This window comes from Bos grunniens, chromosome 17, assembly GCF_055505025.1.
Source record: "Bos grunniens cultivar Pamir isolate PY7600 chromosome 17, Bosgru_T2T1.0, whole genome shotgun sequence".
NCBI lineage: Eukaryota > Metazoa > Chordata > Mammalia > Artiodactyla > Bovidae > Bos > Bos grunniens.
In genome coordinates, this window is record NC_141181.1 from 2,516,085 (window position 1) to 2,588,173 (window position 72,089).

The 72,089-nt window shown below is 39.3% G+C and overlaps 1 long non-coding RNA gene across 1 annotated transcript; it reads right to left on the minus strand.

The window, feature by feature from the left end:
* Positions 1 to 9,415: 9,415 nt before the first annotated feature.
* On the minus strand, positions 9,416 to 43,868 carry LOC147354923 (uncharacterized). The gene is made up of 3 exons (XR_015144099.1): positions 43,784 to 43,868; positions 41,150 to 41,318; positions 9,416 to 9,658 (listed from the first exon to the last, which is right to left on the minus strand). It is a non-coding gene; the product is annotated as an uncharacterized LOC147354923 (long non-coding RNA).
* Positions 43,869 to 72,089: the final 28,221 nt, after the last annotated feature.

The following is a 72,089-nucleotide window of genomic DNA, read 5'->3' on the forward strand; positions in this document are numbered from 1 at the left end:
ATGGACTGCAGCCTACCAGGCTCCTCCATCCATGGAATTTTCCAGGCAAGAGTACTGGAGTGGGGTGCCATTGCCTTCTTCCTAGACCATTCAGGTATGACCTAAATCAAATCCCTTACAATTATACAGTGGAAGTGACAAAGAGATTCAACTGATCTGCTGGAAGGTGTGCCTGAAGAACTATGAATGGAAGTTCATGACATTGTAGAGGAGGCAGTGATCAAGACCATCCCCAGGTGAAAAAAAATGCAAAAAGAAAAAATGGTTGTCTGAGAAGGTCTTACAAATAGCTGAGAAAAAAAGAGAAGCTAAAAGCAACAGAGAAGAGGAAAGATATACCCTTCTGAATGCAGAGTTCCAAAGAATAGCAAGGAGAGATAAGAAAGCCTTCCGCCATGATCAATGCAAAAACATAGAGTAAAACAATAGGATGAGAAAGACTAGAGATCTCTTCAAGAAAGTAGAGATTTCAAGGGAACATTTCATACAAAAGATGGGCACAATAAAGAACAGAAACAGTATGGACCTAAAAGAAGCAGAAGATGTTAAGAAGAAGTGGCAAGAATACACAGAAAAACAATACAAAAAGGGATCCTAATGACCCAGATAACCATGATGGTATGAATACTCACCTAGAGCCAGACATCCTGGAGTCTGAAGCCAAGTGAGCCTTAGGAAGGATCACTATGAACAAAGCTTGTGAAGGTGATGGAATTCCAGCTAAGCTATTTCAAGTCCTCAAAGATGATGCTGTCAATATGCCAGTAAATATGGAAAACTCAGCAGTGGCCACAGGACTGGAAAAGGTCAGTTTTCATTCCAATCCCAAAGAAAGGCAATGCCAATGAATGTTCAAACTACTGCACAAATGAACTCATTTTACACACTAGCAAAGTAATGCTCAAAATTCTCCAAGTGAGGCTTCAGAACTACATGAACTGGGAAGGTCCAGATGTTCAAGCTGGATTTAGAAAAAGCAAAGGAACCAGAGATCAAATTGCCAACATCTGTTGGATTATAGAAAAAACAAGAGAGTTCCAGGGAAAAAAAAACATCTATTTCTGCTTTATTGACTATGCCAAAGCTGTTGACTGTGTGGATCACACCAAACTGAGGAAAATTCTGAAAGAGATGGGAATACCAGACCACCTGACCTGCCTCCTGAGAAATCTGTATGCAGGTCAAGAAGCAACAGTTAGAATCAGACATGGAACAGTGAACTGATTCCAAATTGGGAAAGGAGTACATCAAGGCTGTTAATTGTCACCCTGCTTGTTTAACTTATATGCAGAGAACATCATGTGCAATGCTTGGCTGGATGAAGCACAAGCTAGAATCAGGATTGCCAGGAGAAATATCAATAACCTCAGATATGCATATGATACCATCCTTATGGCAGAAAGCGAAGAAGAATTGAAGATCTTCTTGAAGAAAGTGAAAGAGGAGAGTGAAAAATCTAGCTTAAAACTTATTCAAAAAATGAAGATCATGATATTCAGTCCCATCACTTCGTGGCAAATAGATGAGGAAACAATGGAAACAGTGATCGACTTTATTTTCTTGGGCTCTCAAATCACTGCAGATGGTGACTGCAGCCATGAAATTAAAAGACATTTGTTCTTGGAAGAAAAGCTATGCCCAAGCTAGACAGCATATTAAAAAGCAGAGACATTATTTTCCCAACCAAGGTCCTTCTAGTCAAAGCTTTGGGTTTTTGGTTTTTCCAGTAGTCATGTAAGAATGTGAGAGTTGGACCGTAAGGAAAGCTGAGTGCCAAAGAATTGATGCTTTTGAACTGTGGTATTGGAGAAGACTCTTGAGAGTCCCTTGGACTGCAAAAAAATCAAACCTGTTAATCCTAAAGGAAATCAGTCCTAAATATTCATTGTAAGTACTGGTGCTGAATTATTTGACCACCTGATGAGATGAACTGACTCATTGGAAAAGACCTTAGTGCTGGGAAAGATTGAAAGCAGGGGCAGAAGCGTATGACAGAGGATGAGATGTTGGGTAGCATCACTGACTCTGTGGATATGAGTTTGAACATGCTCTAGAAGTTGGTGATGGACAGGGTGGCCTGGCATGCTGCCTTCCGTGGGGTCACAATGAGTCAGACAGGAACGTGCAACTGAAGTGAAGAGATCCATGTACATATATATATGCAATATATATTATATATATCATGTATTTATATATATTAGAAAAAAATTATAAAGTCAATTTACCATAACAATTTGGTATAAATTCCATTCATTCATAATTTAAATCCAAACAATATTTTTATCAAGTTGAAATCCGGAGTTTAAAATTCAAATGGCATAATTGTAGTATAAGAAGAACTAAGATAATTCTTTTGAATGAACAAAGAGAGGCAATGTGCCCTGACAGATAATATTTATTATAAACATATAGTATTAATAATTAAAACAACAACAATACAGCAGTAAAAAAATAGATCAATAAACAGACAAAGATGGGAAAATATTGTATAACAACTTGATATACAATAGTACTGGCATCACACATCAATGGGCCTCTCCATAACTTTGGAGCACTAAACTTTCTGTATGGAATAAAATAAGATCAGATCCTTTTAACACACCACACAGAAATAAGTGCTAAAGTAAGATCTTGTTGTGGCTCAATTTCCCCAGGAAACAGCTCTCAGATTTATATGCAGGAGATTTATTGAGGAGTTCTCACAGGAGTGAGAAAATCAGAATTGGACAAATGCAGAAATTAACTGTGATTCAATTGCAACAGGTTTCAGCTAATCTCAAACGAAACTTTAAGCGCTCTTCAGAGACATCAACAGACTGCCCTCAAAAAGGGGAGGATTCTTCTAGGTAACCACAGTACCCTCTGACTGAGGATAATTCCTATGGAGGGATCCAGCTATGAAACTTAATCAGGCAAAACTTCCAGAAGCATGTGTCTTATGGTTTAAGGAAGATCTTGGAAGTGTATTATAGTATTCACTCCAGTCTGTCCCTCACACTTCTCAGATCTAATTGCTTTGGATAAGTTTACCCCATTAGGAAGAACTCCAGGGTTCTTATTGATCTCTTCTCTAGGGGACACTTATAAAGATGCCTTCCACTGCCACACTGGTGTCTAGTGGTCACAAAAATGTTCATCATCTTCCCCCTCTACTGTTCATTTTTTTAATTCAATTTATTTATTTTTAATTGAAGGATTATTGCTCTACAGTCTTGTGTTGGTTTCTGCCAAACGTCACCAAGACTATACTTTCAGGGATCATTTCTATAATTTGTACTCCTCCTTCATTCCTTCCACTCTGAGCTAATACTATCCGGTGGAGTAGCTTAGATCTTCATTTCTAAGTGCTCTGAGCCACTGGTGACCATGCCCTCCTTATTGACTTTTATATTTATGATTACAATTGTCAGGGGGTACCAAGTGATTTTCCAATGAATTACGTGGATGCCAAATAGAGTCTTCCCCACTCCTACTACATAACAGCACCCCTGGCTTCTCCTAAGGGTAAGTGTCAAACATCTCTGCCAAAATGATAACTCTGTTTTCAGCCATATCTTAAAGTTTAATGCCCTCTTGCTGTTTCCCCTGGTAGAACTATTCTCTCTTTGTGAAATAGGATCTTTAGCCTGAAGAGCCTAGATATCCAGGAACAAAAGCCCAAATATGAAAATGACCTGGTAGAGGAAAGGAAAGGAGCTATTCATACTCTGAAGCCTTGATTTCTAGAGCATGTATTTTCTCTATTAAAAGAAAAAATAATATAAATAAAATAATATTCTCTATTATTTTCTCTATTAAGGATAATAAATATTCAATTCATGGATTTAGTTAATATACCATTGTGGCTGAAACTCGGTCTCCGTTCACAAGTGCTGAATAGAAACTTGGAGACAGAGTTTGGAGTAAAGTAGAAAAGAATAGCTTTATTGCTTTGTCAGACAAAGGGGGCCACAGCAGGTTAATGCCTTCAAGACTGTGTGCTGCACCCTGACAGGGATAGTTAGGAATCACAGTGTTCAAGGAGCAGGGAGGCTTTAGCTCGTGGACATTCTTCTCATTGATTAGTGGTGAGGTAATTGGTAATTGGCGAGGTAAAGCCTTCAGATTCCGAATGACAAAAGGGCAGGTGGGGGACATGGGTGGGGGTCTATTTTGGGAAGGCCTTATAGGATTCTGCTTGATTATACCATGTCTTGGAGCATAATGCCCCATTCTTAAGGGTATTGTCTCTAAGTTGGCACCTTCTAAAAGCTGTCCCATCACTCTAGCTGGAAGCTGCCCAGTGGTATAGCATGTAATAGAACCAGCAGATCTTGTGGTCACAAGCCTCTTGTTTCATTTCCTTTGCTTTTAAGTTACTCCCTCGGTTTGACACAATTATATGAAGAATCCCTGCCAACTGTTGAAACAATCTTTAAGTCTTTATAATGGTGCTGAGTAAAGTCCTGCACTCAAGAAAGGCAAAACAACTCAAATCCCTTCTAGACAAATTACTGCTTCTGCAGGGTGGAAGAGGTTCAAAGTAATCAACCCATTACCAAAAGCCTGGTGGTTTCCCTAGAAAGATGATGCCATGTTGAGAGCCATAAGACAGTAGCTCATTTCCATTGTTAACAGGTGGGAAACCTAACAACAGCAGTAGTTAAAATCATTTTTGGTGAGTGAGAGTCCATATTGCTGGCCTACCCATATTACCTATCTCTGTTGCAGAGATTATTCTATTTTTGTACCCACTGTGCTAGTAATAAAACGGTCCCTAACAGAAGATGGTTGGTGTCAACTGGCTAAATCATTCCGTCTGCTTAGATGTTTAGTGACTGCTACACAAGTGATGTTCCCTAGTAGGTATAAACATGTAACATAAACATTGTAACATTCTCATCCATTACAATTGTTCCCATTATAATTGTTCCCATTTTGCTTCTGATTCTTGAGCACTCCCACTTGATCTCTAATTATTCACGGATCATACAATCTCCTTTGCAATGAGCTTGGTCCTACCACCAGACTTGGTCTACAGAGGACAGCCACCACTAAGTTTCTAAACATTATATCTCAACATTATTTTGGCTCCTCTTACAAGTAAGTGCACTTCTTATCATTATCATTATTTTTCTGGACCGTCACATGGAACATAATTGCTGGTGGTGTCCAGCCTCGTGTGATATTTTTCTGCAGTATGTCCAAACTCCTCCCTAGCATGTTCACTTATCTTGCTCCTGTCTTCCACCACCTGTAATGATGCTGGCATTTCACTTTCTCCAAGATTTTAGGAACCATCTTAATTGTGTGCTAGCACTGATGGGTCCTCATCAGGGTGTTAAAGCTTTGATCACAAACCTTTATTCCCATATCACTGAAGTCTCCCTTATTTAATCTTATACTCCATCTTCTTTAATCTAGAACGCTCAGCATGTTATGGTATGAAACAAACATTCCCATCTCCTGTTGTTACATGCTGTAACTCTCAGGTGTATCCTCCCCTCAGCAGGCTCAGTCCTTCCCTGGCTAGATCCTGTTATGATTTAACCCTAGTATCTGATGTGATAGTCAAAGGATGAGGAGCCAGGGAGATCTTAAGGAAGAAAACTGTTGTCTTTGGATGGAAGGCCTCCACATAATCTTAATGTAAATAAGAAAGTGAAAAGTGAAGTGAAGTCACTCAGTCGTGTCCAGCTTTTTGTGATCCCATGGACTGTAGCCTTTTAGGCTCCTCCATCCATGGGATTCTCCAGGCAAGAATGCTGGAGTGGGTTGCCATTTCCTTCTCCAGGAGATCTTCCTGACCCAGGGATTGAACCCAGGTCTCCCGCATTGTAAGCAGACACTTTACTGTCTGAGCCACCAGGGAAGTAGCAAGGAATAGGTGGCTTATTCAAACCTGGATTGTTCAGGAGAATCTAAGGATTCAAAATTTTTGAGTGTGTCAACCCAATTCTTAGAGTCTCATCTTCCCAAACACTGCCCTGAATTTGGTGTAGCAGACTTTCAGGGCTAAGAATTCAGCTTTCTTTGGAGTTTCACTATTTTTATGTTGAAACTGTGGGTTTTCTCTCCAATGCAAAAGCTGAGAATATCTTTATATATTGCCAAGGATAGCCTCTGGCTACAACAAAGCCTTAAATTGGTGATTAATTGTCTTCAACTTTTCTTGACTTTTTCTAATACATCAAAAGCCCTCAGCAACAGCTATCTGTTATAATTTTAATAAATTAACATTTGTTAAGTAGAGCACAGGAGTGTATGGAATGATGAGCCAGAGTTCAAAAAAGACTACAAGGAAAAGTGAAATGGAGAAGCTTACTATTTGCTAAGTCCTGGAGGAGGAACACAGCATGAGGGAGGCCAAGGCAGGACCGGGCAGAGGAAGAGTACCAGCAGCTGCGCATGCTTTTATCCGGGTCTGTTGGTAGAGTGCTTTGGAGTGCTCAGGCTAAAGCTGGAGAGCTTGATTCAAACCAAAAACAGCTGGGATTTTGGCAAGCTTCCTGAGAGTATTATCTAAGGTGGGTACAAGGGGAAGGCCCTGGGCACAAAGAAAGAATGCTTATCACAAAGGCCATTAGAAGAGTCATATCAGGAACTTACATTTACTTGTTACTCTGTGGGCTATGATTTAGGGAATAGGAGGCTGAGCTAGTGCCAGTTCAAATTGAAGGCCCCTACAGGCCTCCTGACCACACAAAATGAATGCTGAGGCAATGATATTATGGACTAGTTAAGCTAAACTCTCAACACCATCCAATTCCAAACTCCTTTCTTATAAATCTTTGCTACCTCTGATCCTCTCAATCACTTGACATACTGCACCCACCAGTACATTTTCTTCTAGCAATATGCCATCTCAGTTTCCCCCAGTGAAAGTTTTAAAAGTTCCTAGGCTGCCAAAATTTATTTTTGCTTCATCTATGGCATATATCATCATTACCAGCCAGGTATCAGGTGATTCAGCTCCAAAAATTCATTTTAAATTCTGTTTACTAGGACCACTTCTAACAATTGTCACAGATCAGGCTCTCTGGAAAACAGATTCTGAAGTGGAGACTAGCAATGAGAAATGCAATATTTCTTGCTGTATCAGTAAATAAGGATGTCGTAGTCATCAGTGATTGCAGCCCTCCAACGTGAGCCTGGGAGTCCTCTTGAATAGTAGAGAGATGCTAGATCAATAAGAATATCTTTGTGACATTAAAAAACATTAAATAACTTCTTAAGACATTTAAAGTTTCAACTATAAAACCAAAGATTAGTGGATTGACTATATAAAAATTAAAATCTGAATGTAACTAAGGGCAAAATTAAAAAAGATAAATAACAAGGAACAGCCCTGGAGACTTTATTAAAAGTGTACTGAGAGACTTCATATCCAGAATAGATAAGGAACTGATGTAAATCTTTCAGAAGACAAACAATATGAGAGTAATAAAAATCAAAATATATGAAAGGTGACTTATACAACAGTTAGTGTAATGGCCAATAAATCAGAAAAAAAAAATGGTTAACTTCATCAGTATTGAGAGAAGCCAAATTAAAGTAACAAACCCCTATTTTGTACCCTTTAGGAGTTCAAAAATTAAAATGTGTGACAAAGTCTAGTGATGGTAAGGCTGTAGGGAAACTATGGCCTGTGCTTGTATGTGCTGGGAGAATGTGAACAAGCACCTCAGGGAAGGATTTAGCAATGTAGACCAAACTGAAAGCAATCATGACAAAAATACCAGCCATTGCGCTTCTAAGCCCAGGGAACATCTTGCACATAGTAGAAGGAAAAGTGAGCAGAAATTTTCAGAGCAGTGCTGCAGCAGAAACTGAGATAAAAGCAGCCAAATGGCCATCCATTAAGAAGTAAATAAAATGTAGTTTATCTATAAGATGGAATGCTGTGCAGTAGGTCACGGCTGTGAACATGGTTCATACATATCAACAGATATGTCTTAATAATGCCTGCTCCTGGTTAGGTGAGGGGGAGGACTCGGAACCCCATGTGCTCTGGGTGAGTCTCCTTCCCTGCATTTCACTTCCAGGCAGCATGCAGCCTGGCAGTTCCTGTCACCCCTGCCATGCGCAGAGCTCATCTCACGTGCCCAGACTCCTACCCCAGCCCTCTGCATTCCTTTTTCCTATTCTTTCTGTAATATTATCATCATCTGACATAATACATATTTTACCACTCTATTTGTTTGACTCTTTCCAATTAAAATATAAACTCCAAAGGGCAGGTTAGTAGTTATTAATCTCTAACCTTATCACCTAAAATAGTGCATAGAACATTGTGGACACAAATATCATATTTGTTGGGTGAACAAATAATGCAGAGTGTAAAAACCAAGTTGAAAGAATGAATAATATGATACAACTCAAGTAAAATTTTAAATAAAATATATTATATATATATAATTCATATAATATATAATATATATTATATATGTGATATATAATATATTAATATTATATATTAATAATATATTAAGTGTATTATATATTAATATTATATATAATATTGTATAATATAATATATTATATATAATAATATATTATTATATAATATTATATATATTAATATATAATGTATATTATTATAGTAATTATATAATAATATATATTATATATAATAATATATATAATATGTATATTATGTTATGTAATATATAATATAATAGTATAGTATAATATAATATATAATATATTATATAATAATATAATTTATATAATAATATATAAAATATTGATATAATATAACAATATATAGTATATATAATGTATATTAATTAATATTATGTATATTAATATTATATATATTATTATATTAATTATACTATATTATGTTATATATCATATATTATATACATATAATGTATACTTTATTATATATAATTAATATATGTATAATTATACATATATTATATATAATATATATAATTATATATAAATATTATATAATTATATATTTTTTAATGTATTATATATATATATATCATGCCCTCAAAGCATTTACTGTCAATTCTTTTAAGCAAATAGACATTAACTAAATGATAACACAATATATATTGAAAACTGTGATATGAACTATACAAAAAATGTGCATAGAGCTCTGAGAACTTTAGTTAGATGATACGACTTAGCAATGTCAGAGAATCCCACCTTAGAAGCTGACTATTGATCTGAGATCAAAGAGCTTTCTTGGAACTAAGGGGGAAACAGGGAAGTTGAAAACTTTGTGTGCAAAGGCCCTGAGGTAACATAGCATATTTGAGGGTACAGGGAAACACCCTTAGTTCAGTTTTGAATATTCAAAATAGAGATGCCTGTAAGATAAGAAAGCAGTTGACTTCCAGTTTGGATCATGACCCTATTGCCTAATCCCTCTGGAATGCCTCGCTAACAGAAAGTGAAAACACAGAGAGCCAGAAGAGAGGGAGAAACATCTTTTAGACTTCATTTTCATGATCACTTTTTTTGTGCATAAAGTGTTCTCTAATGGGTATCCAGGATTCTGATTTTACAGACTTCTCTCTTCTTCCTCTTCATAGGATCCCAGATTCACTCTGGAAAGACAGTAGGTGTTCCATGTTTGAAGCATCCATCTAGGAAATAAGATGAACAGAGCTGCAAATCCCTTATGGTGGAGGCTTTAGGAGGATGTTTCAGAGTAGAATATCTGTAAGACAAACAAAAATCTATGTCCAAATACTGACTATTTTTCATAGTAGGACTTCAACATATGTGAACTAACAAAATCCCTAAGTAAATAGAACTTAACATGAAGACACTGGAGTGGGTTGCCATTTCCTTCTCCAATGCATGAAAGTGAAAAGTGAAAGTGAAGTTGCTCAGTGGTGCCTGACTCTTAGCGACCCCATGGACTGCAGCCTACCAGGCTTCTCCATCCATGGGATTTTCAAGGCAAGAGTACTGCAGTGGGTTGCCATTGCCTTCTCCGAATTTTATTTCTACTAAACCACTATTGAGGAACTGCTGAAGATTTTCCTTCTTCTGATGGCAAAGAAGTGGTGAAATTTTGAACTTACATTGTATTTATTCCTAATGAATTAACATGCCAAATGCATTAAAAAAAATTTTTTAAATATTCATTTATTTTTAATTAATTGATGTTTGCTTTACAATATTGGTTTTATTTCTGTCATACATCAACATGAATTAACCATAGGTATACATATGTCCCCTCCCCTCTTGAATCTCTCTCCCACCTCCTGCCCATTCTCACCCCTCTAGGTTATTGCAGAGCCCCAGTTTGAGTTCCCTGAGTCATACAGAAAATTTCCATTTGCTATCTATTTAAATGTGTTAGTGTGTATGCTTCCATGCTACTCTGTCCATTCGTATTATCTTCTCTCTCTTCTCCCCAACCCTTGTCTATAAGTCTGTTCTCTATGTCTGCATCTCCATCACTGCTCTGTAAACAAGTTCATCAGCACCATCCTTCTAGATTCCATATATATGTGCCAATACATGGTACATCAAACACCCTTTTGCTGCTCAGTCTCTGAGTCATGTCTGACTCTGCAACCCCGGGACTGCAACATGTCAGACTTTCCTGTCTTTCGCCATCTCCTGGAGTTTGCTCAGACGCATGTCTACTCAGTCAGTGATGCCATCCAACCATCTCATCCTCTGTTGTCCTCTTCTCCTCCTGCCCTCAATCCTTCCCAGCATCAGGGTCTTTTCCAATGAATCAGTTCTTTGCATCAGGTAGCCAAAGTATTGGAGCTTCAGCATCAGTCCTTCCAATAAATATTTAGGTTGATTTCCTTTACGACTGACTGGTTTGATCTCCTTGCTGTCAAAGGCACTTTGAAGAGTCTTCTCTAGCACACGTACAAAAGCATCAATTCTTCAGCACTTGGCCTTCTTTATAGTCCAACTCTCACATCTCTACATTTCTTCCAGTCCAAATACAGGGTAAACTCTTCTGCTGGGCTTTACTGAGGTGGCATTAAAGGTCGTCCTTTTCAGAACCAGAATATGTGCCAACACCAGGCTTGTGTAAGTGTTTACAAAAGGGGTCTTCTCTTCCTTAAGCCTAAAGAGACTCTTCTTAGAAGGTAGAGGTTTAGATGTGTCACACGCTTAAACAGAAATAAGAACAAAGAGTGGGAAATCCCTGAACTGGACTGGGATCAATACTCTCTAATTTCTGGTACTCGTGTGACGATCCCTCTGAACTATACAAAACCATGAAGATCCTCATGGTGACAGTGTGTGACCTTGCTACACAACTAACGTTCCTCCACCAAGAAGTAGCTGTCCTGAGGACGTGAAGATTGGAATCTCCTTGGTCCGGAAGGGAAACAAAGTTGGGCATGCCAAGGCCTAAAGTTTTCTCAGAAAAGCCCAGACTGTGGTTAGGTCTGGAAAGTTAGGGTCTGGAAAAAGGAGGACAATTCAACATAGTGGGGGGAGAGTGAATTCCTAGGCAGACTGACAAGAAGTCTGGGGTCCCTGAGGAGAAGAACGGGGTCTGGGGCTCTCAAGGAGGAGATAGGGATCTGGAATTCTCAAGGAGGAAGAAAGGACACACATCTTTTTTTCTTTACATTCTTTAGTCTTAGTCACATAAAATGATTTTTACCTTAAGCTTGATGATTACAACAAAAAACTCAGTTTAAACTCTCTACTAGAGATAATATAAAAACAATGTATATTCTGTACTGCTTGAGGACAGTTTCTCCTTCCTGAAAAGCTTCTGACTAATCCTGATATCTTAGAATGTATATTGTGGGAGTGGGTCTGGTAAAATTTTTACAACCTTGAGACATTCTTTTGATTTATTGTAATCAGTTCAGTTCAGTAGTTCAGTCATGTCTGACTCTTTTCGACCCCATGAACCACAGCACGTCAGGCCTCCTTGTCCATCACCAACTCCTGCAGTTTACACAAACTCATCTCCATTGAGTAAGTGATGCCATCCAACCATCTCATCCTCTGTCGTCCCCTTCTCCTCCTGCCCTCAATCTTTCCCAGCATCAGGGTCTTTTCAAGTGAGTCAGCTTGTCGCATCAGGTGGCCAAAGTATTGGAGTTTCAGCTTCAGCATCAGTCCTTCCAGTGAACACCCAGGACTGATCTCCTGTAGGATGGACTGGTGGATCTCTTTGCAGTCTAAGGGACTCTCAGGAGTCTTCTCCAACACCACAGTTCAAAAGCATCAATTCTTCAGCATTCAGCGTTCTTCACAATCCAACTCTCACATCCATACATGACCACTGGAAAAACCATAGCCTTGACTAGATGGACCTTTGTTGGCAAAGTAATGTCTATGCTTTTTAATATGCTGCCTAAGTTGGTCATAACTTTCCTTCCAAGGAGTAAAGGTCTTTTAATTTCATGGCTACAATCACCATCTGCAGTGATTTTGGAGCCCAGAAAAATAAAGTCAGCCACTGTTTCCACTGTTTCCCCATCTATTTGCCATGAAGTGATGGGACCGGATGCCATGATCTTCATTTTCTGAATGTTGAGCTTTAAGCCAACTTTTTCACTCTCCACTTTCACTTTCATCAAGAGGCTTTTTAGTTCCTCTTCACTTTCTGCCGTAAGGGTGGTGTCATCTGCATATCTGAGGTTATTGATATTTCTCCCGGCAATCTTGATTCCAGCTTGTGTTTCTTCTAGTCCAGCGTTTCTCATGATGTACTCTGCATAGAAGTTAAATAAACAGGGTGACAATATACAGTCTTGACGTACTCCCTTTCCTATTTGGAACCAGTCTGTTGTTCCCTGTCCAGTTCTAACTATTGCTTCCTGACCTGCATACAGATTTCTCAAGAGGCAGGTCAGGCAGTCTGGTAGTCCCATCTCTTTCAGAATTTTCCACAGTTTATTGTGATCCACACAGTCAAAGGCATTGGCATAGTCAATAAAGCAGAAATAGATGTTTTTCTGGAACTCTCTTGGTTTTTCCGTGATCCAGCGGATGTTGGCAATTTGATCTCTGGTTCCTCTGCCTTTTTAAAAACCAGCTTGAACATCTGGAAGTTCACAGTTCACATATTATTGAAGCCTGGCTTGGAGAATTTTTAACATTACTTTACTAGTGTGTGAGATGAGTGCAATTGTGCAGTAGTTTGAGCATTCTTTGGCATTGCCTTTCTTTGGGATTGGAATGAAAACTGACCTTTTCCAGTCCTGTGGCCACTGCTGAGTTTTCCACATTTGCTGGCATATTGAGTGCAGCACTTTCACAGCATCATCTTTCAGGATTTGAAATAGCTCAACTGGAATTCCATCACTTCCACTAGCTTTGTTCGTAGTGATGCTTTCTAAGGCCCACTTGACTTCACATTCCAGAATGTCTGGCTCTAGGTAAGTGATCTCACCATCATGATTATCTGGGTCATGAAGATCTTTTTTGTGCAGTTCTTCTGTGTATTTTTGCCACCTCTTCTTAATATCTTCTGCTTCTTTTAGGTCCATACCATTTCCGTCCTTTATCAAGCCCATCTTTGCATGAAATGTTCCCTTGGTATCTCTAATTTTCTTGAGATCTCTAGTCTTTCCCATTCTGTTGTTTTCCTCTATTTCTTTGTATTTAACACTGAGGAAGGCTTTCTTATCTCTTCTTGCTATTCTTTGAATCTCTGCATTCAGAATCTTATATCTTTCCTTTTCTCCTTTGCTTTTCGCTTCTCTTCTTTCCATAGCTATTTGTAAGGCCTCCCCAGACAGCCGTTCTGCTTTTTTGAATTTCTGTTCCATGGGGATGGTCTTGACCCCTGTCTCCTGTACAATGTCACGAACCTCATTCCATAGTTCGAAAAGGCTAATGACATTATTAAAAGACACCCATGTAAGCTAACTCAGGAAACACAATAGAGTTGGTTTAAAGTTTTACCCATAGCTTTAATGAGGGCTCAAACTAACCCTATGAAGAAGGGACTGTCTCTGTGACAGACTGTTTTTGTGCACAGATATTGTCATAGATTCTGAAGTCTTAAAATTAACTATGTGACTCAGCTTTTAGCTTTTCAACAGATACTACTGGGACATTAACTCCTGATCCAGCCTTTTAGTTAAACAGACTGCTGTTTGTGCCAGGAAATGAGATGGGCCTGAGAATCTAGGTGGGCTTGCTTCTGCTAACTCCAAAAGTCCTGAATCTGCCATTTGACCCTAACGACAGCACCTTCCTGAACTCATTCCTATGCTGCATTCCACAATCAGCCTAATTGCTGGGTCTGTGGAGCACTCCCCACTTCATCAGTTGAAGACTCCCCATGGTGGGTTTTTCTGCTTCAAGGAAAGGACTTTCTTCAACTCTGTGATGACATCTAACAATCCTAAGATGGACTGATGTAACTATGGACATAATGTGACTTTTAATCTTGATTATGTTTTAACTTAGTTTAATGACTGTTTTGCCTTACATCTGTAACTGTAAAATGGGGTTTGTTTCTAATGGTCTGAAAGCTTTTAAGTTACAAATGGTTGTCCAGGCTCCTACGAGTGCCACAACCTCCTCCAACAACTATTACTTGGGGCCCCTGGATCAAAGATGGTCACTATGAGGGTTAGGAGAATATGTTGTCTCGACAGTTTAGGCACCATGCCCCTCAACAGCAGAAAGTAGTTATGGAATGAAAATGATGCTCCTTTCCCTTAGCAACATAATTCCCCTAAAAGAAAATTCGGTGGGGGGTGGGGGGCGGGTGATGAGAGAGTCAATTCCTAGGCATGTTGATAAGAAGCCAGGGTCTCTGAGGAGGATAAAGGGGTCTGGGGCTCTCAAGGAGAAGATAGGGGTCTGGAATTCTCAAGGAGGAGGAAAGGACAAACATCTTGTTTTTCTTTATATTCCTTGGTCTTAGCCACATAAATTTTTTTTTTTTTACTTTAAGCCCAGAACTGGTGATTACACAACAAACAACTCAATTGAAACTCTGTACTAGGGATTACATAACAACAATGTATATTCTGTACTGCTTGAGGACAGTTTCTCCTTCCTGAAAACCTTCTGACTAATCCCGATATCTTAGAATGTATATTATGGTAGTGGGTCTTTCTGTGCTAAAAACCTGGAGTTTCTCAGAGCCCCTCTAAAACACCACATTGGAGTTTCACTTTTACACACACACACACACACACATATATATATATATACACATATATAATCTCCTACTGATTCTGCTTCTATGCAGAACCTTGATTAATACACTATTTTAAGACCCACTTCATTCATGAAGCATCTCTAGGTACATGTTTCACATAGATCTCTTTTGACTTTTACTTCCTTTCCCTTCTCCTGGCCCTTAACCTTCTGTTCTCTCTCTCTTTTAATTGTTCTCTAATTATAAGTGCAATAAAAATGACAAACATTTAGCTCAGTATCTGGCATATCAGATCAGATCAGTCGCTCAGTCATGTCCGACTCTTTGCGACCCGATGAATCGCAGCACGCCAGGCCTCCCTGTAGCATATTGGGCACCTACTGACCTGGGGAGTTTCTCTTTCAGTATCCTATCATTTTGCCTTTTCATACTGTTTATGGGGTTCTCCAGGCAAGAATACTGAAGTGGTTTGCCATTCCCTTCTCCAGTGGACCACATTCTGTCAGATCTCTCCACCATGACCCGCCCATCTTGGGTTGCACCACGGGCATGGCTTAGTTTCATTGAGTTAGACAAGGCTGTGGTCCTAGTGTGATTAGATTGACTAGTTTTCTGTGAGTATGGTTTCAGTGTGTTTGCCCTTTGATGCCCTCTTGCATATAATAAGTGCTTAATAAATGAATATATGAATCAACTGCCTCAAATATACTAGGTATTTACTCTCTCAATATCAAGAACTGTTCAATTCCTTCAGCAGGTATTCAGTTGGCTACAACAGACAAGAACCTCACCCGGTTCACACATTCGTACCAGTTGCTTGGAACAAGTCATACGTTTGTGCCCTCTCAGACAAATACTCTGTTTTCCTTTATACCAGAATTGGATTGCAGGGTGGCTTTTTCCCTCTACCATTTCCAGCAGATTTGGGAGCATCTTATTTCAGCATGTAGATGAATTGCTACACTTCCAAAGAAGCCTGAGGCCCCCAGCAGTAACCATTTTTATTCCAAAGTATTTTTCATCTTTTGATGATCATAGGATTAACAGAACATATAGAAAAGATTATCTTTTTATTAAAACCGCATTGTGTTTCTGATAAGACTACCACATAGTTTGAGAAATGGCAATGGAAACTGAAACACCGGCTCTGTAGGACAATCTTTCTACTGAAAAGGCATTGTGGGAATTTGACAACAGTGGCAGCTCAGTGACAGCTGCTGGTTTCCCCCAAATGCGAGTGAACAAGAGCGGAAAGGCGGCCATCCCGACAAGCTACAGCTGTCATCTTTTTACTATTACTACTCTTATTTTATTTTATACTTGCAAAAATTTCTACAATTCAGATAAAAAAGGACTGCCAAATATTTCATGTATAAGATACAAATGAAAATATATACTGATAAGATAACTAAAGATGCATCTTAAAATGTTGAAGGATAAACTAAACAATGATTTTACAGCACAGTGAGGGTGTGGGGGTGTGTGGCCGAGAGGGCACAGGGAAGCTGCATCTGAGTTGAGATGAGTCGGAAATCACTCCAGTGGCCGTGTTGCTGTGGTAATTCTGTATTTGCTGTCTAATGCGTTGACTGTATTTGCCCTCTAATGCGTTGGAGAAGGAAACGGCACCTCACTCCAGTGTTCTTGCCTGGAGAATCCCAGGGACGGGGGAGCCTGGTGGGCTGCCATCTATGGGGTCGCACAGAGTCGGACACGACTGAAGTGACTTAGCAGCAGCAGCGTTGACTGTAATCCAGAAAGCTAAAGCCTTCTCCCTCTGCTTTCTGTCCTAGGTGAACTAGGGCAGCCAAGGCCATCTGGCACAGGAAGCTCTGAGTCTGAGAACTTGGGGCAGCTGGGCAGTAGTGGTGGAAGAGAGGGCAGAAGCCACGTTACTGTGCTCCCAGGCTGGAGTTGAAGAAGCCCTGGAGCCCTCAAAGCTATTTAGCTTTCTACTGGGAGTAACTCTCTGAGATATGGGGCCTTTAGACGTGACAAACACTTGTGGAGTCTCTGGAATATTCATAGAGAGCATCCCTCTACAAAACCCCTTCTTCCCATTGATAGCTTATGGTGAACAGTGTCGGATTTGTGATCTCTGAAGAAGAAGGTTTAACTTCAGGACCAGGGACCAGGCTTGATCACTCAAGAGCTTTTGTATAGCAGAGTTTTATTAAAGTATAAAAAGGGACAAAAAGCATCAATTCGTTGGCACTCAGGTTTCTTTATTGTCAAACTCTCACATCCATACATGATAGTTGGATGGCATAAATGACTCAGTGGACATAAGTTTGAGTGAACTCCAGGAGTTGCTGATGGACAGGGAGGCCTGGCGTGCTGCAGTCCATGGGGTTGCAGGGAGTCGGAAACGACTGAGCAAATGAACTGAACTGAACTCTTTCTTCAGTTTTCCCAGCATCAGGGTCTTTTCAAATGAGTCAGCTCTTCACTTCAGGTAGCCAAAGTATTGCAGTTTCAGCATCAGTCCTTCCAATGAATATTCAGGACTGATTTCCTTTAGGATGGACTGCTTGGATCTCCTGCAGTCTAAGGGACTCTCAAGAGTCTTCTTCAACACCACAGTTCAAAAGCATCAATTCTTTGGCACTCAGCTTTCTTTATAGTCAAACTCTCACATCCATACATGACTACTGGAAAAACCATAGCCTTGACTAGACAGACTTTGGTTGGCAAAGAAATATCTCTGCTTTTTAATATGCTGTCTAGGTTGGTCACAACTTTTCTTCCAAGGAGTAAATGTCTTTTTATATCTTGGCTGCAGTCACCATCAGCAGTGATTTTGGAGACCAAAAAAATAAAATCTGCCAGTTTCTACTGTTTCTCCATTTATCTGCCATGAAGTGATGGGACCAGATGCCATGATCTTAGTTTTCTGAATGTTGAGCTTTAAGCCAACTTTTTCACTCTCCTTTTTCACTTTCATCAAAAGGCTGTTTAGTTCTTCTTCACTTTCTGCCATAAGGGTGGTGTCATCTGCACATCTGAGGTTATTGATATTTCTTCCACAATCTTGATTCCAGCTTGTGCTTCATCCAGCCCGGCATTTCTCATGATGTACTCTGCATAGAAGTTAAATAAGCAAGGTGACAATATACAGCCTTGAGGTACTCCTTTTCCTATTTGGAAGCAGTCTGTTGTTCCATGTCCAGTTCTAATTGTTGCTTCCTGACCTGCATACAGATTTCTCAAGAAGCGGGTCAGGTCACCTGGTATTCCCATCACTTTAAGAATTTTCTACAGTTTGTGGTAATCCACACAGTCAAAGGCTTTGGCATAGTCAATAAAGCAGAAATAGGTGTTTTTCTGGAACTCTCTTTCTTTTTCAATGATCCAGCAGATGTTGGCAATTTGATCTCTGGTTCCTCTGCCTTTTCTAAAACCAGCTTGAACATCTGGAAGTTCATGGTTCACGTATTGTTGAAGCCTAGCTTGAAGAATTTTGAGCATTACTTGCTAGTGTGTGAGATGAGTGAAATTGTGTGGTAGTTTGAGCATCCTTTGGCATTGCCTTTCTTAGGGATTGGAATGATAACTGACCTTTTCCAGTCCTCTGGTCACTGCTGAGTTTTCCACATTTGCTGGCATATTGAGTCTAGCACTTTCACAGCATCATCTTTTAAGGATTTGAAATAGCTCAACTGGAATTCCATCACCTTCACTAGCTTTGTTCGTAGTGATGCTTTCTAAGGCCCACTTGACTTCACATTCAAGGATGTCTGGCTCTAGGTCAGTGATCATATCATCATGATTATCTGGGTCATGAAGATCTTTTTTGTATAGTTCTTCTGTGTATTGTGGTCACCTCTACTTAATATCTGCTGCTTCTGTTGAACCCATCTTTGCATGACGTTTTCCCTTGGTATCTCTAATTTTCTTGAAGAGAACTCTAGTCTTTCTCATTCTATTGTTTTTCTCTATTTCTTTGCTCTGATCATTGAGGAAGGCTTTCTTATATCTCCTTGCTGTTCTTTGGAACTCTGCATTCAAATGGGTCTATCTTTCCTTTTCCCCTTTGCTTTTCACTTCTTTTCTTTTCACAGTTATTTGTAAGGCCTCCTCAGACAGCCATTTTGCCTTTTTGTACTTCTTTTTCTTGGAGATTACCTACTCCCTGTCTCCTGCACAATGTCATGAACCTCCGTCCATAGTTCATCAGGCAATCCGCCTATCAGGTCTAGTCCTTTAAATCTATTTCTCACTTCCACTGTATAATCATTAGGGATTTGATTTAGGTCATACCTGAGTGGTCTAGTGGTTTTCCCTACTTTCTTCAATTTAAGTCTGAATTTGGCAATAAGGAGTCCATTATCTGAGCCACACTCAGCTCCCGGTCTTATTTTTGCTGACTGTATAGAGCTTCTCCATCTTTGGCTGCAAAGAATATAATCAATCTGATTTTGATGTTGGCCATCTGGTAATGTCCAGAGTCTTCTCTTGTGTTATTGGAAGAGAATGTTTGCTATGATCAGTGCATTCTCTTGGCAGAACTCTATTAGCCTTTGTCCTGCTTCATTCTGTACTCCAAGACCAACACAATACTATAAAGTAATTATCCTTCAATTAAAAATAAATAAAGTGTATAGCAGAGTGTGTCCAAAGCAGCAATAATAGAAAAGTTGTATGGGACACTTGGAAACAGACAAAAAACACACCTCAGAACATCAGGTTACTCCCTCCCTGGTAACCATGTCCCATGGTGATCTCTCCAGGAAGGAAGAGGTGAGCTGACCCTGAGATGGAAAAAGTACATAGTATTTTGGAACTGTAGCTGAGACTAGCAGGCATTTCAAGATCAGGAACCTATTTTAGCTTAAATGCAGGCCTTATAATTTGCTCCACATATAAAATTGCCTTGTTTTGCTTTAAAATTTTAGCTACCTGTAACTACTTTATGAATTGAGAGGGATAAATTTGAAGGACACATTTTAAAATATTGCTTATTAAAGCTGAGTTTTTTGCCTGCTGTAAATCCTCTTTCCATTTAAATGGAAGCAAAAGCAGAGAAATCGCTTTTGTGATACTCTTATTTGTGTTTCTATGGAAACAGATTCTTGAATAGGAAATGAAAAGCTAAAGTACAAAACCTTATAAGTAGGCAGAGCATAACTGAGGGGTTTTGTTGGCCATATTTCATCCAATCCAAGGTAGCATAATGTTAAAGTAGCCCAGACTTACAGAAATGGGCCCTCATATTCCCAGTCTACCCAGTCTACCTATTTGATCTCTCATATTTTCCTGACTACACCCTAACCAAAGTCTGGCAATCACAAGACCCCACAGCCTTGCCTAAAAGACCCTTACTACTTGGTACAGCAGGTTTCATTGGATCTTGTTTTTTAATATTTCTCTTAATTAATTTCCAAAATATGATGCTTGCCCTAAGGTATATGTTTAAGAGCAAAGGAAACTTTTGGGAAATCACTGAAAGAATGCAGACTAAAAAGAAAAAATAAAACGAGAACCTGAATTTCAAAGAGTAAACAATAATTTGCTATAATTTTTGCTTTTACACCACAACCATCTCTTAATAGCTCACATTTGAATTAAAGGTGTCAAATCTATACTGTCCCTATTCTGTGAAGAAGTGCCATACAAAACCTACTAAAAACTTCCATTACACAAACCATGGTTTTGGCACACAATTACAATTAATTACACAGTTATTATTTTCAAAACCTCAGTGCTATGGAAAGTGCTGATATATATATTTGCAGAACAAAACTAGAAAAATCTTAGTTTAAAATAAGTCCATGTAACTGTATAAAATGTTAAAAAACAATTCAACCAAAACAAAATAGCTTATATCAAAATCTATTATAAAACTTAAGACGGGTAGTATACTACCAAAAGCAATTTATAGATTAAATTCAATCCCTATCAAGCTACCAACAGTATTCTTCACAGAGCTAGAACAAATAATTTCACAATTTGTATGGAAATACAAAAAACCTCGAATAGCCAAAGCAATCTTGAGAAAGAAGAATGAAACTGGAAGACTCAACCTGCCTGACTTCAGGCTCTACTACAAAGCCACAGTCATCAAGACAGTATGGTACTGGCACAAAGACAGAAATATAGATGAATGCAACAAAATAGAAAGCCCAGAGATAAATCCACGCACATATGGACACCTTATCTTTGACAAAGGAGGCAAGAATATACAATGGATTAAAGACAATCCCTTTAACAAGTGGTGCTGGGAAAACTGGTCAACCAGTTGTGAAAGAATGAAACTAGAACACTTTCTAACACCATACACAAAAATAAACTCAAAATGGATTAAAGATCTAAATGTAAGACCAGAAACTATAAAGCTCCTAGAGGAGAACATAGGCAAAACACTCTCTGACATACATCACAGCAGGATCCTCTATGACCCACCTCCCAGAATATTGGAAATAATAGAAAAAATAAAAAAAATGGGGCCTAATTAAAATTAAAAGCTTCTGCACAACAAAGGAAATTATAAGCAAGGTAAAAAGACAGCCTTCAGAATGGGAGAAAATAATAGCAAATGAAGCAACGGACAAACAACTAATCTCAAAAATATGCAAGCAACTCCTGCAGCTCAATTCCAGAAAAATAAATGACCCAATCAAAAAATGGGCCAAAGAACTAAATAGACATTTCTCCAAAGAAGACATACAGATGGCTAACAAACACATGAAAAGATGCTCAACATCACTCATTATCAGAGAAATGCAAATCAAAACCACAATGAGGTACCATTTCACGCCAGTCAGAATGGCTGCGATCCAAAAGTCTACAAGCAATAAATGCTGGAGAGGGTGTGGAGAAAAGGGAACCCTCTTACACTGTTGGTGTGAACGCAAACTAGTACAGCCACTATGGAGAACAGTGTGGAGATTCCTTAAAAAACTGGAAATAGAACTGCCATATGACCCAGCAATCCCACTGCTGGGCATACACACTGAGGACACCAGAATTGAAAGAGACACGTGTACCCCAATGTTCATCACAGCACTGTTTATAATAGCCAGGACATGGAAGCAACCTAGATGTCCATCAGCAGATGAATGGATAAGAAAGCTGTGGTACATATACACAATGGAGTATTACTCAGCTATTAAAAAGAATGCATTTGAATCAGTTCTAATGAGGTGGATGAAACTGGAGCCAATTATACAGAGTGAAGTAAGCCAGAAAGAAAAAACACCAATACAGTATACTAAGGCATATATATGGAATTTAGAAAGATGGTAGAAATAACCTTGTATAGGAGACAGCAAAAGAGTCACTGATGTATAGAACAGTCTTTTGGACTCTGTGGGAGAGGGAGAGGGTGGGATGATTTGGGAGAATGGCATTGAAACATGTATAATATCATATATGAAACAAGGTTCGATGCACGATACTGGATGCTTGGGGCTGGTGCACTGGGATGACCCAGAGGGATGGTACCGGGAAGGAGGAGGGAAGAGGGTTCAGGATGGGGAACACGTGTATACCTGTGGCAGATTCATGTTGATATATGGCAAAACCAATAAAATATTGTAAAGTTGAAAAAAAAACGAGACGGCAATGTTGATGTCATTCTCTTAGCTGTTTGGCATGAAAGATATGTGGTGTATCATATACAAACTCAGTGCCTCTAAACTTCTGGATCAGCATAAGAATGAATTTGTATGCTAGTATACCCTGCCTAGGCTTCTCTGATAGCTCAGTTGGTAAACAAGCTGCCTGCAATGTAGGAGACCCCAGTTCGATTCCTGGGTCAGGAAGATCCACTGGAGAAGGGATAAGCTACCCACTCCAGTGTTCTTGGGCTTCCCTTGTAGCTCAGCTGGTAAAGAATTCAACTGCAATGCAGGAGACCTGGGTTTTGATCCTGGTGGGAAAGTCTACCCACTCCAGTATTCTGGCCTAGCGAATTCCATGGACTGTATAGTCCATGGGGTCACAAAGAGTTGGACATGACTGAGTGACTTTCACGTTTCATACACTGCCAAAAACCTCCCTGGTTTCTTTAGTTCCAAACACCCTATTATTACTATCTGCATACCAGAAATCTAAAGGCTAGCAATTAGGAGAAATTTGTCACAAAGAAGTTAGAATTTCTTTTAAGGGTAGTCTAACTATAAAGCAATAATATTACAGTATTGCTCAGGATAATAATCAAGGGAGAGGAAAGAAAAAAACAAAGAACGAAAGGAAGGAAGGAAGGAAGAGGGAAGGCAAGAGGAGAAGAGGAGGGAAAGAGGGGAAAAGAGAAAGAGAAGAGAGAAAGAAAGTATAAGAAAGAGAAGAAAGGCATGAAATAAGCTTAGAGAAGGAAATAAAGATAGGAAGGAAGGAAGAAATTTGGATATCACTGAGTCAATAATTGTTTTGAGATGGAGAAAAAGATAAATATAATCAAAAGCGAACACTAATCAATTCTCCTTTCATGCATCGACCATAGAAATAGTGTTGTTTAACATTACTAAAGAGCCAGATGCAAATAAGTGAGAAGAGACACATAAGAAAAGACTGAGAGAAAGGGAGAGGAGAGAAATCCCAATAATACATCAGTGTCTCTGCAACATACCCTGGTCACTTGTGTTTCTGCTGATGAGAAACAAATGGCATATACACCAGGCCTGTTGCAATAAGGTCTCTTTGGATGTTGGATATACTCACAGAGAATAAGATGAGTGCTATGGGTAAAAAATAAAAGAAGAAAAACTAATATAGTTGCACAATAAATGCCCATAAAAACATAATCATGTTAGCATTTAGGCCATTTATATGGTTGTATATTTCAGATCATCTGTTAAACAAAATAACACAATGACACCCATTCATTTTGTGTCTCAGCTGTTGGGGAATAAGAATACTCACAGAGTAAAAGATATTAACTTGAAAAGATCTTTTGAAATTCATTATACAGCTTTTCTGAAGGGACAGCACTTCCTTCAGTTCAGCTCAGTAGCTCAGTCCTGTCCAACTCTTTGTGACCCCATGGACTGCAGCACACCAGGCTTCCCTGTCCATAGCCAACTCCTGGAGTTTACTCAAACTCATGCCCACTGAGTTGGTGATGCCGTAAAATTAAATTAAGTATTTTTTAAAGCCTTGTAAAGCATTTTTTTAAAAAAACTCAACGGTTTGATCAACAGATTATGTTTAAACCAGACTGAAGACTTAGTTGGTCTGACATGATAAATGGGGTGAAGGAAGACATCAATAAGATCAGAACATACATAGTCACAAGGAAATAGCATTGGTCTTTTGAAACATGATTGTAATAAATGTAAGATTTGACGCATATAGACATCATTTAAAACAAAATATAAAACAAAACACTAGCAGAGCTTTGAGCTTTTGCTTTCCTTGTAACAACCCCAGCACCTGCTGCCTGTCCTCAGGCTCTTCACTGAGAAGTGCTGTAAGTATGGAACTCAAGGCAGTCCAAACAGGCAAGGGTTGGTTAAATTCCAGAAGAACAGGAGTCAGCAGAGGAATATCATTTTGAATTTTGTAAGATTGCTGTTGACAGTGCTTGGAGTGGTATCCAAGTGAGAGTTGGACTATAAAGAAAGCTGAGAGCCAAAGAATTGATGCTTTTGAACTGTGGTGTTGGAGAAGACTCTTGAGAGTCCCTTGGACTGCAAGGAGATCCAACCAGTCCATTCTAAAGGAGATCAGTCCTGGGTGTTCTTTGGAAGGACTGATGCTGAAGCTGAAATTCCAATACTTTGGCCACCTGAAGCGAAGAGCTGACTCGTTTGAAAAGATCCCCATGCTGGGAAAGATTGAAGGCAGGAGGAGAAGGGGACAACAGAGAATGAAATGGCTGGTATGACTACTGGAAAAACCGTAGCTTTGACTAGATGGACCTTTGTCAGCAAAGTAATGTCTCTGCTTTTTTAATACTTCCTTAATCCTTCTTATTATTTGCATTACATTTCTTCATGTAAGAAAGATGACATAGTCATTACAAATTGCTGACCAGGTGTGCCAGGTAAATAAATGACTTGCTGGCAAAAAAACAAAAACAAACACCTGAACTTTGCAAGACTAATAGATCATTGAAAGGTAACCAGAAAATCACATTGTAGGAAACCAGAGAGTATTTTCCATTTGGGGACGTGTAATACAACTGATTTCAGTCCAGTCCCATGGTAGAATGATGTTGAAGCTATAGTTTTCTATGAAGCATTCTTTTATCTTCCCTGAGCTTTTTGCCACACAATCCCATAGTCATTTCTTGATTTCCTCCCAAAACTGGTCTGTGCTGTGTGCTTAGTCACTCAGTCATGTTTGACTCTTTCTGACCCTATGAACTGTAACCCACCAGGCTCCTCATTTATGGGGATTTTCCAGCCAAGAATACTGAAGTAGGTTGCCATGCCCTCCTCCAGAGGATCTTCCCAACCCAGGGATTGAACCCAGGTCTCCTGCATTGCAGGCAGATTCTTTACAGTCTGAGCTACCAGGGAAGCCCAAGAATACTGGAGTGGGTAACCTGTCCCTTCTCCAGGGGAACTTCCTGACCCAGGAATTGAACCAGGATCTCCTCTATTGCAGTCAGATTCTTTACCAGCTGAGCTACCAGGGAAACCCTAAACTGGTCTATTAGGTTGTATTGATGTCTTTTGAAAAGACAATTGATATCCTATTTCTCTACTCCCTTTTCTAAGGGGTCTAGATGTAGTAGTCGTATCCATGTGGACAAAGAGAGAATGATGTGTGTAGCATGGTACAGTTAGGGATAGGACAAACACGTGAATGACCAGGGAGCAAAGATACGTTCTGCTGAAGGAACCTAATGGGTTCAGGCATACACCGGGTTGAGGGTTCTACTCTAGACTTGGAGAGATGGAAAAAGCAAAAGGATCAAGTGGGAGTTCTTTCAGGAAAAGGGCAGCAAAAGGTGGGGAAGTGTATTCTAAAACATCTTTTCTTTAGCCTAATTAAGTGTCATTTTGAAGGTAGAAAATAAAAAATTCTACAGTGACTGTTACCTTTGTTGGAAACAGGTGATAAAAAGATTTTTGGTCAAATGCTTAAGTTTAATGAAATAATTGCTGTAAAGCAACAACTAACATTTCTGCTTGTTGCCCCTAACAAGCTAATTATTTGAGGATCTATTCTTCTTACCAAAATGAAGTACTCAGTGATAACTAATATTCATCAAGAATTTGGTAAGTATAAGGGCAATATTCACCAGGGGAAGGTGATAAGTGTACAGTTTCCTTAATTTAATAAGGTTCTCAGCTCTAATCAACACGTGGGGAAATATATCTAGATAAGTCTTTTTACTAGTAAAAGAGGAAATGACCAAATCTTTTACTCAGCCACACTAATCAATATAAAAGGAAACTCACATAGATCAAAGAGAGAAGGAGAAAGCAGGACATGGAGCTGGGAAGTGTGAAGGACAGAATGAGGGGTGAAAAGAAAGGGGCCCTATTGACGTCACATTTATCAGACTACAGTCTACTAAAAAATGATCAACTCTACAGATGTTTGACAGTTTGTAGAAGTAGAGGTATACTCGAGTGTATGCAATATTTGTGAATTTGACCTAAAAGTTTGGAATTGGAGCACCAATTTAAATAAAGAGGTTTTTAAACTGTCTTGGTTCATGTTCCCCATAGCATCTCAGTAATCTTTCATTCCCTTCCTAACCAGGTCAAAAGAAATATCTAAGAGATCCAAATAGCTTAATAAGGTTTGTTTCCTAGTGTTTAAGAACTATGTAAAAAATAATACATATACCTTAAAAGGTAAAAGTAATCTTTTTACTTCAGTCCCAGCCATCATTATATATAATGAGATGCAGGAGCTTGGTGGGTATTGTGCACTTCTCAGTACCTGGAATCACAGGGGGAACTAACATCCTGCTTTTCTGTTCCACATTAATTTTCATGCATCACTTGCCTTTTATCACAAAAACCACCAAACTCCAGCTTCACAAAGATATAATGTTATTGAAACACAATCAAATGTGGAACCATAAGTATCTCGTGTGGTGTCCACATGATGTTGCTGTAGTTCTCCCAAAACATTAAAGTATCCTGTAGTTCCCCTGTGAAAAGTCTGTGGCATCCCAAGATGCACTGGTGCACAATTTGAGAACAATAGGAAAAATAATTCGTAGGCATACATGATAGAAACTGATGTACTAATAAATTAGATATATCAAATAGAAATGTGCTGCTGCTGTTTAATTGCTAAGTTGTGTCTGACTCTTTACCACCCCATGGACTGTAGCCTGCCAGGCTCCTCAGTTCATGGGATTTCCCAGGAAAGAATACTGGAGTGGGTTTCCATTTCCTGCTTCAGGGGATCTTCCTGATCCAGGGAGCAAACCTGCATCTCCTGCTTGGCAAGCAAATTCTTTACTACTGAGCCACTTGGGAGGCAAATAGAAGTGTAGAAATAGTATTTTACAACTAAATAGTATGAAGAAAAGTTTAGAAGATTAAAAATGCATGTTATGTTTGAAGAATGGTATTAAGAAAAAGAACAAAGATATGTGTGATACCTCTTCTGTGTCAGGAATGGGGCCACGGATGTGAACAGGGCTCACATGATCACTGCCTTCATGTAAAGGAGATATAATGAAATAAGCAAGTAATTGCAATACAGTGGAATAAGGATGAAGATGGGAGAAAAAAACAGGAAAGGATTTCTGAGCAATTGATGATGAAAAGTAAATCTTAAAGATTCACAGGAGTAAGCCAGGTGAAAGAGGGTCTGGAGAGTTCTTCAGATGTATGTACTCAATACACAGGTCTATTCAATCATTCATTCACTAAATATTTATTGAGCATTATTATTTATCAGGTGTGTTCCAGGCTCTGGCGATACAGCTGAGAACACAACAAAATCACTGCTGTCCTGGAGCTGCATTATGGTTGGGGAAGACAGCTGATAATTAATATAGATTATGTCAGAGATTGAGAACTTCTAGGCAGAAAATTAAGACAGGAAAAAAGGATACAGAAAGAAGTTTTAATAGAGAGGTTCTGTAGGAGTGAGCCTTGAAGGGCTCAAATTGCTAAAAATCCTTCTGCGTCACCGGGCCTCAGAGGGGCAGAGCAGGGCTAAGGGCGGCTGGGAGTAAATGATAGGAGATGAGCCTGAAGACAGTGTACCAGGCAGTGGGGATGGACTTTTCTACTTTAAAAGTTACCAAAAAATGAGAGAGAGAGAGAGAAAGGAACAATATCAAAAAAGAATTTTAACCAAAAAATAATTTCATCAAAAAAAGGACTGCAAGTTAATTGATGGTAACATTAAATTCTTGCTTTATAAAGCAGTCTTTTATTTTCTGAAATGATATTTTTGGTTAGAATTCTTTTTTAATACTGCTGCCTTTTTACTTTCTTTCTTTCTTTTTTTTTTTTTTGTTCACAACTCAAAGTAGAAAAGATAAGTCACAAAAAAGTCTTAACAAATGTAAGAACACTGAAATCATACCAACTATATTTTATGATCACAGGAATACAACTAAAAATCAATGGTAGAGGTAAAACTGGAAATTTCATATACATGGAAATTCAACAATATAAATGTGAACAGCCATAGCATTTAAGAAAATCAAAAAGGGAATTAGAAAACACCTCTGATGTGCTTGTGGACCATGGAGGTAGAAATGAATAACAGATGGCTGGATATTTAGGCCTGAAATTTAGTATAACTGCATTGTTAAGTTAGTGCAACCATGCCATATACAAGCAAATTTTAGCTCATAGAGTTGTTAGTATAAAAATAATGATTTATAGTTTCTAGTTTTCGCAATTTTACCATCATTTTCTTAAGGGAAAGAGTGTTAAAACATAAATTTTACACTTTATTGTCCTACCATGCTGATACATCTCAAATTACAAGACAGTTCTAGGGGTGTGCTGGGCAGTTATGTGGTTATGACTCTGCACATCCATGCAAGGGAACTAAGATCTTGCATGCCCTGTGGCACGTTCAATAAATAAATAAGTATGTTTTTAAAAGACAGTCCTACAATAGGTGTGACAGTTTGAAGAATAACTCTATACTCTTTACAAAGCAGCCAGCATTCTTCTAACTGTCGACTTTCTGTAGGCAACATATCAGCTAATACACCTGAGTATTCTTTGTCCTTTTGCCAACTGTTTGTGTGTTAGTTGCTCAGTCGTGCACAACTCTTTGTGACCCCATGGCCTGCAGCCCACCAGGTTCCTCTGTAGATGGGATTTTCCAGGCAACGATATTGGAATGGTTTGCCATTTCCTTTTCCAGGGGATCTTCCCAACACAAGGATCGAACACAGGTCTCCTGCGCTGCAGGCAGATTCTTTACGAACTGAGTTATCAAGGAACCCTTCAATCAGTTCTCCAAACTGGTGCTTTAGTTGATCAAGTCACCAAAACAACATAAATAATTTCAAATGCCTCATCCTGTGTAGAGAGCAAGCCTTCTGTCCACATTCCTGTTGGGACTCAGACGCGATGAAACTTCTGGCCAAACTTCCATCTCTGGGAGAAGACTACAGCAGTCACACCCTCTTGCCTCTGCAGCCTGTTACTTATCTGAGAGGACAATGTCTGAGTTGAGGTTAGTTACTGTGTGCAAGAGAACAGACTTAGAAAAGTAGACTACTACAACTGATGAAATAATGATGTATGGCTTTGTAGGACTTATTTCTTTATTTTACTTTGTGAACCCTAGCTCTTCCTTGTTCTCAGCTTGGGTCTTACCAGCTATAATATGCTGCATGGAGCTCAGTTTTCCTGCTGACAACCCTAGATGCCTAAGTTAGTAGAAGGGTGAGGAGGCCGGCTGTCATCAGTCACTGAATGTTTGGATCTTCCCAGGCTGTAGGATAATGAGACTATTTTGAAAATGAAGCCACTTAAGGTTAAAAACTTACAAAATCCTTATTGCTAAATTCAGACTTAAATTGAAGAAAGTGGGGAAAACAACCAGACCATCAGATATGACCTAAATCAAATCCCTTATGATTATACAGTGGAAGTGAGAAATAGATTTAAGGAACTAGATCTGATAGAAAGAGTGCCTGATGAACTATGGACAGAGATTCGTGACATTGTACAGGAGACAGGGATCAAGACCATCCCTATGGAAAAGGAATGCAAGAAAGCAAAATGGCTGTTTGAGGAGGCCTTACAAATAGCTGTGAAAAGAAGAGAAGTGAAAAGCAAGGGAGAAAAGGAAAGATATAAGCATCTGAATGCAGAGTTCCAAAGAATAGCAAGAAGAGATAAGAAAGCCTTCCTCAGCAATCAATGCAAAGAAATAGAGGAAAACAACAGAATGGGAAAGACTAGAGATCCCTTCAAGAAAATCAGAGATACCAAAGGAACATTTCATGCAAAGATGGGCTCGATATAGGACAGAAATGGTATGGACCTAAAAGAAGCAGAAGCTATTAAGAAGAAGTGGCAAGAATACACAGAAGAACTGTACAAAAAAGATCTTCTAGACCCAGATAATCACAATGGTGTGATCACTCACTTAGCCAGACATCCTGGAATGTGAAGTCAAGTGGGCCTTAGAAAGCATCACTAAAAACAAACCTAGTGGAGGTGATGAAATTCCAGTTGAGCTATTTCAAATCCTGAAAGATGATGCTATGAAAGTGCTGCACTCAATATGCCAGCAAATTTGGAAAACTCAGCAGTGGCCAGAGGACTGGAAAAGGTCAGTTTTCATTCCAATCCCAAAGAAAGGCAATGCCAAAGGATGCTCAAACTACCACATAATTGCACTCATCTCACACACTAGTAAAGTAATGCTCAAAATTCTCCAAGCCAGGCTTCAGCAATAAGTGAACCATGACATTCCTGATGTTCAAGCTGGTTTTAGAAAAGGCAGAGGAACCAGAGATCCAATTGCCAACATCTGCTGGATCATCAAAAAAGCAAGAGACTCCCAGAAAAACATCTATTTCTGCTTTATTGACTATGCCAAAGCCATTGACTTTGTGGATCACAATCAACTGTGGAAAATTCTGAAAGAGATGGGAATACCAGACCACCTGACCTGCCTCTTGAGAAACCTATATGGAGGTCAAGAAGCAACAGTTAGAACTGGACATGGAACAACAGACTGGTTCCAAATAGAAAAAGGAATACATCAAGGCTGTATATTGTCACCCTGTTTATTTAACTTCTATGTAGAGTACATCATGAGAAATGCTGGGCTGGAGGAAGCACAAGCTGGAATCAAGATTGCCAGGAGAAATATCAATAACCTCAGATATGCAGGTGACACCACCCTTATGACAGAAAGTGAAGAGGAACTAAAAAGCATCTTGAAGAAAGTGAAAGAGGAGAGTGAAAAAGTTGGCCTCAGAAAACTAAGGTCATGGCATCTGGTCCCATCACTTCATGGGAAATAGATGGGGAAACAGTGGAAACAGTGTCAGTTTTATTTTGAGGGGCTCCAAAATCACTGCAGATGGTGATTGCAGCCATGAAATTAAAAGACGCTTACTCCTTGGAAGGAAAGTTATGACCAACCTAGATAGAATATTAAAAAGCAGAAATATTACTTTGCCAACCAAGGTCCGTCTAGTCAAGGCTGTGGTTTTTCCAGTGGTCATGTATGGATGTGAGAGTTGGGTTGTGAAGAAAGTTGAACACCGAAGAATTGATGCTTTTGAACTGTGGTGTTGGAGAAGACTCTTGAGAGTCCCTTGGACTGCAAGGGGATCTAACCAGTCCATCCTAAAGGAGACCAGTCCTGGGTGTTCATTGGAAGGACTGATATTGAAGCTGAAACTCCCATACTTTGGCCACCTGATGCGAAGAGTTGACTCATTGGAAAAGACCCTGATGTTGGGAGGGATTGGGGGCAGGAAGAGAAGGGGACGACAGAGGATGAGATGGCTGGATGGCATCACCAACTCGATGGACGTGAGTTTGAGTGAACTCCGGGAGTTGGTGATGGACAAGGAGGCATGGCATACTTCAATTCATGGGGTCGCAAAGAGTCGGACATGATTGAGCCACTGAACTGAACTGAAGGTTAAAAAAAATTGTATTTTCTTCTATGTTTCCCTTCTCCTTTCAAATATTTCACATTTTAGGAGAGTAAAACCAACTTCCTGCCCAACCAAATCCTGCCCGTTTCACTGGGCCAGCTGGCCTGCCCTTCCAATGTCTTTTCAGCGAGTCCCCACATCCTCATCAGCCTGTCACCCTCCACTCCAGCAGAGCTTACTGACTACCTCTCCCCACTGGCACTTGTTCACAGCAATAACAGTAATTTCTTTTCTGAACAGCTTTGTTGGGAGTCTTACCACATTAGGGGATAGACATGAAGATTATTTTTTTCAAAGAGTAACTGTGCTCTGCTCAGCTCCCAGCCTCCCACCACATAGCAGACCCTATTGTGATGTCCCAATTTGCTTCCTTAAATTTGTCACTTTCTTTTTCATACTGACTATTGTCTTTTACTTACTAAGACTTAATCCTGATGATTTTTAAACTTAATCTCATACACGAATTCATCTGTCTCCAAAATCCCCTCCTCCTTCACCTTACCCATGAAGGACTAAATTGGAGTGGACAGGAGAGGTGTGGAAATACTTGCTCTTATGAAAGAGCCCCTTTCTTTCTCACATAGATTCCCCTGGTTCTGGGGAAAAGAGTGGGAAAAGCCATCATCTTTCATGGTAGATGACTTCTTTGGATTGACTATCTTTTTATTCATGAGTCATAAACAATCATGTTAATGGTGGTGGCTCTTGTTCTGTTGATAATCACACTGATAATCACAGTGGATTATTGTTTCCAGGTCCACATGGTGAGTGGAAGCCCAGAAGACCTATTGAGATGCAACTGATTCCTACAAAAACTACTCTTAGTGGTCACTTGCAGAGTCCAGCTACATTTTCAAGCTGGTCGAATCAGTCTCCCTATCCCTCTAGCATTTGCCACTTCTCCACACTGTGTTGGTCTCAATGAACCTACATCCTGGTCTCGTTCATTTCTTAGTACCCTAATTCTCAGGCTGTGGAAGCAGCTCCACAGTCTGCACTATTTGTGAAATTTAAGGGGGTAATCTCTGCCTGACCACACTGCTCTTTCTGCAGTTCTGGGAGTCCATGAACAAGTCAACAAGACTTATTCCTAAGTATTTTATGCTTTTTGTTGCAATGGTAAATGGGATTGTTCCCTTAATTTCTCTTTCTGATTTTTCATTGTTAGTGCATAGGAATGTGAGGGATTTCTGTGTATTAATTTCATATTCTACAACTTTACTATATTCATTGATTAGCCCTAGTAATTTTCTGGTAGCATCTTTAGAGTTTTCTATGTAGAGAATCATGTCATCTGCAAACAAACAAGAGACCTACCTCAAACCTAGGGATACATAAAGACTGAAAGTGAGGGCCTGGAAAGAGATATTCCATGCAAATGGAGACCAAAAGAAAGCAGGAATAGCAATACTCATATGAGATAAAATAGACTTAAAAATAAAGACTCTTATGAGAGACAAAGAAGACACTGCATAATGATCAAGGGATCAATCCATGAAAAAGGCATAACAACTATTAATATATATGCATCCAACATAGGAGCACCTCAATATATAAAGCAAATGCTAACAACTATTAAAGAGGAAATAGAAGCAATATAATAATAGTGGGAGAATTTAATACCTCATGTATACCAATGGACAGATCATTCAGACAAGAAATAAACAAAGAAATGCAAACTTTAAATAATACATTGGACCAGTTGGACTTAATTGATGTCTATAGGGTATTTCATCCAAAAAAAAAAAGAAAGAAAATTAGATTTCACTTTTCTCTCAAGCGCACATGGAACATTCTCCAGGATAGATCACATCCCGGGTCTGAAATCTAGCCTTGGTAAATTTTAAAATATTGAAATCATTTTAATCATCTTTTCTGATCACATTGCTATAAAATCTTATCAGCTACAGGAAAAAAAAAAAAACTATGAAAAACACAGACAAATGGAGGCTAAGCAATATGCTTCTGAATAACCAACAGAGAGTCGGACACGACTGAGCGACTGAACTGAACTGAACACTGAATGAATCAAAAAAGATATCAAAATATACCTAAATGCAAATGACAATGAAAACATGGCAACCCAAAACCTATGGGATAAAGTAAAAGCAGGGCTAAGAGGGAAGTTCATAGCAATACAAAACCTACCTCAAGAAACAAGAAAGACATCAAATAAAGAGCCTAAACTTAAACCTAAAACAACTAGAAAAAGAACAAAAAAGCTCCCACGTTAGAAGGAAGAAATCATAAATATCAGAGCAGAAATAAATGAAAAAGAAATGGAGACTAGAGCAAAGATCAATAAAACTAAAAGCCGGTTCTTTGAGAAGATAAACAAAATGTTACAATCATCAAGGAAAAAAAAAGAAGACTCAAATCAGTGAAAGCTGTGGTACATATACACAATGGAGTATTACTCAGCCATTAAAAAGAATACATTTGAATCAGTTCTAATGAGGTGGATGAAACTGGAACCTATTATACAGAGTGAGGTAAGCCAGAAAGAAAAACACCAATACAGTATACTAAGGCATATATATGGAATTTAGAAAGATGGTAACAATAACCCTGTGTACGAGACAGCAAAAGAGACACTGATGTATAGATCAGTCTTGTGGACTCTGTGGGAGAGGGAAAGGGTGAGGAGATTTGGGAGAATGCCATTGAAACATGTGTAATATCATGTATGAGACGAGTCGCCAGTCCAGGTTCAATGCACGATGCTGGATGCTTGGGGCTGGTGCCCTGGGACGGCCCAGAGGGAGGGTATGGGGAGGGAGGAGGGTGGAGGGTTCAGGATGGGGAGCACGGGTATATCTGTGGTGGATTCATTTCAATGTTGGGCAAAACTAATACAATACTGTAAAGTTTAAAAATAAAATAAAATTAAAAAAAAAAAGAAATGAAAAAAGAGAAGTTACAACAGACAACACAGAAATACAAAGAATCATAAAAGACTACTATGAGCAACTATATGCCAATAAAATGGACAACTTGGAAGAAATGGACAAACATTTAGAAAAGTATACCCTTTCTAAAATGACCAGAAAGAAATAGAAAATATGAACAAACCAATCACAAGCAAACAAATTGAAACTGTAATCAAAAATCTTCCAACAAATAAAAGCCCAGGATCAGATTGCTTCACAGGTTAATTCTACAAAAAATTTAGAGAAGAGCTAAAACATATCCTGCTCAAATTCTTCCAGAAAATTGCAGAGGGAGGAAAACTCCCAAACTCATTCTACAAGAATGCTATCACCCTGATACCAAAACCATCCAAAGATGCATACAAAAAAAAGAGAAAATTACAGGCTAATACCACTGATGGACATAGATGCAAAATCTTCAACAAAACTCTAGCAAACAGAATCCAAGAACACATTAAAAAGATCATACACCATGATCAAATGGGCTTTATTCCAGGGATGCAAAAATTCTTCAATATATGCAAATCAATCAATGTGATAAACTATATTAACAAATTGAAAGATTAAAAACCATATGATCATTTCAATAGATGCAGAGAAAGCCTTTGACAAAACTCAACACCCATTTATGATAAAAACTCTCCAGAAAGTAGGCACAGAAGGAACATACCACAACATAATAACGGCCTTATACAACAAATCTACAGCAAACGTTATCCTCAACTGCAAAAAACTGAAAGCATTTCCTCTAAAACCAGGAACAAGTGTGCCCACTCTCACCAATATTATTCAACATAGTTTTGGGAGCCCTAGCCACAGCAATCAGAGAAGAAAAGGAAATAATAGGAATACAAATTGGAAAAGAAATAAAACTCTCACTGTTTGCAGATGGGATTCTATGTATACTATTTAATTGAATCAAATTCAAGCAAATTCCTGTCAGGAACAATAGAAATACAACTACATTTCCCTGAGGTGAGAATTTCTCTCTTACAAGATATAAACACACTTTACAAATACATTTTAATTCAAGCTCCTAACTTTCCCTATCCTCCCAGTGTTTCTGACTGTGAAATCATATGCTTTCTAACAGAAATAGCAACAGAAATTAACTGCACTCACGGTACTTACTAGAGGAGATAACCCCAAATTCACAGTCACTGAATATTTCTCAGAAGCTTAGTTAGGAGAAATAATATTTATGGGGAGTTTCCTATTTATATAATAGAGTGAAATCCATTCTTTATTAATTTTATTTTCCTCAAAAGGTAAGATCTTATTGTCTTATATTACATTATGCCATATTTTTATATGAATAAATAACTTTAGTTTGTTTGCCTAATAAAATAAAAGCTTCTACCCAGGTTACTTGACAAATTCTAGAGGGGTTTACACAGTCCACCAAAGCTACTCTTGTTTTGAGCCTGAATTACCAACCTTTCATAAAAACAAATAAAAGCCCATTCATGGGAATGAAAAAAATTCAAATCTGCCCATACCCAACAACATCATCACTCAGTTTTGTATGTATCACAGTGAACTAAGTAAATAGAAAAGAATTTATTTAAATCTTTTTTTTTTAATTTGTAAATAGGAGAATTGAAATCTCATTCTGTGAAGCATTATGTGTCAAATTATTTCCCATTACTCTGGTTGTTTGTCTCCTATGCTAGAAAGGTGTGACTGCAGCAAACAGTTATAATAAGAAATTGATCCTCTTCTAATATTATCTAGAAAATGTTTTATGTTGCTAAAAAACAATTGAAAAGAGCATCTATAGGAGTGTTCACAATACTTCATTTTAAGAGTTGACTGATTTTAAAAGAAATGTTCACTTGTTCATTGTATACATAAATATTTAATGACACCTGCATTGTGCCAAACACCGTGACACCCAATTCCTGGAAAAGACTTTTGCTTTTAGTGGACCTCAGTGCCTTCTAATATACTGCTTTCTTCTTTGTGTTTGTATTGCAGCCTTTCATCCTGTTGACTCATTTTTAATTTAAAAGCTTGCTTCTTACTTTCTGTCGTTTTTAACTTGACAGATTTTATTTACCTGGACTCCAAAACCATTGTGGATGGTGACTGCAGTCATGAAATTAAAAGACTCTTGCTCCTTGGAAGAAAAGTTGTGACAAACTAGACAGCATTTTAAAAAGTGGAGACATCACTTTGCCAACAAAGGTCCATGTAGTCAAAGCTATGGTTTTTCCAGTAGTACGTACAGATGTGAGAGTTGGACAATAAAGAAGGCGGAGCACTGAAGAACTGATGCTTTCAAATTGTGGTGCTGGAGAAGACTCTTGAGAATCTCTTAGATAGCAAGAAGATCAAACCAGTCAATCCTAAAGGATCAATCCTGAATATTCATTGGAAGTACTGATACTGAAGCTGAAGCTCCAATTCTTTACCTGATGTGAAGAGCCAACTCATTGGAAAAGACCTTGATGCTGGGAAAGATTGAGGGGAGGAGGAGAAGGGGTGAGATGATTGGATGGCATTATCAATTAAATGAACATGAATCTGAACAAACTCCAGGAAACAGCGAAGGACAGGGAAGCCTGGCATACTGCAATTTATGGGGTTGCAGAGTCAGACACAATTTAGTGTCTGAACAACAACATAATACACACAGAAGTATGTACAACTCACAAAAGTACATAGTTATGAATTTTCAAAAAGTGGACCCATCCATCATGCCAATACTCAAATCAAGAAATAGAATCTCATTCCTTCTAAAAAATTGCAATCAAAAGGACATGACATAAAATTCATTTTCCCAGTTTTCAAGTGTATAACTCAGTAATTTTCAGTATATTTGCAATGTTGTATAACCATTACCACTAATTCCAGAACATTTCCATCTCCCTAAAAAGAAACCCCATACTTTTCAATACCCTCTTCTCCCTGCTGCTGCTAAGTCACTTCAGTGGTGTCCGACTCTGTGCGACCCCAGAGAAGGCAGCCCACCAGGCTCCCCCGTCCCTGGGATTCTCCAGGCAATAACACTGGAGTGGGCTGCCATTTCCTTCTCCAATGCATGAAAGTGAAAAGTGAAAGCGAAGTCGCTCAGTCGTGTCCGACTCTTAGCAACCCCATGGACTGCAGCCTACCAGGCTCCTCCATCCATGGGATTTTCCAGGCAAGAGTACTGGAGTGGGATGCCATTGCCTTCTCTGACCCTCTTCTCCCTACCACTCCGTAATGGGGAAACTACTAATCTACATTCTTTCTCCATGGATTTGACAATTCTGAACATTTCTATAAATGAAATGATAGAATATGTGACCTTCTATATATGAATTCTTCCACTGAGCATTGTTTTCAAGCTTCATCCACATTGAAGCAGTACTTCATTTCCTTTTTTATGACTGAATAATATTCCATTATATGGATATACCACATTTTCTTTATTTCTATTGTTCTGACCATCACCACTATCCATCTCCAGAACTTTTTTCACCTTCTAAAACTAAATTTCATATCCACTAAACAATAATTCCCCATTTTCTTCCCCCCCAGTCACTGGCAACCACCATTCTACTTTTAAGCTCTATGGATTTGACTGTTCTGGGTACCTCAAGTAAGTAAAAAAAAAAAAGAAAAAAGAAATAGAATCTTACCAACAGCCTTGACGTTCACTTCATGCTCCTCCCTCTCACCACCCTTCTCTCCAAGGATAATCATTTATCCTCACCACTACCAATATGTCAGTTTGACATTTTTTGTGTTTTACATAAGTGCAATCATATTCCCTTGCTTTATTTGCTCAACATTCTATTTGAGAAATTCATCCAGTGATGTGATGGTAGAGTTTTAACAAGTGAATGATTTCAAGCTATCATCTTGAGTCATTGATCACAGAGTTGGGAAGTTTGTTGGCATCAGGCAGCTTCTTACACAATACTGAATTCATCTATATTGTTGCAATTTCATTCTCATGATTACAATGCCCCAAATTTTATCATATTTAACTTTATGTACCAATGTATATTGTCTCAGAAAAGCTCAGATCTCACAAGTTCATATGTGAGTTGATTAGCTAGCTGTTGTTTTTTCTTGTTGCATTTTTCTATCTTTCTTACACATAAATGAAGGCAGATCTGGAACATTTTCCAGAATATTTGGGGAAGTTTATTTTCCACAATTTTATAAACTAAATTCAGTTGTTCCATAATCACAGCTCCCACTTTTCACTGGGTCTTACAAATACATTCTCACATTAAACAATTAATTTAAAGTTCAATATTTTTTAAGTGTGCCTAAAGTTATGACCAACCTAGATAGCATATTGAAAAGTAGAGACATTACTTTGCCAACAAAGGTCCGTCTAGTCAAGGCTATGGTTTTTCCAGTGGTCATGTATGGATGTGAGAGTTGGACTGTGAAGAAAGCTGAGCGCCGAAGAATTGATGCTTTTGAACTGTGGTGTTGGAGAAGACTCTTGAGAGTCCCTTGGACTGCAAGGAGATCCAACCAGTCCATTCTAAAGGAGATCAGTCCTGGGTGTTCTTTGGAAGGACTGATGCTGAAGCTGAAACTCCAGTACTTTAGCCACCTCATGGGAAGAGTTGACTCATTGGAAAAGACTCTGATGCTAGGAGGGATTGGGGGCAGGAAGAGAAGAGGACGACAGAGGATGAGATGGCTGGATGGCATCACCGACTCGATGGACGTGAGTCTGAGTGAACTCCAGGAGTTGGTGATGGACAGGGAGGCCTGGCGTGCTCTGACTCATGGGGTCGCAAAGAGTCAGACACGACTGAGCGAATGAACTGAACTGAACTGAACTGAAAGAAGAACAATTTGAATTTTAAGTTCTGATTCTCACCAGTGTCTTTATACTGTGAGCTTTATATACTCAGATTAAACTTTGCTAGGTTTATAATTAAGTCTATTCTATTTTTGAAGGGAAACATTTTATTTCTTACAAATTAGAGGATTATTAAAGATAAGCATGAATAAATAATTTTACTTCTGCAACTTTGTTTTTGAAACATCCATTTTTGATAGTGTACACTGTTCTTTGTATAAAGATCTGTTGGATAAATTTCTTTCTGGATTGTACTAATTGTATCTCTCCCATTTTGTGCTGACTCCCAAAATCTTTGGGACAAATCAGTGGCCCACTTCATATTAATAAACAGGAACTTGCAGCATACAGTTTGTATTCAAACTTCACTGCTGTCTCCATTATGTCTTCTTTATTCTGATTTTCCTCTGTGCCTCCCTTTTCCTTCATGCAGTTATTTAATTTTTTGATCATGTATTGTCAAGTAAGTTAAGCAGTCTATATTAATTCTCTGCTGCTATGTGGTAAATCACCCCAAAACTTTGTAGCTCAGAGCAAGTAAACTATTTTTTTAATATATTTTCTGTGGCTCAAGAATCTGGGACATGCTGATGGTTCTGACCCAGTGTCCACATGTCAACTAAGACTGCAGAGAGCTGAGATTCCATCAGGACTGGAGGTTCCACATCCAAGAGGAGGCCTCAGCATCTCACCACATGGACTTCTTCATGGGCTGCTTATAACATAGCAGTTAGATTTCCCCAGAGGAAGAGGGAGCGAGGGGGAACAAAAACCTAAAATAGAAGCTCCAGTCTTTTAAATTTTGTTCTGGAGATGACACATGATCTTTTATGTGTGCTGTGCAAGATCAGTGTGAGAAAGAGGTATAGAGAGACATGAGTATCAGGAAGTGGGTTCCTTGGTCTTGGAGGCTGATGGCCCTGCCTCCAAATATTCACTGAAACAAGGTCCCTATATGAAAGTGTCAAATATGGAGGTGGGAGGAGACAGAAACTTTGTATAACTTCCTTTTAAATGCAATTTTATGTCCATTCATGACTTATCTTATGGACTAAAGGTTTCTAAGACAACACAGACACCATATTTAGGTGAGGGGGGAGAGAGGAGTAATGAAAAAAAGAAAGACTAACATTTGGAATTTTAACTGGTTTCAGCAAACTGAAGTTGTTAAAAACAAAAAGAATACTATTGAAAATAATTTTTGTTATTTTATCCAGAAAAATTGCACTGTAAGTGTGTATTAACTAGGATAATTTTGGTTTCAAGTACCAGAAAATCCAACACAAATTATCTTAAGGAAAAAAATAGACATATATACTGACCCATGTAACTGAACAGTTTTGGTGACTGGCAAGGCATGATGTTGGCTTCAAGTAGAGCTGGATACAGGTTTAATTTCTCCCTTTCTCTTGGAGATTTACACACCTTAGCTGCAAGGAAACCTAGAACGGAGGATATCTGGTATTTTCATCTTCAGTAGTGGAGACACACCTGCGTTATAATTGGAGAGATCCTTGAGCAGAAAGGATAAGTAACCATAAGCTGCCGTACAGGGGCTACCATAAACAATGAATTTGGAACACTTCCATTTTGAAGCACTGTTGGTTGGGTGACCAAACATTCATTCCAACCGTTTTCTCCTGTGTTCCTCTCTACCACTGAGATCCTGGAAAAAATCACCTCTTTCCTGGTTTCTCATGTAGGCAAGTGTGGGCAATGAAGCATAGCTTCAGGAAAGAGGTAAAAAGAGGAAAGAGCTTCTGACCTTCAGCTCTTCCTCCACCTTGTGCACACCCATCACTGACATTCCATCTGGAGCAGTAGATCCCATTTTGGCACCAGGAGAAAGAAAATGTGTGACTTAAGGGCAGCAAAGGTAAGAAAGGCAAATCTGTGTCCTTGGTGAGGCTGACAAGCAGTTGAACCAACACTATCCACCAAAAAACCACCTTCAGATTGTTATGAGAGGTAAACACAGTCTTATTCAGCTAAGCCATCATTAAGGCAGAGTTAAGGTAAAAGTAAGTAAAAGTAAAAAGTCACTCAGTCGTGTCCGACTCTTTGCGACCCCGTGGACTATAGCCTATCAGGCTTCTCTGTCCATGGGATTCTCCAGGTAAGGATACTGGAGTGGGTTGCCATTTCCTTCTCCAGGGTAGAAGTTACTGCTGCTGCTAAGTCACTTCAGTCATGTCCAACTGTGTGTGACCCCACAGACGGCAGCCCACCAGGCTCCTCCGTCCCTGGGATTCTCCAGGTAAGAACATTGGAGTGGGTTGCCATTTCCTTCTCCAATGCCTGAAAGTGAAAAGTGAAAGTGAAGTTGCTCAGTCATGTCTGACTCTTAGAGACCCCATGGACTGCAGCCTACCAGGCCCCTCCATCCATGGGATTTTCCAGGCAAGAGTACTGGAGTGGGGTGTCATTGCCTTCTCCAAAGTTAAGGTAACTTATAGCCAAACATGTACAACAACTAAAACAAGTAGTATCTCCAAAAAGAGACTAAAGAACCATAAAACTGAGTCAAAGCAGCAGCATAGGGGTGAAGCCCTAAGCGGTGGTTAGCCCTGAGTTGTGAGCCAGTCCACCACGTCCATCTCAGCCTCAGGCTCAAAGTTGCTGTCCAAAGAGCAAAATCCCCTGTGACTCAGGAAAAAAAAAAGGTGGGGGAGGGATCCACACCCAGCAATCCTGGGAGCTGTGTCAGTGCTGAAAGTGCAGTCACTGAAAGCAATAGTGTGACAGGTAGAGAGCTAGGAGATAGAGAGCTTGCAAAATGCCTTGGCAGTCACTCTGGGATGAGCTGGAAGGGGTGAGTTGATTAAGGACCAGTGATCAGAATGAGCCTGTGAAGCATCCTTTCATCATCTTGTTCCCAAACATATACTCAGGCAAGTGTATCCTGGGGAGTACTTATTACAGGAAAGGAATAAAGGAATCTGAAACGCTGGTGCCTTCAAGCAGGGCTGGCTATCTAGATGCCATGAAGTGAAGCCAATCATGACTTAGCAGAAAAGTACCTTTATAAAATTATGAAACTAAATGTCTGCAAAGTATAAGTGGTTACCAAAATGGTATTTAAAACCCTGATATGACCTTGCAACGAAATAGAGCCTTCACAGAGCACTGAGCAGTGGGTCTCATTTTAAGGAAAGATATGAGGGTTTGGAGGCAGACACAAGAAAAACAAGAAAGATAACCAGGTTTGTAGAATATCTAATATTTTTTTAAAGGGTGAAAGAGTTGTGCCTAGAGAAAAAAAGAAGGCCATAATACGATTTTAACAATCATCTCTAAGCTTATGACATGCTATTGTAATAAAATCAGAATGATATTCAATTCCATATCTTTTCCTTGGGAATCAGGTCTTCAAAATAACATAATGTTGTTGATTTGCTTCCTCAGAAAATATATTCTCTCATTCATTGGAAAAAAATGACTCACCAAGATGTAATGAAAGCTTCTCATCTCACCTACCAGAAAGTTTCTAAGAAACTGGTCCTGTGTTTCTAAGTACTCTGACCTTACTACAGAAGAAAGGGTCATCGTGTTTTGAGCATTTTGCTTGCTTGAGGATAGAAATCTGAAGTGTGAAAACAGAAAGTGGCTGGAATGGAAACTAGGAGATAGGAGCATACCTGATACCATTCCCAACTCATCTCACAGCAGACCCAAGGGCTAGAATTCATGAGCCTGAAAGGGACACCTCAGAAAGGTCCAGAAGCCCCACAGAGTTAACTCCAGGACTGAGGTGACCTGGTGACAGTTCAGCAGATCTCCACTGGCCTGGAACTGACTACCTGCCCAAACCTCAGAATCCCTCCTGGGGATCTGCTAACCATGCGCTGAGTGGGACAGGTCACCCTCAGGTTTGAGTCCACACACACCTAGAACTTAGCCTCCCCTTAAGGTCTCGTGCCCACCACAGTCCAGGGAGATAGCTCAGAGGGACTTACCATATGGAGTTGGGGTGTTTCCCATACGTGACTTTGTAGTTGGACTAGGACACTGAAAGCTAGGAACAAGGGGAAGAGAACACCCTTGAGACAGTGAAAGAGGAACCCCTGTTTAAAGGTAACTTGTGAACTTGGGTTAAACATAAACAAATTTCTAACACTGAGTACATACACTGGAATGACTCACAAAGATGCAAGTTACTATTTTCAGAAACTCTTTAAAACAGATTGCAGGTGGTTCAGTGGGTAAAGAATCTGCCTGCAATGCAGGAGACATGGGATACATGGGTTTAATCCCTGGGTTGGGAAGGCTCCTTGGAGGAGAGCAAGGCAATCCACTCCAGTATTCTTGCCTAGAATGGACAGAGGAGCCTGGCAGGCTACAATCCATGAGGCTGCAAAAGAGTCAGACATGACTGAAGCAACTGAGAATACCCTACTTGGCAGATAAATATCCTAGATGGTTTCTCTCACGTTTTTTTCCCTCATAGTTTCTTATTTAAGCCAAAATAAAAAGTATTATATGTTTATATTTCACTTCCTTTCAAAGAAGATCTCTGGTGACTCATAGGAATATATATAACATTATAAAGCATAGGAATACAAAGAACCTACAGTGAAAGAAATAGTCGAGCAGCATGATAAGAAAAAGTTATTATAAAACAATAAAAAAGTAAGGAAATAGAGAGATTGACCTTTGCTCTGCTGGAAGAGTAAATCATGCCAACACAGATAGCAGGTCAATTTGTAATGGTGCGTTCATTGCAGTGGAGTGTCCTTGAGAAATTAGTCAACTTTCACAAACCGTCTGCAGTACTCTTGAAAGCAATTCCTCACTCCCCACCTGTCACGTATTAAATACTCAGAACTACAGGTCTCCAAAAAAATGTGACTAATAAAGATGCCCAGACACAACTGCCCTTTTTGATCTAATAATAATAAGTAAACCCGGACATTCCCAGGGCATGACACTTTCCCACAGTCAGCCCAGGCCACAGGAGGCCGTCCAGTGTGGCTACAGTACCCACTGCTGGTTTTATTGCTTCACCTGTTCTTCTCTCTGCTTGATCTTTTAGAGAGGATGTGATTGACAGCCTGCCTTAAAACACCAGGCAAATTGAACAAGCAATATTCTAGAATCCCCTCCTTTTTTTAATTAATAAAGGAAATGAGTGAACAATGAACCAGTAAAAAGAAAATGAGTTCTAGACTTGTTACTTTCTGAATAAACCCATCATAAAGGGTAGGAGAGGACCAGAAACTGGGCTTGCCTGGACTGGTGTTCAAATAATAGTGAGCTGCCTTAGAACCTTCTAAGCCCCCTTGTCCTTGTCTACACCCCTGCTCGTAGCCTCCAGCAGTGAGCTAATCACCAGGTGTTTCCTTTAGCCTGTCCTGGGGAACCCTAGTCACAACAGTCCTCCTGTTTGAAATGCTTCTCTCCTCCTTTCTAATCATCTCACTCCTGTACCTTTCTTTAAGACTTACTCCTCTGAGAAATGGAGTATTTCCTGCCATGTCAGTAAACAAGGATGTAACAGTAATCAGTGATTGCAGCCTTTCAATGTGAGCCCTAAGGACACTCAGGAAGGAGAAGAATCCCTGCAATCAGCAACCATTAGGCTGTAGCCACTTCCTATGGTGAGCTCTGAGGAACTCAGGATAAGAAAAACACAGGATACTGTTCCCAGATAGCTGAGATGCATATGAAAGGAATGGTAATGATTTCAATGAGCCCAGACTCTTGCATTTTCCCATATATAGAAAAGCACTAAATTCCTTAATTTGGGATATCTAGTTTTCTTTAATTAACAGTAATATTTTGATGCTCAAACTATCTCACATTTGTTGCAAAACTTGGGTGTAACTTGGCCCCTCCCCTCACCTTTTCCGACCAGTTCTCTCAGGGTCACTTGAGATGCTGTCTCTCGGGCTTGAAGTCCTAAAAATTCCGTGAATAAACATAATTCAACTTTTAGGTTGTGAGTATTTATTATGTTGACACCTTTCACAAAATCTACTGTGTTTAGTCTTTTTACTGGTTTCTTAAAGCATTTAGTCAGTTCCTTACAACTTAATACTTCTTCAGCTATGACCTTCAACTTTTATTTAGTTCTTTCATTATATAAGTCTTTTCCCAAAGAGTCATAGACTCAACAGGGTTAAATACACACGGCCAGACAATCCTGAGTGTTTTGACCAGGCCCAGCAGACCCAGCACTTGTCTGTTAACTCAATAAGAAAATGATTGATAATGTTTTCAGAGGAAGTATGCTTTGGAAATGCAGGCTGAAATGTGAAGTAATTGTCCTTCTCCCCCTCCTCTACCCTCCCCTTCTCCTCGCTGTTAATATTAAATGCCTAATTCTTTTAATGCTAATGCTAAGTGTCCCAAATGGTAGCAAATCCATCATCAGTGGTGAAATGCTGCTCCACTGGGTGGCCCCGAACGTGCTGGGAATGAGGATGGCAGCCAGGGCTTTCACGCTGTTATTTTCCAAGGGCATCATTGGTCTTGCCTGTGAGCCTTCTGCCTCTGGGTCCTGCATCATGGAGAAAAACACTTCTCTGCAGATGATTCATCTCCTTTGGTCCACGTCCCAGTCCTTCTGCTGTGTGTTTCTAACAACTTCTTAGTAGTATCCTTTTTATATCTCAGTCTCAAGCATGAGAAGTTCATTAGTTATTTGTCAGTATTCTCAGAGTGGGTGGCTTTTAAAAAATTTTAATAAGAGGGTATGAAAAGTAATAAACTTGAGAAAACTCTGGGAGATAATGGAAGACAGGAAAGCCTGGTGTGCTGCAGTCTACAGGGTCACAAAGAGTTGGACACAACTTAGCATTGAACAACAACAACATGAAAGATTGAGCCTTTTTTCCATGAGTATTAGCTCTGATATAAATAAAACCTTCTGGTAATTATTATTAGGTGTATCATTTTGTCCTCTTTACAAAATGGATGTTTGCAATCCTTAACTTTTAGTTTCAAAGTGTTATATACTATGAAGCTTTTCAACTTTGTTTTTTATTCTCCCTTTGAGTTTTGGCATATCTAAAAGTTTGTATTAGCCCCACCCCCTTCACCAGAAACACAAACTTCTAAGGAATCATTTAGAAAGAAGAACTGTTGATAATGTTTTTGCTCAAAAAGTCCTATGAATATAAACTGTGCATGTTTCACAGCTTCAGAAAAGCGTGACACAGATGTTGCATAGTTGCCAAAGAGACATAATGCCCCTGAGTCCTTACTGACTTTCAACCATAAGATGGGAACTTCTTCAACTTCCCACAACTGTGGCTGCAAATAAGTCTGTATCTATAGCCAACCTTTCCTTTTCCTTCCTCTAATAATTAAAAAAAAAAACTTTGTCAGTCAACCAAAAGCCATTGCTTCTCACATATTCTAAATCTGATTTCTTCTTCCTTCCCAGAGATCTCACTTGGCCACTATATCTTCAACCTCCCACTCATACCAGTTGCTCCCCATCAACATGCTGACATAATGAACTTGCTCTATTTCAAGTAAAAACAACAGTGAAAGAAACCACTTCCCCTTTCATGCTCTTACTTGTTTCTCAAGACAGTCTCATCCACAAAGTTGAAATACCTACAACTTCCAAGAGTATAGCTCCAGTCCAGCTTCTCTTTCCAACTTGGCTATCCAACTGTCATCTCTTCTTGCACATCCCACAAAGTATCTCAAGCTTGACAAAACCGTACTTGTAATCTTTGTCCCACTACCATCCCTCCCGTGTCCACTATCTTAGAAAGCAATGCCATTTGTTCATTCAACACAGAAACCTGAAAGTATTTTTGAGGCTGTCTTCTCTTACACCCTCACACCCTGACACTCACACACTGCTGTCATTCTACCTTCTGAACATAGCTCCAATCAGTTCACTCTCTCCGTCTCTAGTGCTAAAAAGAAGCCCAAGCCACTGATACTAATCAGTATTTTTTCAACAATCTCTGGAACAGATGTGTGGAACTTCTTAATGGCCTTGTCATTGGCAGCTAGGCCCCAAACACGAGGACTTCAATATGTAAAACACTCTTGATAGTAGAAACAGTTATAAATAATTGGGCCAGAACCCCCCTTCAGTTATTAAGTGAAATCTAAACTGATTCTGCTACACCTAAACATCACCCTTATCTTTGTAAGGAAAGCCAAGGGAAGCAGGAAATAAAAGAATCATTCAATAGATGGTGAACCTCTAAGGAAGCAGCTTCGCTTATCCCTTCTCTCTCTACCAGAGAGGAGAGAGGACTACTTTTCCCCATGCTCCAAAGTAAAGCAATGGTGGGTCCAGAAAAATCACAAACACTGTGGAGGTCTGCAGGAGGAGGAGTGTTTAAGTCTTAGTTCAATAGCCAGAAAAATAGAAGACAATTTAGTTATTAACAGTATAATGAGGAAGAGTAGTTATAGTGCAATAGAGTTTATAGAATCATTGTTAGGGCTAATGGATAGAATGCTAGGGGATGTCCAAGAAGCTACACAACAGAGATACACTGCCAATATGCTGCTTAGGTTATAAGCCATGATACAGCAGCCAATTCCATTAAAGCATTACCTCCATCATGACCATGTAAGCAAAATTAAGGTCGTAGACTCTCTTTTCCATGAGAATCCATTCCCAACTTAGTTGAGTAGTACACAGAGTATGAACATATCTATATTTTTGCTTATATATTGTTGCTTTTCAGTACCTAAGTCATGTCCAACTCTTGGCAACCCCCATCGACCACAGCATGCCAGGCTCCCCTGTCTCTTACTACCTCTCAGAGCTTGCTCAAATCCACGTCCATTGAGTCAGTGATGCTATCTAGCCATCTCATCTTCTGTCACCCCCTTCTCCTTCTGCCTTCATTCTTTCCCAGCATTGGGATCTTTTCCAGTGAGTCAGTTTCTTCACATCAGGTGGCCAAAGTATTGGAGATTCAGCATCAGCATCAGTCTTTACAATGAATATGCTGATTTCCTTTAGAATTGACTGGTTTGATCTCCCTGCTATAAAAGGGACTCTCATTCTCCAATACCACAATACAAAATCATCAATTCTTTTTAGCACTTGGTCTTCTTTATGGTCTAGTTCTCACATCCCTACGTGACTACTCAAAACACCAAAACTGCTTTGCCTATTTGGATCTTTGTGGGCAAACTAATATCTCTGCTTTTTAATACACTGTCTAGGTTTGTCATAGCTTTTCTTCCAAGAAACAAGTGCCATTTAATTTCATGGCTGCAGGTATCATCCAGAGTGATTTTGAAGCCCAAGAAGAGAAAATTTGCCCCTGCTTCCACTTTTTCCTCTTCTATTTGTTGTTAAGTAATGGGACCAGATGCTATGATCTTAGTTTCTTAATGTTGAACTTTAAGCCAGAATTTTCACTTTCCTCTTTTATCCTCATCAAGAGGCTCTTTAGTTTCTCTTCACTTTCTGCCATTACAGTACTATCATCTGTATATTTGAGATTGTTGATATTTCTCCCAATAATCTTGTTTCCAGCTTATGATTCATCCAGCCTAGCATTTTTCATGATGTATAGAAGTTAAATAAGCAAGACAAAAATATATAGCCTTGTTATACTACTTTGCCAATTTTGAATCTATCTGTTGTTCCATGTTCTCCTCTAACTGTTAGTTCTTGACCTGCATACAGTTTCTCAGAAGACAGGTAGGGTGGTCTGTTATTTCCATCTCTTGAAGAACTTTCCACAGTTTATTGTGATCCACACAAAGGCTTTAGTTTAGTCAATGAAGCAGAAGTAAATTTTTTCTGGAAATCCCTTGCTTTCTCTGTGATCCAGTGAACGTTGGTTATTTGATCTGTAGCTCCTCTGCCTTTTCTAAACCCATCTTGTATATCTGGATGTTCTCAGTTAACATACTGCTGAAGCCTAGCTTGAAAGATTTTGAACACTACCTTAATGGAATGTGAAATGAGTGCAATTGTACAGTAGTTTGAACATTCCTTTGGCCTTGCCCTTCCTTGAGACTGGAATGAAAGCTGACCTTTTCTAGCCCTGCGGCCACTGCTGAGTTTTCCAAATTTGCTGGCATATTGAGTGCAACACTTTAACAGCAACATCTTTTAGGTAAATAGCTCAGCTGAAATTCCTTCACTTCCACTAGCTTTGTTCATAGTAATACTTCCTAAGGCCCACTAGTTTAGTGAGTGACAACACCATTGTGGTTACCTGGTTATCATTAAGACCTTTTTTGTTCTTCTGCTTCTGCTTCTATTAGGTCCTTGCAATGTCTGTCCTTTATTGTGCCCATCTTTGCATGAAATGTTTCCTTGATATCTCTAATTTTTTTTGAGGAGATCTCTACTTTTTCCCACTCTATTGTTTTCCTCTACTTCTTTGCATTGTTCATTTAAGAAGGCTTTCTTATCTCTCTTTGCTATTCTCTGAAAATCTGCATTCACTGGATATATCTTTCCCTTTCTCCCCTTTTTTTCACATCTCTTGTTTTTTCAGTTATTTTAAAAGCTGCTTCAGAAAACCATTTTGCCTTCTTCCATTTCTTTTTCTTGGGGATGGTTTTGGTCACTGCCTCCCGTACAGTGTTATCAACCTCTGTCCATAACAGAGGTTCTTCAGGCACTCCATCTATCAAATATAATCCCTTGAATCTATTTGTCACCTCCACCTTATAATCATAAGGGACTTGATTTAGGTCATACCTGAATGACATAGTGGTTTTACCCACTTTCTTCAGTTTAAGCCTGAATTTTACAATAAGGAGCTATTGATCGAAGTCACGGTCAGCTCTTTGTCTTGTTTTTGCTGACTGTACAGAGCTTCTCCACCTTCATCTGCAAAGAATACAATCAGTTTGATTTCAGTATTGACCATTTGGTGATGTCCATGTGTAGAGTCATCTCTTGTGTTGTTGGAAAATGGTGTTTGCTATGACTAATGTGTTCTCTTGACAAAACTCTTGTTAGCCCTTTCCCTGCTTAATTTTGTACTCCAAGGTCAGACTTGCCTGTTATTTCACAAATCTCTTGACTTCCTACTTTTGAATTCCAATCCCCTATAATGAAAATGACATCATTTTTGGTGGGAGGGGGGTGATTAGTTCTGGAAGGTCTTATAGGTCCTCATAAAACTGGTCAACTTCAGCTACTTCACCATCAATGGTTGGGGCATAGACTTGGATTACTGTGATGTTGAATGTTTTGCCTTGGAAATGAACTGAGATCATTCTATCATGTTTGAGATTGCACTCAAGTTTGCACATATACACACATTCATGCAATATATGTACATACACACATACATCAGGATACACACACACACACATATATACACACACAGAGACACACATATATGGAAAAATTTATGAAAAATTATTCAGCCATCTTGGTTTCCACAGGGGACTGATTTGAGAACCCCCCATAAACAACAAAATCCACAGATGCTGAAGTTCCTTATATAAAATGCATAATATTTCCATATAACCTACACACATTTTCCTATAACTTTAAATCATCTCTAGATAACTTATAAGACCTAGCACAATGTGAATGTTATATAAATAGTTACAAATACTGTGTAAATGCTATATATATATGGTTGTGAGCATGCAGCAAATTCAAGTTTGATTTCTTGAACTTTCTGGAATTTTTAGAAATATTTTTGATCTATAGTTGGTTGAATCTGCAGATGTGGAACATGTAGACTTGGAGGGCTGAATGCACTTAAAGATTGTGCACTTGAAACTAATGTTAACAAGATGACGAAATGATGCAACAGTGATCATTCAGCAGACACTCACAGGAAAAAGTGTACTTATGGGAATTTGGGAATACAAGTAGGAGGCTACAAAATCCCAGTGGAGTCCAAGACCAGGGAGAGCCAATTTGAGAAGGCAAGTTCCTGCCCAGCCGATAGACTTGCCAATCATGGTCCCAAAAACAGACCCTCACATAGTCCCATCTTCTTGTGAACTTGGCAATGATCCTGTTTGACCTTCATCCCACCAGCAGCACCATCTTCTAAGTGACCCAGGAAGAGTTACATCTACTCACGTCTTAGGTAACAGGTCTGCCAAACTCAGTCCAACTGCAGATCTTGAAACATCCATGTAGCTTGTATCCAGGAGCTGTCCTGCCCACTCAGAAACATGGCAGGAGACACTCCTGTCCATGAGCCCAGAGGCAGCACTGCAGACCTCAGCACTGCAGACCTCAGTCCTGGCCAAGGACCTGGACAGTCCTGTGACTCAGTTTCAGTCCCTAACAGCTACCACTTGAGGTTAATGTTGCCTACCCAGGAGCTCACCCCGTGGCCTGCTGGGTATCCTCCCAGGGACCTGGCTGGAATTACACTCACCTGCATAGCTGGTAACAGGCCTGCCATGTATGGATCCAACTATGGACCCTGAAGCAGACCCCTGTGCCAGCACCAGCCCTACCAACAGAGGCAGAATCCCCATATCCCTGAGTATGAATGAACAGGTAAAGAAGGCATAACGCATAAATATCACTTAGCATAACAAAGAGAGAAACCCTGTCATTTGTGACAGTAGTATTAAATCTGGAGAACATTTTGCTAAGTGATATAAGGCAGTCACAGAAAAACAGATGCCATGTGATCTCACTTATGTACGGAATCTAAAATGTGAATTCATAGAAGCAGACAGTAGAATGATGATTCCCAGGGACTGCGGGATTAGGGAAACGGGAGATGCTTGTCAAAGAATCCAAACTTTCAGTTATGATTAAGTTCTAGGGATCTAATGTACATCATGATGACTACAAATAATAACACTGTACTATATATATGAAATTTGCTAAGAGAGTAGATCTTAAGCTTTCTCATCATACACACACACACATACACACAAAGGTAACTATGTGAGGTGATGGATGTGTTAATTAACTTGATTATGGTAATCAATTCACTATATATATATATATATAGAGAGAGAGACAGAGTATGCATATATATATATTCATCACATTACACACATTAAGTATATACAATTTTTAAAATTAATTTATTTTTTATTGAAGGATAATTATTATACAGAATTTTGCTGTTTTCTGTCAAACCTCAACATGAATCAGCTATTTGTTAACTATATTTCAATAAAGCTAGAAAAGTAAATAAATCTAAAATGTACTTTAAAAAGAGATTATATACTATAAAATATTTCTGAAGAAAAAATATGGCCCAGAATACATAAATATGAAAGTGATTTTATTTGCAAGTAGTCATAAGTGATTTTTAAACATTTTTTCTTTTCAAAAAAAGAAATCTTTTTTGGAATTTAAGAAATCTTTCCATAGTTTTATTGATTTTTAAATTATTGATGAAATAAAAGTTATTCTTATTAAAAATACAAGTGCATTGCTAAGGGAGAATATATATTATCTTTAGGGAAACCTTTAATAACTTAAAATCTTTATAAAATGGCTCATGAGGTGGCCTTAGGCCCTGACTCTCAGCACAACTTCTTCAGTCCTGTGTTTCCTGTTGCTGGGAGATGTAGTCTTTAGATTCCCTCTCCAATGCAGAAGAACTGACCTGGGGCCTGAAACACTTTATTAATGAGAGACAAAGAGCCCTTGAAGCCTATATCTTTCCATTCTGCAGACTCAACTTTTCCCCTTTTTTCTGGTTAAGCCTATGTGTCAGTGGCTCTTGTGCACACCCCAGATTTCTGTATTTCAAACCCCACAGAGGAGAGGTCAGGTCTCTCTATTGCAGCATGAAGGGGTAAGTGCAGTGTACTTGCCTACCTGGGCACTACTTCACCTGTGTCAGCTCCAGAGTAGATCCTCTGGCATTGGGGATGGAAGTTGTACACCCCCTTTCTCCTGTGGTTACAACTAAATGCTGTGCCATTTATCCTGGTGTACATGTCTGTTCTCAGTGGTCTCCAGTCCTTCTGGAATGCCTACATGTGCCACATGCTGTGCTAAAAGATAGAGATGTGGATAATCAACAAGACAGTCCCTTCCTTTGTGGCACTTTCCTGTTAGAAAGGGAAGTCTTATCCTGTATCCCATGTGTTATCATGGGAATACAAAAGAAGGGGACCTACCCAGAGCTGAGGTGGGATGGGATGTGCAGCAGAGATTCCTAGAGAGGATGACATCTCTGCTAAGAATGCAAGGACCACTGTCAGCTGACCAAGTAAACAGGGGAAAGGAAAAGGAAGGCCCAAGGTTGTTCTGGACTTATGCAAATGCCCATGGCAGGAGTAGCCATTACTGCTTGAAAAAAAGGAATAGCTTGAAAATAAGAATGCAGGTAGTGGCTGAAAGTCAGATCAGGAAAACCACCTCTGATGGATAGGTGGGTCATGAAAGAGTTTAAGGTATTTGAACTTGAATCAGAGAGTAAGAAGGATTCCTTGAAAGTCTTTAAACAATTAAAGAAAACTAATTCATGATTTGGAAAAACCACTGCTCTGTAGAACAAAGCAGGAAAGATAAAGACAGAGACATAAAGGAGAGTCAACAAATTTGGGACATGTGAAGTGCTGAGAATTACAGGACTTGCTGATTAATTGGGCTTCCCTGGTGGCTCAGTTGATGAAGAATCTGCTTGCAATGCGGGAGACCTGGGTTATATCCCTGGGTTGGGAAGATCCCCTAGAGGAGGGCATGGCAACTCACTCCAGTATTCTTGCCTAGAGAATCCCCATGGATAGCGGAACCTGGTGGACTACAGTCCATGGGGTTCCAAAGCGTCAGAAACGACTAAGCACAGCACAGCTGTCTGAGTTTAGTGCAAAAGGACAAAGGACTGAAGAATGCCATGTAGAGTCTCCTTACGTGCCCATCCTAATTGACAGAGTCACCAAAATCTGAGCTGGGCTGAACACTCTGCCTTCTCTGCTTTCAACCACAAAAGAGTTATTCTTACAGTTCCAACAATTTTCTTCTATTTTTAAAATTCTTGTATTGAGTACCTTTGGAAACTGATTGAACCTCAATTGTACTATGTTCTTAATTGTTACAAAGGAATAAAGTTGATTAGCCTGGGATGAATCTTATTTATTTTTATATTTTCATTTATCATAAATTAAATATTTGTAAAGCAATGTTTTTAGTTATTATATCTTTCCATGTAATCCAAAGCTTAGAAGACATTGTGTCCCTGGCTTAAGTAACAGTCTATTTTTCCAATTTGAGTTTATATTGTTTTAGAATCAAAAACATTTTACTCCTAGCTCTAAGTCTAAATCTTGTTTTTGTTCTTGTTCAGTTGCTCAGTTGTGTCTGACTCTGCAACCCCATGGACTGCATCACACCAGGCTTACCTGTCTGTCACCAATTCCTGAAGCTTTCTCAAACTCATGTCATTGAGTCAATGATGCCATCTAACCATTTCATCCTTTGTCTCCCCCTTCTCCTCCTGCCTTCACTCTTTCCCAGTATCAGGGTCTTTTCCAATGAGTCAGCTCTTTTCATCAGGTGGCCAAAGTCTTGGAGCTTCAGCTTCAGCATCAGTCCTTCCAATGAATATTCAGGGTGGATTTCCTTTAGAAATGACTGGTCTAATCACCTTACTGTCCAAAGGACTCTCAAGAGTCTTATCCAGCACTGCAATTCAAAAGCAGCAATTCTTCCATGCTCAGCCTTCTTTATGGTCCAACCCTCATCCGTATATGACTACCAGAAAAAACATAGTTTTGACTATACAGACCTTTGTCGATAAAGTGATGTCTGTGCTCTTTAATATATACACTCTCTAGGTGTCTCATAGCTTTTCTTCCAAGGAGCAAGCATCTTTTAATTTCATGGCTGCAGTCACCATCCATAGTAATTTTGGAGCCCAAGAAAATAAAGTCTGTCACTGTTTCCCGTTTTTCCCTATCTATGTGTCATGAAGTAATGGGACTAGATGCCATGATCTTCATTTTTTTTGAATGAATTTAAGCCAGCTTTCTCACTCTCCTCTTTTACTTTCATCAAGAGGCTCCTTTGTTCCTCTTTACTTTATGTCATTAGAGTGATATCATCTGCATATCTGAGATTACTGATATTTCTCCTGGCAATTTTATTCCAGCTTGAACTTCATCCAGCCTGGCATTTTGCATGATGTATTCGGCGTGTAAGTTAAATAAGCAGAATAACAATATACAGCCTTAACGTACTCCTTTCCCAATTTTGAACCAGTCCATTATTTCACGTCCAGTTTTAACTATTGCTTCTTGACCTGCATACAGATTTCTCAGGAGGCAGGTGAGTTGGTCTGGTATTCCCATCTCTTGAAGAATTTTCCACAGTTTGTTGTGATCCACGAAGTCAAAGGCTTTAGCTAAGTCAATAGAGCAGAAATAGATTTTTTTTTTCCAGAATTCCCTTGCTTTTTTTTATGATCCAGCATATGTTGGCAATTTGATCTCTGGTTCCTCTGCCTTTTCTAAAGCCAGCTTATTTCATCTGGAAGTTCTTGGTTTACCTACAGTTGAAGCCTAGCTTGAAGGATTTTGAACATGGCCTTGGTAGCATGTGAAACGAGTGAAATTGTACAGTAGTTTGAACATTCTTTAGCATTGTATTTCTTTGGGATTGGAATGAAAACTGACCTTTTCCAATCCTGTGGCCACTGCTGAGTTTTCCAAATTTGCTGGCATATTGAGTGCAGCACTTTAACAGCATCATCTTTTAGAATTTGAAATAGCTCAGCTGGAATTCTGTCACATCCACTAGCTTTGTTTGTAGTATGAGAATTTTAAATAGATGCCTAAATAAAGCGCATTGGTTAGGTGTCAATTCTTAAAATGGTTTAGGGTTTCCTTTAAAGGTTTTTTTTTTCTTTTCTTTTTTTTTAAACAATTCTGCTGTTAACATTTACTCTGAACAGATAACATTTCCTCTTAATTCTTTCATGAGTATATATGTTTATCAGAAGAAAAGAAATAATTAAGAAGTGGATGTAAGTTTACCTTGGGCTTCTTTGATGAAAAAAAATTGTTTTTTAATAGAAATTATACTTTATGTCAGTATGTTTTATCTTTACCTAAAAACATATATCTAATTTTACTAATTGATTTCCTGTTTCATTGATAATTCATGTGATTCTGAAATTTTTAAAATCCTGCTGCCCCAGATTAAGAGGGCACATTCCTTCATTGATTGCATATATGGTTTATTAAGGACATAACTATCTCTGTTTTCTAGTCTACACTGGCAACCTCCTTATGCTCCTGGCTCTTTTATATGTGACAGTAATTATTAAATACAAAGCGTTAATTTCCTACCTGCTGTGTAAGGAATATTCTTTTGGTATTCTGGAGAGATAGAAAATAACTAGAAACAACTTTCACACTGTTACTAATGAGAGTTTACTATTTGACTGGTAAAGCAATGCAAGGAGTGCAGCTCAACCCAGGGCCTGAGCTGACAAGGACTGAGCAGTTAAGTACTGTCCAGCGTGAACTGCCACCACTGCCTGTCTAGGACAAACATGTGGAGCAAGGTTCTGACAGCAGATGGGAGTGAATACCAGGACAACAGGAGATGCACAAGTGGGGGACAGTTGCAGCAAACATCTAGAGATGAAATAACTTTCACTTGAAACCTGACAGCACCACCCCAACTCACCCCAAATTAATCCAACCACTACAACTGCTGAGTCTTCAGGTATAAAAATGGTACCATGTTCCATGGTCATTGCTTTTGCTCATTCCTGGACATTTATCTAGAGGCCCAAATGTTAGACACATTATACCAGAAATCTATTATTATATCAAATATTAGAAAGCAGTTCCTGAAAACTTAATTTTTGGGGTCTTGTAGAAGCATTACTTTTGACTCAGCCAAAGACTAACATTTACTTTGTTATTCTGAAAGAATTTCAAATTTGTAAGGGATATCTGATAAGGGATTAATATCCAGAATATATAAAGAACCCCTGTGTGTATGTGTGTTAGTTGCTCAGTCATGTCCAACTCTTTGAGACCCCATGAACTGTAGCCCATCTGGTTTCTCTGTCCATGGAATTCTCCAAGCAAGAATACTGGAGTGAGTAGCTATTCTCTTCTTCAGGGGATCTTCCCAACCCAGGGATCGAACCCGGGTCTCCCACACTACAGGCACATTCTTTACCATCTGAACCACCTGGGCTTCCCTAATTTGTAACAGTCCACTGACAGATATTGGCAAACTTTTTTAAACATTTATAACTATCAAACCAAATATATTAGCAAATAGTATCAATTCAGAATGTGATCAATGTATTTTTAACATGATCTATAAGTACAAGTGGCTCCTGGGCTTATTTTGAATTTTGTGGCTTAAAATATTGCCTCAAGTAGAATGTCACTATTAGTACTTCCTCTCTTACATGATGGAGATATCACAATTCATGTAACAGAACTAAAGGGGACTCTTCTTATTACCTCAAATTTCTACCAAAGCTGAAAAAAATAGACAACAGTTACCTGCATTTTCTAAAGGGAAAGCTAGACCCATCCAGGCATAACTTACTAAATAATTAAAAAACAAAAACCTGTGGCAGATTCATGTTGATATATGGCAAAACCAATACAATATTGTAAAGTTAAAAAATAAAATAAAAAACAAAAACCTACCATCAGCAACAGCCTATATAAAACCAGAGGTCAATAAAAAGCTAATGTGATTGATAGGAATTTGTAAGGGTTGCCAGTGCTTTAGCCTGGAGGGAGTTGATTTCTCCACCGTGTCACCACAAACAGATGATAGCATCACCCAAAGAGCCACACTTGGAGATGAGCGGTACTTACACAAGACAAGGTTGGTTCTCACTCCCTGCTGAATATTTGCTAGGCTCCTGAGACCCTCCCCATAGGATACAGTGACAGGGTTCCTGAAACAATGTCTTTGGCCCCAGGAGTTTAGAAGCATTTGAAAACCCAGAGAGCAGTGCTGAGGAGAGGGCTGTCTTGAGCCGCTTGACACTGTGTGTGGCAAGGAGAAAAGGAAGCAGTGGGAGCTGACTGTCCTTCCATCTTACGACTAGAGAACTGTGTATCAGTTTTTCATGTCTGGTTGTCTTAGCAGAGAAGCACACATGAGTTGTATTGCTTGGCATCCTCACAGGATGACAGGATCTTCAGTGGGAGTCTAACGGAAATGCTGTTACAGGTAGAAACTGAGGCACGTTCTCAAGAGATCAGTTAGATGGGGAGTGAGTGTGACACTGTGGAGCCTTATATGGAGACTCCAAGGACATCACCAATTCACTCTATAAGAGAGAGTCAGAAAAAGGTGGCTTAGACTCATTTCTCCCTGCCCCACTCTGCTAATCACGACTATAAGCCCTGAAGATAATGCAAGAGGCACACAAAAAAGAATTTTGAAAGATGGCAAAGTGAAGGTGAACTGGTTTGGGACCCCGGACTGGAGGAACAACAGAGCAGTATGTTGCTTTGTGTCACTCCACCTCATAGAAGAAGGTGACCCCAACTGAGCGTTTCCATATTTGATATTCAACTTAGCAGCAGAAGGCATACGGGTGGGCTCTTCCCTTCTGGCATGCATGGAAGTACCTGCAACAGTTTCAGGCAAGCATCCCTATACTGCCATTCCTTGAGCAAGGGGCATCAATGGGGTCCTGCCAACAATAAGTGGGAAAGCACTCTCCTTTCCCATTGCATCTGAAATTGCCCTCCTCCTATGAGACAAACTCAGAGAAGGCAATGGCAACCCACTCCAGTACTCTTGCCTGGAAAATCCCAGGGACGGAGGAGCCTGGTGGGCTGCAGTCCATGGGGTCGAGAAGAGTCCGACACGACTGAGCGACTTCACTTTCACTTTTCACTTTCATGCATTGGAGAAGGAAATGGCAACCCACTCCAGTGTTCTTGCCTGGAAAATCCCAGGGACGAGGGAGCCTGGTGGGCTGCCGTCTATGGGGTCGCACAGAGTCGGACACGACTGAAGCGACTTAGCAGCAGCAGCAGCAGCAGCATGAGACATACTCAGTCAATCAGATGGAACTGACAAGAGAGACAGCCTGGTCCAGGAAACCTCTTCATTCATGTAATAGTGAGCCTTCCCTCCTTTACCCAGAAATATCTCAGGGCTAGAGACACTGGAAAAAGGGATTTAGCCACAAGTTCCTACTCTGGGAAGCCTCTTTCTCCCCATGAGACTGAAATTCCCCTCCCTCCCCCCACCCCCTCCAGTGACACTGAACCACTAGTGTGGAGACTCCTCTGCCCCGTCAGCCAGCACCAGCAGGGACCTGTGGGAACCACCCCAGCACCAGATGAGCCGAGCACATTAGAGTAGTAATAAATACATGTGAAAATTAAACTGCCTTTAGAATCAGTCCAGAACCAGACTATGTAACCTGATGTTGTTGTTCAGTCACTAAGTCCTGGCTGACTCTTTGACCCATGACTGTAGCACACCAGGCTTCCCTGTCCTTCCCTATCTCCCAATATTTGCTCAAATTCACGTTCATTGAGCCAGTGATGCTATCTAACTATCTCATCCTTTGCTACCCTCTTCTTTTGCTTTCAATCTTTCCCAGCATCAGAGTTTTTTCCAAGGTATAACCCATGATATGACTATTTGATAATGGGCTCGACAGTAGAATGGGATTGACAGATGATAGAATCAGTGAACTTGAGGACAGATTGGTAGAATTTGCCAATCTCAACAACAGAGAGAATATACATTTTAAAAAATTGAACCTCAGGGATGTATGGGGCAAGCACATAAGACCCAACATTTGTGCCATAGGGGTTGCTAAGAGTCGGACACGACTGAGCGACTTCACTTTCACGCATCGGAGAAGGAAATGGCAACCCACTCCAGTGTTCTTGCCTGGAGAATCCCAGGGACGGGGGAGCCTGGTGGGCTGCCGTCTCTGGGGTCACACAGGGTCGGATATGACTGAAGCGACTTAGCAGCAGCAGCAGTCCCAGTAAAAAAAGAGTAGAGCTAAAATGGTATTCTAACAAATAACAGCTGAAAACTTCTCAAATTCGATGAAATACATAAACCTACTGATTCAAGAAGCTTAGAAAACTACAAATAGGATAAGGCCAAAGAAAGCCATACCAAAAAAATACCATAATTAAACTTATGAGAACTAAAAACAAAGCAAAAATGCTAAAAGCATCCAAAAAGAAACTATACATTGATTACACAAATGAAAAACAAAATAAAAACACTATTTGAACGGCAGCAGATTTCTCATGGGGCACCGTGGAGGGCAGAAGAAAGTGTTACATTTTTCAAGTGCTGAAAAACTGTTAACTGTCAATTCTCTCCAGTGAAACTGCTTCAGAAATGAGGCGGAAATAAAGACATTCTCAAATGAAAAAAACTAAGAGAATTTGCCATAAGCAGACAAAACTTTAAATACTGGCTAAAGGAACTTCTTCAAATAGAAAGGAAATAATTAACGATAAAATCCTGAAGTATCAAGAAGGAAGAGAGGGTCGGCATTTGGGAAGCAGCCACAGAGGCCCCAGTTGACCACGACACCAGTCACAGTAGAGGTGTCCCTCTCCATCTTTGACTCTGGAAGACCAGCAAGGGGGAAACGCTAGAGTAAAAAAGAGGGACAGAGAAAATACAAGTAGAAAAGCCCCTCTCCAACTGCAAGTCCTCAACTACAGGTCAGGACTGAGCTTAGTCATCAAGAGAAGAAGCTCTGCATTTACTTTTTGTTAATAAAATTATTCTGTTCTTACAGCTTGTGGATCCTGAAAAACAGTATTTCCAAACAAGCATAGCCTTCCTTCCCCCAGAATACTTCTTGAATTCATCTTTTTAGACATGATTTCTGTCTAAAAATCATGTCCAGAAATGTCCTCACTCAAATTATCTTATTTACAACGATTTTTGTGTAGTCATGAAATATCCTTGTTTTTCCAGATCCTTGACCTTTGGGAATACAGCAGTGGCCGTCAAGAAACAGCTCTTGTGCACAGCACCTGTAACCCACGCTAAGCCCTCAGGAGATGTATGGAAGATAAGAAAGAACCTGTCTCTTCAATGAGCTTTAACTCAAAGAAAGACTAAAATAAGTAAATAAGTTATAAAATAAGTAATGATAAACAGAAATAGCATAAGTAGAAAAGGAAAGCGGTCAGTTCAGAGGCTAAGTTGTTAAATGATGGGGGTTTCAGGAACTTTCAATTTTAAGTTTTGTGTTTAAAAGTATATTCTTACTTTTAGTAAAGCAATACATTAATATATTTAGAAACTCCAATGGTAAAAAGAGGCTTTTAACAAAAAGCCCACAGATCACACCCTCCCTCACCCAATCTCATTCCTCAGAGGGAATATTTCCTAGTTCATCTGGTGACTACCTTTAAATTTCTAAGATTATGTATGTTTTTCTCAACAATGTTTTCTAGTTTTCTGAGTTAAGTACTCTCATATCCTATTAGATTCTTATATATCTGATATTTATGATGTAATTATAAACAGTACCATTCAAATTTTTATCTTTATACTTTAATGAAGTGTATCCTATAATTTGTTACTATTATTATATAGTTATATAGTAAATGTTAATTTGGATTTATTCAAATATTTATCTTTCACTATCTTTCATTTCTTCCTGTATCTACAAAATATGTAATCATTTCCCAGATAACTTTCTTTAGAATTTTCTTTAATTTTGATCCCAAAATGGCAATACTCCTCAGCTTTGTTTGCCAAAAAATGTCTTTATTTTATCTTCAAATATACATTTGAAGTTATTGAAGTTATATTTGAGGTTATATATTTGCAGTTATTTTCTTTCTGCATTCTGTTCAGTTCAGTTGCTCAGTTGTGTCCTACTCTTTGCGACCCCATGGACTGCAGCACACCAGGCTTCCCTGTCCATCACCAACTCCTGGAGCTTGCTCAAACTCATGTCCATTGAGTCAGTGATACCATCCAACCGTCTCATCTCCTCCTGCTTTCAATCTTTCCCAGCATCAGGGTCTCTTCAAATGAGTCAGTTCTTCGCATCAGGTGGCCGAAGTATTGGAGCTTCAGCTTTAGCATCAGTGCTTCCAATGAGTATTCAGGACGGACTTCTTTTAGGATGGGCTGGTTTCATACCATTGCAGTCCAAGAGGCTCTCGAGTTTTCTCAAACCCCAGAGTTCAAAAGCAACCGTTCTTTGGTGCTCAGCTTTCTTTGTAGTCAGGTTTTTTATACCTTTCTGCATTACAGAAACGTTATTCCATTTCCTTATGCCTTTCATTGTTTCTGTTTTTGAGAAGTCAGCTGTCAGTTAAATTGCTGCTTCTTTGGAAGAAATTTGTATCCTATTCCCCTGAGCTCCCCAATTCCTGGTTATTTTAATATTTTCATCTCCCTTGTTTCCAGCTGTTCTATTTTGATATTAGAAAGGTACAATTATTTTAATTACCTGGTTTATGTTTTGGAGGGCTTCATGCATCTGTAGTTTGATGTCATTTATCACTTTTGGAAAATTCTATGCTATTATTTATTTAAATGTTATTTCTGCATCATTTTTGTTCCTTTCTCATTTTGGGATATTTTGCTATATCTTCTGTCTCTTCCTTTTATATATTTTCCATATTTTTTTCTCTTAGTTCATTTATTTGATTCTGTTTACTTTCTTCTCACATTCCAGTTCATTATAAAATGTGTCTGCTCTGCTATTAATCCAATCCAGTGAGTTTATAACTAGTCACAGACATATATTAAAATTTTTATTTGGCTCTATTTTCATATTTTCTTTGTTCTTTATACTTCTTAAGTTATCTGTCAGTTTCCTCAATATTGTCTTGTATTTCCTTGAAAATAACATACTAATTTTTAAAACTAGTGTCATAATTCCAATATCTGAAATCACTATGAGTCTTTCTCTATTTTGTTTTGATTTCATGTTTTCCATATTTTCCTGTAGTCTCAAATGTCTGATTTGTTTGTTTGTTTGTTTTTAACTTGTGAGATATTTAATTAAGGAAAAAATTAACGAGCAGCAGTGCTGAAGTCTTATTAAGAAACAGAGAAATTATAAAAATCCTAATGAATTACTAAAATGCATTGAAAGAATATGCATAGTAAGGCCAGCATACATAATCAAACACAGCATACATGAGATCCTTGAAGCAGAGATTCGTCAACAACTTTAAATTCCAAACTGTCTTGGCAGCCAAGATTAATCTTGATTAGTTGTTACAAATCCTCTAGTATCATTTTAAATTATCTAAGTGATTAGGTGTCATCCCCTGAATTTCATCTCCTTAATGAAGTATCTACTCCCGTTCAGTTCAGTTAGGTAGCTCAGTTGTGTCCGACTCTTTGCAACCCCATGAACCACAGCATGCCAGGCCTCCCTGTCCATCACCAACTCCCAGAGTCCACCCAAACCCATGTCCATTGAGTCGGTGATGCCATCCAACCATCTCATCCTCTGTCGTCCCTTTCTCCTCCTGCCCTCAATCCTTCCCAGCATCATGGTCTTTTCAAATGAGTCAGCTCTCTGCATCAGGTAGCCAAAGTATGGGAGTTTCAGCTTCAATATCAGTCCTTCCAATGAACACCCAGAACTGATCTCCTGTAGGATAAATGGATCTCCTTGCAGTCCAAGGGACTCTCAAGAGTCTTCTCAACACCACAGTTCAAAAGCATCAATTCTTCGGCCCTCAGCTTTCTTTATAGTCCAACTCTCACATCCATACATGACCACTGGAAAAACCACAGCCTTGACGAGATGGACATTTGTTGACAAAGTAATATCTCTGCTTTTTAATACGCTGTCTAGGTTGGTCATAACTTTCCTTCCAAGGAGTAAGCATCTTTTAATTTCATGGCTGCAATCACCATCTGCAGTCATTTTGGAGCCCAGAAAAACAAAGTCAGCCACTGTTTCCATTGTTTCCCCATCTATTTACCATGAAGTAATGGGACCAGATGCCATGAAATTAGTTTTCTGAACGCTGAGCTTTAAGCCAACTTTTTCACTCTCCTCTTTCACTATCATCAAGAGGCTCTTTAGTTCTTCTACACTTTCTTCCATAAGGGCGGTGTCATCTGCATATCTGAGTTATTGATATTTCTCCCAGCAATCTTGTTTCCAGCTTGTGCTTCCTCCAGCCCAGCGTTTCTCATGATGTACTCTACATATAAGTTAAATAAACAGGGTGACAATATACAGCCTTGACGAACTCCTTTTCCTATTTGGAACCAATCTGTTGTTCCATGTCCAGTTCTAACCGTTACTTCCTGACCTGCATATAGGTTTCTCAAGAGGCAAGTCAGGTGGCCTGGTATTCCCATCTCTTGAAGAATTTTCCACAGTTTATTGTGATCCACAAACTCAAAGGCTTTGGCATAGTCAATAAAGCAGAAATAGATGTTTTTCTGGAACTCTCTTGCTTCTTCGATGATCCAGCGGATGTTGGCAATTTGATCTCTGGTTCCTCTGCCTTTTCTAAAACCAGCTTGAATGTCTGGAAGTTCATGGTTCACGTATTGCTGAAGCGTGACTTGGAGAATTTTAAGGATCACTTTTCTAGCATGTGAAATGAGTACAATTGTGTGGTAGTTTGAGCATTCTTTGGCATTGCCTTTCTTTGGGATTGGAAAGAAAACAGACCTTTTCCAGTCCTGTGGCCACTGCTGAGTTTTCCAAATGTGCTGGCATATTGAGTGCAGCACTTTCACAGCATCATCTTCCAGGATTTGAAATAACTCAACTGGAATTCCATCACCGCCACTAGCTTTGTTCGTAGTGATGCTTTCTAAGGCCCACTCGACTTCACATTCCAGGATGTCTGGCTGTAGGTGAGTGATCACACCATCGTGATTATCTTGGTCATGAGGATCTTTTTTTGTACAGTTTTGTATATTCTTGCTATCTCTGCTTAATATCTTCTGCTTCTGTTATGTCCCTACCATTTTTGTCCTTTATCGAGCCCATCTTTGCATGAAATGTTCCCTTGGTATCTCTAATTTTCTTGAAGAGATCTCTAGTCTTTCCCATTCTGTTGTTTTCCTCTATTTCTTTGCATTGATTGCTGAAGAAGGCTTTCTTATCTCTCCTTACTATTCTTTGGAACTCTGCATTCAGATGGGGATATCTTTCCTTTTCTCCTTTGCTTTTCACTTCCCTTCTTTTCCCAGCTATTTGTAAGGACTACTCAGACAGCCATTTTGCTTTTTTGTGTTTCTTTTTCTTGGGAATGGTTTTGAACCCTGTCTCCTGTACAGTGTCACAAACCTCCCCATCCATAGTTCATCAGGCACTATGTCTACCAGATCTAGTCCCTTAAATCTATTTCTCACATCCATGGTATAATCATAAGGGATTTGATGTAGGTCATACGTGAACGGTATAGTGATTTTCCCTACTTTCTTCAATTTAAGTCTGAATTTGGCAATAAGGAGTTCATGATCTGAGCCACAGTCAGCTCCCAATCTTGTTTTTGCTGGCTGTATAGTGCTTCTTCATCTTTGGCTGCAAAGAATATAGTCAATCTGATTTTGGTGTCGACCATTTGCTGATGTCCATGTGTAGAGTCTTCTCTTGTGTTGTTGGAAGAGGGTGTTTGCTATGACCAGTGCATTATCTTGGCAGAACTCTATTAGTCTTTGCCCTGCTTCATTCTGTACTCCAAGGCCAAATTTGCCTGTTTCTCCAGGTGTTTCTTGACTTCCTACTTTTGCATTCAGTCACCTATAAGGAAATGGACATCTTTTTGGGGTGTTAGTTCTAGAAGGTCTTGTAGGTCTTCATAGAACCATTCAGCTTCTGCTTTTTCAGCCTTGCTGGTCAGGGCATAGACTTGGATTACTGTAATATTAAATGGTTTGCCTTGGAAATGAACAGAGATCATTCTGTCGTTTTTGAGATTGCATCCAAGTACTGCATTTTGGACTCTTTTGTTGACCATGATGGCTACTCCATTTCTTCTAAGGGATTCCTGCCCACATTAGTAGATATAATGGTCATCTGAGTTAAATTCACCCATTCCAGACTATCTTAGTTCGCTGATTCCTAGAATGTCAATATTCAGTCTTGTCATTTCCTGTTTAACCACCTTCAATTTGCCTTGATTCATGGACCTAACATTCCAGGTTCCTATGCAATATTTCTCTTTACAGCACTGAACGTTGCTTCTATCACCAGTCCCATCCACAGCTGGGTGTTGTTTTTGCTTTGGCTCCATCCCTTCCTTCTTTCTGGAGTTATTTCTCCACTGATCTCCAGTACCATATTGGGCACTTACTGACTTGGGGGGTTCATCTTTCAGTGTCCTATATTTTTGCCTTTTCATACTGTTCATGGGATTCTCAAGGCAAGAATACTGAAGTGGTTTGTCATTCCCTTCTTCAGTGGACCACTTTCTGTCAGACCTCTCTACCATGACCTGTCCATCTTGGGTGGCCCCACACAGCATGGCTTAGTTTCATTGAGTTAGACAAAGTTGTGGTCCATGTGATCAGATTGGCTAGTTGTCCGTGATTTTGGTTTCAGTCTGTCTGCCCTCTGATGCCCTCTCTCAGTGCCTACCATCTTACTTGGTTTTCTCTTACCTTGGATGTGGGGTATCTCTTCACGGCTGCTCCAGCAAAGTGCAGCCACTGCTCCTTGCCTTGGATGTGGGGTAGCTCCTCTCGGCCATGCTTGTGCGTCTACTCCAAGTGTCAATAAAAAATTTTAATCCCCATTCAAAAATGAATTTTACAGCTAAGAATAAAACATGGTCATGAAAACTTATCTTTGGGCTACTTTTAAAAGACAGAGACAAGATGTGTGGTGTAAAGGAAAACTTGAAATAAAGCCTAATTAGGCTACAAAAACAATCCAGTCATGAATTAGGGACACTGTTAAATAAAGCCCTTTTTGTGATATCCATTGATATCAGTTTACAATTTTAAAAGTGTTAGGGTCATCCATTATAATAGCAATGAGAAGTATTTCTCTTCTCATGCATTAATAATTTACTCAATTGTATTTACCTTCTGAAATGATAAATATAATTTCTAGACAAGATTGACATTCAACTAGTACACCAGGAGTAATATACTGGTGGCATTGACTCTGAAGGATTGTTTTCTGTTTCATGTCAATTAAATATTTTTATTCAACAGAGAATCAGTGTTATGCAGGAAAATCAGCACTCTACAAAATAAAATAAAATAGTAGTAGATTAAATGTTAGCCCCCCAAATCTCTGTCCTCATCCCAAGAACCTGTGAATATTACCTCATATTGCAAAAGAATGAACATTGTTTTATATGGTAAGTGATATGAATAAGTTAAGGATCTGGAGAGACTTATCCTGGATTAGCCAGATGGGCCCTAAGTGTAATCATATGTGTCCTTACAAGAATGAGACAGTAGGAGTTTGTTGAGGGTAATGTAACCACAGAGGCAGATTGGAGTGATATCAACACAGGACAAGAAATGCTCGGAGACACTAGGAGCTGCATGAGGCAAGGAATTGATTCTCCCCTGGAGCATTCAGAGGGAGCACAGCCTAGATAACACCTTGATTACAGAACCCTGTCATCATGGCCACAGAAAACTAACACAGTAGCATTTGCTAATACATGTGGCATAAATAGGGGCTTTCCTGGTCGCTCAGTGATAAAGAACCCACCTGCAGTGCAGGAACCACAGGAGACATGGGTTCAATCACTGGGTCAGAAAGATCCTCTGGAGGAGGGCATGGTAACCCACTCCAGCATTCTTGCCTGAAGTATCCCATGACAGAGGAGCCTGGTGGGCTACAGTCCTAGGATCACAAAGAGTCAGATACGACTGAAGTGACTGAGCACACACACAAACATGGCATAAATAATCCCACTGTGTCTGATTTTCAACTACCAATATATAGTCACTGATGAGCTCTGGGAAAGGGTGCACACAGTTCGTTGTCCTAAGCTGGTACAAGCCTGGTTTCAATATGCTATTGGCCCCAGATACAGGTACAGGTACATTCAATTCCCCTCTGATTTTTTTACTTGTTTCATTTCTTTCTGCCAGAGACAATGAAATGAGACATCCTGTGTAGCCCCTTTTGTCAGAATAACACAGAAAAAGCCAATATCACTGATTAAAATTTTACTCTAATTAGTACATTAGAAGAAAGCTAGTATTTTCATAAAACTCAAACAATGATAAATTTAAATGAAAATACAACATAAAATGTACAGAAGCCCCCTGCATATGAATGAGTTCTGTTCTAAGAGCACATTTATAAGTCTCATTTGTTTGTAAGTTAGTATTATACTGTAATAGATTTATAATATTTTCACACAAATAATACATAAAAAGCAAACATGCAAAAAATAAACATTTTTAATCTTACAGTACAGTACCTAGAAAAGTACAATAGTACAGTACAGCAGCTGGCATATAGGGGCTGGCATCAAGTGAATAGGCAAGAAGAGTTACTTACTGGAGGAGGGAGTGGAGGTGAGGGACGTTAGAGCTGAAGGATAATCAGCATTAGGAGATGGAGGGAAAGTTGCAATTTCATTCTCATCTGATATTGATGGAACACACATTCTCATCTTTGAAAGTTCTCAACTTGAAGGTTCTTATCACACACTATAATTCTGCCCCCATTTAGTAACAGGTGACTATAAGGAATTGCTGAGCTTTTTTCCGAACTGCATGGAAAGTGTTTTTCTAGTAGTAAGTGCACAATTAAAAGTAGTTAGAATTATTTTCCTATCATCAATGTCATTGGTCAGAATGATGACAACAGTAGTTAACAGTAAAAGAGTGGCAATGGCAGTAACAGTTATAGTACTTTACTGTGTGTGTGTGCTCACTCACTCAGTCATGTCCGACTCTTTACAACCCCATGGACTGTAGCTCACCAGGCTCCTCTGTACATGGAATTTTCCAGGCGAAAATGCTGGAATGGGCTCCCATTTCCTCCTCCAGGGGAACTTCCTGACTCAGGGATCAAACCTGCATATCTTGGGTCTCCATGCATTGGCAGGTGGATTCTTTACCACACACCACCTGGAAGCCCTATAGTACTTTATTAAAGCATATTAAAAAGTAGAGACATCATTTTACCAAAAATGGTCTATATAGTCAAAACTATGGTTTTTTCAGTAGTCGTGTATAGATGCGCAAGTTGGTGCATAAAGAAATCTAAGCACCAAAGGACTGATGCTTTTGAATTGTGCTGGAGAAGACTCTTGAGAGTCCCATGGAGTGCAGGGAGATCACACAAGTCAATCCTAAAGGAAAACTAACCTGAAAGAGTGAAGGAAAAGGAGAAAAGGACAGCAGGGGATAATATTGTTAAATAGCATTACTGACTCCAAGGACATGAATTTGTGCAAACACCAAGAGACAGTGGGGAACAAAGGAGCCTGGCGTGCTGCAGTCCATGGGGTCACAAAGAGTCAGACATGACTTAGTGACTGAACAACAACAAGTTTATTAAAGATGGAGATAGACATTTTTCTTCATTTTCTGAGATAATAGAAAAAAGTAAGGTTGGAGTTCAAAGACCTCTGACGGGGAGGAGGGGGGATTGTGCAAGAGCAACTGACACGTGTAGGGATCCAGAGTTTGGAAGGAAGAGAAAGAAGAGGTGAGGGAAGAACAATATGGCAATGAATCCTGTAGAGGAAAATAAGAAAGATTCTAACAATTACCCTGGGGCTTTTTGGAGCTAGACATCTAAGAGAACTTGGAGGAGACTGCGGCATGTGCTCCTCCAGCAAGAGGAATGACGAGAGACTCCACTGTCACTAATCTAACCAAACTGATGGTTTGGTGATAAGTTGACAAGCAGAAATAAACTTCAATGTAGTCGAGGATTATTTGCTTCCTATATTGCTGCTTTCATTATTATCTGGGTTACCAGAATTGATGAAGACAAGCAATTATTCAAGAACCTTATCAGTGAAAACAAATAATTAGTCTTTTTACTCCGCAGAAGAGCCAAAACTTTTTTCAACATAGGTATCTATTATAAGATCTAGTAAGAGTGAAGATGAAGGCAAGTTTTCCTTAAATTGCTTCATTACCCCTAATCCAAAAGTTTGTTTGTGCATTGACCACAAAGAAAATAAAGCTGCCAGTCCATGTTTGGTTGTGGTTCAAAGCCTTTATTTTCCCTCTTTTGGTCCAGACCACAGTTCCAAAAACACAGACCTTTCAATGTTCATTCTGACTTGTAACTTCCTCCCCAAAGTGCATCAAGCAATCAAGTAAATTTGACACTAAAGTTGCAGAAATAAAAGAGATAATGCAGTCTATCATATCCCTGTCTTCACTTTTCTTAGACATGTTTCTACAAAATTGATGCCAAAGCCAAGTTGTTGTTTTTTCAATTTAAATTTATTTATTTTAATTGGAGGCTAATTACTTTACAATATTGTATTGGTTTTGCCATACATCAACATGAATCCACCACAGGTGTACACATGTTCCCAATCCAGAACCCCACTCCCACCTCCCTCCCTGTACCATCCGTCTGGGTCATCCCAGTGCACCAGCCCCAAGCATCCTGTATCCTGCGTCGAACCTGGACTGGCGATTCATTTCTTATATGATATTATACATGTTTCAATGCCATTCTCCCAAATCATCCCACCCTCTCCCTCTCCCACAGAGTCGAAAAGACTGTTCTATACATCTGTGTCTCTTTTGCTGTCTCGCATACAGGGTTATTGTTACCATCTTACTAAATTCCATATATATGCATTAGTTTTTTTAAGACCACAGTTAGACTGTTCTCTGTAAAAGAATGGTAATAGGAAACAGCATTCAGCATCTTTTTTTACATGTATGCATGCAGTTCTCACCTTCACCCTTATATTTATTCCCAAATTCTACTATAAGTACTATCAAGCAAGGATTTCTAAACAATATCAAGTGGGAAACATTTTATAAATAGAAATTTCCATGACCACCCCATATCTGTTACCAAACTGAACTTGGGTCCCCTCACCTGACATATACCAAAGCCAATCTACTGATACCTGGCTGTGGTGAAAGAATGTACAGCATTTATTGTGGGTATGAAGCAAAGAGAACAGGCAGTTTGTGCTCAAAAGCCCAAATTCCCCAGTGGCTGTCAGGGTAGGATTTGTAAAGACAATATGCATGATCAGCTAGTTCACAATTCTCTGATTGGTTGATGGTAAAGTAACAGGGTGATGTTTCAAAAACTTCAATCAGCCTGAAATTTACTCTGGTGGTCAAGATGCAGTTAACTTCCTCCACCTGGTAGGGGTTTTAACATCTGCAAAACAGCTCAAGGACATGGCTCAGAATATTGTCTATGGCTCTTGAGGAGGACATAAAGGTGCTTGACTTTGTTTTATGGCTAAACTATTATTGGAAGGACTGATGTTGAAGCTGAAACTCCAATACTTTGG